We start from the raw sequence: 72,089 nt of genomic DNA, 5'->3' as shown, positions 1-72,089 counted from the left end.
CTGTCTCTCTCTGTTTGCCTATCACTCTGACTCTGTCTCTCTCTCTCTACCTGTCTATTTCTCTGCCTCTATCTACCTGTCTATCTATCTATCTATCTATCTATCTATCTATCTATCTATCTATCTATCTATCTATCTATCTATCTACCTATCTACCTATCTATCTATCTATCTATCTATCTATCTATCTATCTATCTATCTACTATCTATCTATCTATCTATCTATCTATCTATCTATCTATCTACCTCTTTGGAAATCTATCTTTCTACCAGTATTTTTTGCCTAATCTACCTGACTGTCTCTCCTTTCTATCTATCATTCTCTAACTTTGTCCATTTCTCTCAAATTCAAATTCAAAATTGCTTCATTGGCATGACTGTAAGTAAATAATACAATATTGGCAAAGCTTGGAATACATAGAATAATAATAAAAAAACATCAAAATAATAAAATATTATAACTTAACTTACATTTAAATAAACAGTGTAACAAATTAGAACATGTGTGAACATTTGATACTACAGTGTTTTAACATATTTAACCATTTCTCTCTCTCTCTCTCTCTCTCTCTCTCTCTCTCTCTCTCTCTCTGCCTATCGCTGTCTCTATCTATATGTCTCTCATTGCCTGTCTGTCTAGCTGTCTCTCTCTCTCTGTCTCTCGGGGCAGCAGTGATATATTATTAGCTCCAGCCGCTGAGACCCAATTCCCTGAGCCGTGTAAGAATTCATCCTGTCTCTCTCTCCAGCGGGAGGGCTGACTCTTACGCATTTGGAAATTTGGCCTGTAAGTACCCTTCAGCTGGGGATCAAAGCTGTACGCAGCACACACACCGCCTGAGAACGGACGTATAGGCCCCTAACGGGAGGAGTGTGTGCGTGTGAAGAGGTCAGAAAGCGGCGACTCAGTCTTAGATGCTGCACAATCTCCAGAGGCCGATCCCCACCGCACAGGATTAAACTGTGTGTGTGTGTGGATCCATGCACTGGAAAACACAGCTTGACATGCAAATTTTCCACACTGCGCTTAAGGGAATAAACTCACCCAGTGCGACTATGGGACTTGTACCGGTTCAAGTTTATTCCCCTGAACCCTTGAATATTTCCACACTGACCTGCAGTCAGGCCTTCCCACAGCCAGTTGCATCGGATCTGGAATCAGTTCATGACATCACTGTGCTGATCCAAGAGGTCAGGGATTAGCTGGTTAAAATGGTCCACTCCGATAGTATATGCCGTAACTGCGGATAGAAAACACATTTTAGCATAACAAAAATGCATTTAAAAAAATAAAGATGTTTTAACTGGTTCTTAAAAGTGTGAAATGGATCGGTTAGAAACTCAATTCAGATAAACACGTATCAATAAAATTATAGACAAAAGATAAAAGACCAATTAAAAACATAAAGTCACTTCATTTATGTGATGTTTTGAAGAAAATGAAGAATATAATATGTGACCCTGGACCACAAAACCAGTCACAAGTCGCATGGGTGTATTTGTGGCGATAGCCAACAATACATTGTATGGGTCAAAATTATCGATTTTTCTTTTATGCCAAAAATCATTAGGATATTAAGTAAAGATCATGTTCCATGAAGATATTTTGTAAATTTCCTGCCGTAAATATATAAAAAAATGGACAACTTTAAAGGCAATTTTCTCATTGTTTAGATTTGTTTGCTGCCTCAGATTCCAGATTTTCAAATAGTTGTATCTCAGCCAAATATTATACATATTATATGATGTATAAATCTCAATTTCAAAAAATTGACCCTTGTGACTGGTTTTGTGGTCCAGGGTCACATATGTAAAGCACATTGGTCAACAGCTGTTGTTTTAATAGCACTCTAATAAAGTGACATTTACATATTTCCTTAAAACAAGATAGTTTTAGGATAGGATAGAGATATTATCATTTGTTTTCATATATATTGATACATTTTGAATATAAGCTGATTTTTTAAATATCTTTTTTTAAACCTTGTTTCTACTTAAACTGTACACTTAAAAAGGGTAAGAATTGTCAAAATATACTTGTATTAAAGATAATATGAATAATTCTCCGAAATCAAGCCTTAGCATAATATGCAGTGCTGCTTTTTAAGTAAATGTATCTTGTTTCAAGAATATTTATATTTTAACTCGAAAATTAGACAAAAATACTTTTAAAAACACACTGTAAATCCCAACAAGTTAAGATAACTCAAACCATTTGAGGAAACCGATTGCCTTGAACTATTAGGTTTAAACAACTAAACCCACAAAACTCAGACATAAAAGAAATCCTTTTAAATTTCAACCTAACAGAACATTAAACCCTAACATATCACCCCTAATATTAATATTGAGCAAAAACACATAAAATAACACTTCATTTTAACATTTACGCTCCTTTAACAGTCGGAAGCAAAGCATAGGAACTAGAAATCTGCTGTAACTCATTCTGTTTGAGTTCTGCTTGATATAATCAGATGTTGAGTTCACATAACTTATTTCTATTAAGTACTATGAACTTTAAGTAATATTTGAGTAAAATAAACTTGTTTTATTCAGTAAATTTGACTTAGGTTTTACAGTGCATAATGTCACGAGGGCCCCCCTAAAAGAAGCAGGACCCCCAACTGCACTATGTACATCATTGACTGCATTTTCCATTTGAGAAAAGGCTCTTTTAGAATTATCAGTTGACAGACATTCCGGTTTAATAAACGTGCTGTCTGAGGTAACTGGCAGGTAAGACGAGCGCACTGTTTTGGGAAACAGTCACGGAACGCCTGTGAGTCACGGCGCCCTTCCGCCGGCAAGACCCATTTGATTCTCTCTCTCTCTCTCTCTCTCCGTTCTCTCGCTCGTCTCTGCCAGATCTGACGCTTCCTTTAATTCTCTCTCACGCTCGCTTGCCTCTCTCTCTTTATCAGATTCCTTCCCGCGCCCGTGTCTGCCATCGCACCTATTAAAGACGCTCTGCAAATGGAATTCCTCAATATCGCACTCGGCTCTGCTTTGATGTGAAAGAGAGAGACAGGGAGATGGGGGTGTGGGGGGGATGGGGGGAGGTGGTAGCATAAAAAAAAAGCTGCCAAATTGCGTGCTCGTTTTATCAAATGCGGGCTGATGTTTGTCACCGAACGGCTAGGACTCCACAGAGTATTTCAATTAACACGGAGAAAACGCAGCTGCGGTTTACCACGTGATTTATTCCTAATTCACCTGAAACGCTCTCATGAAATATGTTTTATGTGTTCTCCGAACTGAACCAATTTCCAACAGATAAAAAACAACGACCTGTCATAGAAGATTGCTTAAATTCACGGGTCCCAAAAACAAAACTTACGAAAATGTTACCAGTAGGCCATTACTCACAGGTCTATTCTAATTATATGCATAATAATATGCTACTAATTGCAGATACACACTGCACAATTTTACACACAGGACACAAAAAGTCCTCGGATCACTGTTCTTCTCACGTTACACCACTGTCTGGAGTACCATTTAGTTGCTGTTGTGTGCACATTACACAACGTGTCAGCGACATGGGGTCACACATTACACAACTTTTCAACAAGAAGAATCGTCGACAACTCTGTCTGATCTACAAACTGTTTCACAACCAAACATCCGCGAGAACTGATACAGGAAATAACGTAAATATGACCCAGGTAAATTCTCTCTCTGTCCAATACTAAAAAAATGTGGCATTTGCATTGGCCCGCCTTGCAGGGCACTGATGGCTGACGTGGGCACTGTTGCATTGGCAGGCTGGCACTGATAAGCTGGCATTCACTCAAGCACACTGATCTAATGCAGTGGGAAACGCTTTGATACACCACAAACTACTAACTGTCTCAGTAGTGAAGGATTCTGAGTCTAAAAGCTTTCTGTGTTTGTATGTCTCAATACTTGGGTTTCTTATCCTAAAACACTTAAGTAAAGTCATTTTCTTCTGCATGAAATCAGAGAAATGGAAACGTGAAAGTGCACCAACAAGATCTAGATTATTATTACAGGAAATGACACATTTCACAGCATTCCAGCGAGATGTGGCACTTTGTTGTCACCTTTGAATAATTTTCTGCATAGTCATTTTCACTTCCAAGGCAGCATCCATACTGAAATGGATCCTCCAGTTATTTTAGCATTTCTTTCCCCACAAATGTGGGAAATTTGTCTAAATGTATGACATTTTGAGTACATCTACACAAGACCAGGTAAGTGCTTTTACAAATTCGTTTTAGTCTATGATACGAAATATATTGTATTGTAATAAATGGGATAATTTGCCGTCATTAAACATAAAAATACCACAATGCTAGTGATCACACTAGATTACCCTGAGATGTTTAACGCTTAAATATAATTTATATCTAAATGTAAATATATTTTATATCACGCAATTCTGACTTTATTAACTCACAATTGTGAGTTTGTATCATGCAATTCTGAGTAAAAGTAAAACATTGCAATTACCTTTTTTATAACAAAAAAAAATAAAAAATAATTGGTGGTGTCATAAGATCATAAGATAATAAAAGACTAATACATTTTTTAATAAACTAAAAATATATATAATGCAAATAAATAAAATTTTAACTAAAATAAAAACAAAATAAACTAAAGAAAATTAAATTCAAGTGAAAGGACAAATAAAAAAAAAAGGAATACAACATTATATATACAATATACAGAATATATATATCCATTTTTAAAAACCTAAGTGACTAATACACGAAAATGTTGCAAGACAACAAGTAAGGTGGAATCAGGTTGATGTGGACACTTTTTCCAAGTCGTCTCAATGGCAAAAAGTGTCCTAATCCCCCTGAACTTACCCTACACATCAAGTGTGCCATTTAGGACCAGGCCAACAAGTCCCCTCTGGGCATATAAGTTCGCAGTGAATCTTTAAGCATTTAATTACAGCGAAGAAGAAGAAGGATTAACAGATAACTAGGGGGAAAACGACACAAAGGAAACGAGATTGATAGATATTGAAAGGGCGGCCCATGCAGTGGGGCATCTGCCAGCCGAGTGACCTCTGCCATTTGTAATGATCAACCGTGGAAAACACACACATGCACACAAACGAGAGGATGGACGTGGCCAAAATTAGGGCTAAAAAAGACTTGGCAGAAAGTGAAAGAGAATGTGTGTGTGTGTGTGTGCGCGCGCGCCTGGCTTGCCAAGGTTGGCAGGGTCTTTGATTCGCTCTGACAGTCTTTGATGCCCTCCCAGTGCCCGCTGCACCTCTCTACACACACGCACACTCACACACACACACACACTATGTGCCAGGATCAGACATAGCAGAACAAGGCTGACGTAACGCAGAGGAAAAGATGAGAGCGGGCCGGGAATGAGGCATGAAATGCGGGGGGGAAAAAAAGAGGAACGTTGTTGTCATCCTCCGTTAGTGGTCGTACTGAGATTTCTCCCTGGCACGCTTCCCACCGTGAGCCGCAGAACACGAGTCTGCTGAATGCGAAAACAGGAGCAGATAGTCGAGAACACCAGCAGAGACGGAGCAGTCTGTTAATGTTAGACAAGTACAGACGTGTCTTGCCTCTCGCTCATTTCATCCAGCAGAGCTAAAACGCTCATATTCTGAGTGTTAAAAGCAATCCTAATCAGAACCTTCATAGAGACTCAAACCCTAAAAATTTGATTTCTTTTAGATTCCAAACAAATTTTTTAGAGCCAAAATAGTCTTATAAATATGGTTTCCTTTTCAAGTTTTAAAAATCTCCCGAGACTACCAGGCCGCTGCGGGAAAATCTACTCGCACATACACCCGAGCGCTTAAACAAGTATGTTGAGTGCTTTAACAAACAACACATCAATGTCTCCTCTGCACATGGGAATACCAACTCGAAGAAAATAATACGCAGGACATATAACAAGGTCATCCCTGACGTCAACGCGCACCAAGACATCGAACACATCAGGACATTCGGGTATTTGGGACAATCTTGACATGTTGCGTAACTTATTTAGAGGAATTCTGTGTTGTTTAAAAATGCTGTTTTTAATCGGATCAATTATTAATAGTTAATCATATGTTCTTGAAATGTGGCCGTTGAGACAGTTGAAGGAAATTAAGGTTTTGGGGGCAGACAGCATTAATAGCGAGTAGATCCATCGAAATGGATTCTCAAAGAATCCCCTGAAAGCAGGGGCTGCATCAGAAATCACATACTTCCTTACTATTTAGTAGGCGAAAAACAGAATGTGACATAAGTAGTACGTCCAAATTCACAGAACTTAGAGTAGGCAAAAAGTACCAGGATTATTCTTAAGGAGAGACACGGCAGGCAAAAACTTTTTTTTTTTTTACTGGTCAATTTTGAGATTTTTGGATATTTGTCTTCAATAACATGTCTTCTTTCAGACTTGTGGTGAAAAAAAGTCCGAAATACACATTTAGGTCTTTATTTTACTACACTTTGTCTGTTTGCGTCTGTAGATTTATCATAAATTCAACAAATCTTGGCGTTCTTAATCAACATGCTGCTCCGCGATCGCTGTCTGCACCCTGTCATCACATGCACTGCTGGAAAGCTCTCTCTCTCCTGTACAATGCTGTCGGATCCAAATATGGTCATTTCCTTTTTATCAGCAACCAATCGTGAAAGTAAAAGGGCTGAACGCGCAATCTCATTGGCTGATGATAAATCTTTAAAGTTCCCGTTTTCGCAAAATGACTTTTCTCTCATACTCCAAGTCCGAAATCTCCACTTCAGTAGCACCTATATACACCAACCTTTCCAGTCTTTTACCTGGTTATATTATGAAGACATTTACAGAGGGATTTGTAAATATATTATTCCTAGCCTGATTTATATAACATTTTATTCCAAAGAACATGGCGAAAATCTTTTTTTTAAGGCTATTGACAGTATATTCTGATTTACAGGATAACAAAAGTAGATATCCGTAAATCCCTCTGTAATTTTTTCCCCATCTAATATGTGAACACAATGAAAAAATCATTTTTAACCTGGCTTTATCCAAAACTCAGATTTCGGGGTTTTTTTTATATATGCAAATTAGCGCATATTTAATTAGATATTGCCTAATTTGCATATTTAAACATTCAATTACAGAAAACTTGTTATACATTTTTTTCTCATCTTAATGTAGGTAATCAACTGGGAAAGTTTCATGGTGATATCTGCTAGTTAAAAATGTAACCCTATTCAGCTGTAGTGTCTCGCCTTAAGTGTGCATACGACCCACACTTTACAATCCCATGAGGCCACAGGAGAGGATTTGTGAATGGCAGGGAAGTAACAATAACAGCATGGCGAAAGTAGTATGTCCAGATTACATTCATACTACACACATTCATACTATATGAATACTTTTTTTTAGTGAAGTAATTTCTTATTTAAAATAAGTACCTACTCAAGAGAGTATGCGATTGTGGACGCAGCCATGCACTCCTAAATGAATCTGAGTGTTTGAATGAATTGGTTAAATGAATGACTGTGAATGACTTTCTGAACGAATCAGTGTTTTAAACGAATCAGTGTAGTGAATGATCAATGTCTAAGTCATAAAGACTGTCACTTAATAAGTAAATGAATGTTCTTTTAACAAATTAGTTTAGTCAATGATTCAATGACTCACCCATCAAGTAAGTCACTTGTTCATTTCCTGAGTATGTGGCTGCGTTGAGTAAGTATTTATTTTAGATAAGTAATTACTTTGCAACCACTAAAGCAGTATGTTCTTTATAGTATGAATGTGTGTAGTATGAATGTAATCCGTACGTACTACATTCGCCATGTCATCATTGTCATGTGACCTACCAGTGTCAGTTATGTCACTGCCATTCACAAATCCTCTCCCGTGGTCTCATGGGATAGTAAAGCATCTGTTGTATGTGCATTTTACAATCTTGCCGGAAGTGTAGGTCATCCGGGTACTTTTTGCCTACTCTTTTTTTTTTTTTTTGCCAACTATATAATAGGGAATTATGCAATTTCAGAAGCAGCCATCATGAACTGGTGAATCAATGATTCAATGACTCACTCACTCACTCACTCACTCACTCACTCACTCACAAAGACTCACTTTTCGTCACCTGTTAGCATAAGGATGCAACCTTCAGAAAGAGTCAGTGAATAAAACTTAGACTTACCAATTAACCAATCAGATTTGAGGACTGGAACTAATGTGAGATGCATGTTTTATCTTGACCTCTTCTAATTTTCCTTCTGTAGTGAATTATTTACTCTCATTTCTCTCTCTCTCTCTCTCTCTCTCTCTCTCTTGCACACAGTGCTTTGGGCAGTACCGAAGATGACAGAATGCTCTCGAGAATGACTCACAGATGGAGAAAGCAGAGGAAGATGAGAGCTTGGGAAGGGAAAGCCAGTGAACAGCGTGAGCAGTGCAGTGCTGGAGCATGTGAGGGCAAGAAGGACTTCAACACACACACGTTAAGAGCATACCAGCGCAGTGTGTGTGTGTTAAGAGGGTTGGGTTTCTAAATGACAGATCATTATCATGCTAATTAAAGCATTTTGTAGCTGTGACTCGTGCAGTATTTGTGTGTGTGTGTGTGTGTGTGTGTGTCTAATTAAGGCCGGTTCATCAGCGCCCAGCTCATTTACACCGTGCTAGAATGACACCCTGATTCAAACGCACGGACAGTAATGAAGCTACTAATTATTATAGCACTTTAACATATTTAGCCTCAACTGAGCCAACCCCGAACAGCTGAACCACCTCAACTGAACCACCTCAACTGAACCACATGAACCAAACAAAACTTCAACATAACCTAGCACAGCTGAGCCAACCAGACACAATCCAACACAGTCAAACCCAGCAAAGCTGAACTAAACCAACACAGCTCAATCAACACATCTGAACGACTACAAAACCTTTCATTTTGTGGATAACAGAAAATGAGTTTTGCGAACAAAACTCACCCAAATTGTCACGAAATGCATTTTGTGACATGCTGAATCATTCACAATATACTAACAATGTTTTTGAATAAGAAAATTTATAGTTTCCACATTTTGTTAAAGGCACAATATGCAAGATTTTTGGATTAAAATATCCAAACAACCACTAGAACAATGTTACATATTTTGTGTATTTGCATTATCCTAAATGTTTCCAAGAATGTTTAAATCCAGAGAAATAAGCAGTTTTAACCATGTCCGTGCGTCGCCTATCAATGACGTCATACCCGGGTTACCCTCGACTTCCGCTTTTATTTTGTAGAAACCATAGAAACACCAAAGACGCTTTAATATATTATGTGTTTTATTAGACGGGTGAGCAACTGTTTGGATACATTCATCGACAGAAAACGAATCATTGTTATACAGCTTGTCAACACAGTTAGTCTTATTGTTTAAATCTTGTTTTCTTGATTTACCCCGAGTACCATGTTTTACCATGCCTAATATCAATCTAGCTCGCAGTGTGTAACAAGTTTCTCATAGTAGCCGCATAGTAGCAAACGCACAGAGTAGCATTATAACAACTTTCAACACACTCAAATTATCTAAACTGTTACCCCACATATATGACCGGAAGAAGCAGAAGAGGTCGTCATGATAAAAGCTCCAGTGCCCTCGAACCGAAATCAAGGCGTCAAGCTACGCCTTTGTTTTGAATAAGCGACCTCTAGCGGCGAAAAATTACATAGTGTGCCTTTACATTCACACATTTAATTAAATAAAAAAATTATATAAACAATTAAGACGTTAATATTTTACATTTACATTTAGTCATTTAGCAGACGCCCTTATCCAAAGCGACTTACAAATTAGGACTAAGTTCAGCGAGTCATCATAAAGAGGCAAAAGCAACAACAACGCAGGAAGTGCTCAAAATACGAAGTTCAGGTATTATTCAGAGTAGCATAAGCCTGATAAGTGATGTTTCAAAGGGAAAGGATTTTTTTTTTTTTTTTTTTTTTTTTTTTTTCTATAAGGTTAAGTGCTCACGGAAGAGATTGGTTTTCAGCTGTTTTTTGAATGTTGTCAGGGATTCTGCATTCCGGATGAGGGTGGGGAGAGCGTTCCACCAGCATGGAACTGTAAATGAGAATGTTCTGGAAAGTGATTTTGTGGCTTTCTGTGATGGAACCACGAGACGTCGCTCGTTGACCGATCGTAGGTGTCTGGTAGGGATGTAGACTCGTAGGAGTGAGTGAAAGTAGGAGGGAGCTGAGCCTGTGATAGTTCTGTAAGTCTGTAATATAATAAATTAATATAAACATTAATATAATAAACAATTGTATATACAATATATATATATATATACATACACAAAATTTTGCACTTTCATAATTAATATAATATAAATTAATATATTAATATAAGTAATTAAGATATTAATAAAAAAAAAATATATAAATTAATATTAACATTTATACAATTAATTCTGCACTTTCTTGTTGACTAAAATGTTGTTTTTGGCACCCAAAATTAGATGGCATTTTAGTCATGCTGAATCAAGCCTGTATATATGAATGTATGAATATAAAGGAATTTACATTTGTATATTCATATAATATATCTTTATATATAAATAGATAAAAGCATATTAAGATCAGTCCCAGAACCACCTGTTCTTCTGGTGACGGGGGTAAAAACTGATCTCGGAGCAGCACCTTTACCTTGGAGGATTTATGCTTGTGACCCCCGTTGACTCAGTAATGTTTGAGACGGGACGGTCTTCGTTCAGTTCAATGAAGCACTTCCTCATGCTAATGCTAGAGGCTGGAGCGAGAGAGGTTTAATTAGCGACTTAGTATTGATCAGCGCTGAGGTTACCTTTGCTGACAGAGCACAGTTTGAGAGACTGCGTGTGTGAGCGCTTGCGTAAGCCAGTACCAAGAATGTAATTAAGAAATTCAGAAGCCACTGGGGTCCTGCTGGAAATTGTCTGTGTGTGGGTGTGTGTGTGTGTGTGTGTGCCAGAGCTTGGGACTATTGTGAAATATAGTCATAACTGGCTGAAATAAAGTTTTTATCTTAAAGCAATTATATGATATAAAGTCAGATTGTGAAATATTGCAATTATGAGAAACAAGGTCCTAATTTTGAGACAATGTTGCTAAAAAGTCATTTCGTGAAATATAGTCGCAATTACCAGAAATAATGTCGCAATTGTGAGACAGTCACAATGTGAGGTATAAAGTCTCATGATGAAATATAAAGTCACAATTATAAGAAATAAGGTCACAATCGTGAGAAAAAATTGCAACTGCAAGATATAGTCACATTGTGAAATATAGTCACAATTGCGAGAAATAATTGTAAGTTGCAAGATATAGTCATATTATGGAGGAGGAAAAATCAGTTACGAGAAACAGCCATAATTGTCGAGACAAAGTCAATTGTGAAATAAGTTGCAATTATGAGAAACACAGTTGCAATTGTGAGATATTAAAGGGGTGGTTGATTATGATTTAAATTGTTTAACTTTAGTTAGTGTGTAATGTTGCTGTTTGAGCATAAACAACATCTGCAAAGTTATGAAGCTCAAAGTTCAAAGCAAAGGGAGATATTTGCTTTTAAAGAAATCGTTTTTTAAAGACTACAACAAACAGCTGGTAGGGACTACACAACATTCCTCCAGGGTTAGTGACATCACTAACCCTAAAATTTGCATAAAACCCGCCCCCGGGAACCCGATTTATAGATTATCATGACAGAATATGCTAATCAATGACTAGAAGATAACTACACATAAGCTACATAAATTCATCAACTAACCATTCAGAAATGTTCTGTTGCATTCTACATGTTGTCACCTCTTGAGTCTCTCCATCATTGTCTGACTCCGGTTTGAACATAAACGTTGACATTTTCAGTGCATGTCAGTGTGAGGTAAAATGACACAAGCTGTTGTAGCTCCGCCCCCTGTGCTGAGAGCAGCAGCTCATTTGCATTTAAAGGGACAGACACAAAAACGGTGCGTTTTTGCTCACCCTCAAAAAGTGACAATTTTAACAAGCTATATAAAAATATCTGTGGGGTATTTGGAGCTAAAACTTCACATACACACTCTGGGGACATCAAAGACTTATTTTACATCTTGTGAAAAGGGAATTATACCACCCCTTTAAGTCACATTGAGAGATATGAAAATGAAGTCAGAATAACAAGAAACAAAATTCGCAATAGCCATTTTTTTTTACTTTGTGGCAGAAACTGGCTTCCATACACATCCTAATTTTTCTGTTTTCTGGCTAATATTTCCGTTGTCTCTGGGAGTCAACACTGTGATACATTGTGATTCAGTGTGCGTTTGTGTGATTGTTACTACTGTTGCAGTGGCCACAGCGGGACGTCTGCCACTCAGTCTGTCTGGCTCATATAATTGTTGATGTTTAATTCGGTTAAACTCAGGACAAAGAAACCGCCGATCCTTTCTGCTCTTTCGCTCTATCATTATTCTCGTCCCTTTTTTTACGTTCTTTTTGCCGTCTAATTGGTGGACGGCGGCGCGGCTTAATGGAGGCAGACTCTGCTGAAAGCTTTTCACCGCTCACCCAATTAATCTTCCTCTCTCTTTCCCTCAAACACACATTCAAAAGTTTTCTCTCTGTTCTTTGTAACACACAAAGTTAGCTTGGGTGATTTCTCACAAACCCTCTCACGATACCTGTGACGAATAGAATATTTCTGGATTGCATATCACCCCAAAGAAAAATTATACGAAAATAAATTGTATTTTTAGGAGCATTAAGATTTTTTGCCATTATTTTCATGGCATTTACAGTATGTGTTTTACGAGTTTAATTTTTTTAGTTTAGTTTATTTGGTTCGTTTTGAGGCTAATCTATAAGCTATTCATGGATTTCATCCGGTCCCTTTCCACAGGTGTATTAATCAAGCACAATGCAGTCTGCATTCATAATCTAGGTGCTTGATTTTATACACCTGTGGAAAGGGACCGGATGAAACCCATGAATTGTACTCTTAAATGCTGTAAAAAAAAAAATCCTCATTACCGTAATGCATAAATACTAATTCTCATTACCGTAATGTGAGAAAAGGTGATATATTAATTTTATCTTAATGTTTCTAAAAACAGGATTCGTTATCTTTCAACAATAACAATTTCTGATTTCTTTCTTTTAAATTTGGTGTGAGACATGAGTTGGACATGTTCTCGACAGGTTTGGTGAGCTTCAATTTCTTGGTGTTTCTATGTTGTTTTTCTTCTATGTTCACACACACACACACACACACACACACACACACACACACACACACACACACACACACACAAACACACATGCGGAATAACAGATAGCTGTGCGTTTTATAAACGGAGGCCTCCTGCAGTCTCAGCTTTGCACAGACGCTGACAAATAGATGCCTTTCTTGAAAAGCTGCACGGAAAGTGTGTGTGTGTGTTTGTGTGTGTTTGCTGCAGTGAGGTGTGGAGAGGGAGAGAGAGAGGTGCTGGAGAGCTAGAGTGGGCCGTAATGGGTGTAATTTGAGTTAGAGAGAGAGAGTGAGAAAGAGAGAGAGAGAAAATAAAGAGCGTAACGATTAGGAGAGGAAGACGGGGTTAGCACGAGAATGAGAAATAGAAAAATGGCAGAGCGCAAAAGCTTCTGAGAGCTTCAGCAAGAACGAAATGAGAGCACCATGAAGAGGGAGAGAGATAAAATGAAAATTTAAAGCTGGAGTCTTTCCATGCTATGAATAGCGAGATTTTTTTTAAACAAGTTTCCAAAACACAGAGGATCGAAACAAATATCTTGATGACATCATCCTGCACTACTCAGATTTTTGTCCAATCAAATGCTCTCTAGAATGAGAATCTCCCGCCCCCTAATAACGCGTGCAATTGACGGTTGTAGCAAATTATCATTCATGGCTTTGACATGAAGACTATACTGAAGGAACGTAGGTCAACACAGAACGTATTTAAAATTTATAGTTCAGGTGAAGGACACAACAAATGTACGTTTGGACATTATGCAGAAAGAAAAACACTTTAAATTGCATGCATAATGCATCTACTAAAAGCTAACGTTTAGGATTATACTAGCATTAGCCTCACAGCAAATAGATGTGAATGCAAACTTTCTATTCTGCTTTGGGGTGTGGTCAAGACTCACTTGTTTACTTGCTACCAAGTGTCTTAAACAAAATCAAATGTTCTTCAGCAATTTAAAGCACCAACCTCAAACTTTGTTGCATCCAGCGACTGGTTCTTGCACAGTAGAACTCATTATATCAGCCTGGGAACACGGAAAAAGGGTCATTTTTCAACTTCGGTCACCTAAAAAGAAAAAAAAACTGAATTTGTTACATGACTGTCAATTTAAAACCATCTTGGAAACTTTTTAACATGCCGTTATCATTTATATTCTCTACTTTTTAAATGCCTTCCCTTGTTGGGTAATACTGACTTTAAATCTTAAAATAAAAACTCAAAGCTCTTTGGAAAAATATATAATAATAAATAAATGATGAATACATTTTAAGTGTCAGTGAAGAGCTTGATATATGTAAATAATGAAATAAATGTTTATATTTTTTACCCAATTTTTTGTGCATCAGTTCCATTCAAGCTGTAATTAATTTATTTGCAGAATGTCAAGTTATTGAAAAAAAGTATGAATATATTATTCAACTGTGTGTATTTAGGATGTATGCAAGCTTCAGAAACTCGACAGAGTCGGCCATTTTTATTCCAAAAGCACACAAAATGTCATTTGCAACACAGAATCATTGAGATATGATGGAAATGACACTGTGGTGGCAATTTTCATGACTTTCAGGTAGAAATAAAATGACAAAATAATTCTCCTGTGATGCATGTATATTCTCTGATGAATAAATTAAACCAAACAGTGAAGTGTCCGTAGAGCCCTTGACTTGCGACTTGAGCACTTAAAAAAATGTCCACTAGATAATGCGCACATACCGAACACGTCTTTCCGCACTCATGGCCAAAGGAGTATGCTTTGAAAGGCTTGCGCACTCAACTGTGGAACGTGGAAAAAGAAGTATACCCGGGCCTTGAAGCTTCAAACATTTGGGTGCTGTGCTGGTAAAATGTCTCTAAGTTTTTTAGAACGACTCACAAGGTTTTTGGAAATTGGTGCCATTTAAACACCCTTTTTCGCTTTATATTTTCCATGTAAAGACAGACAAAGACTGCTTTTGAGGTAAAAACATGGAAGACATTCACAAGTCCAACACAACAAGGCCTCGCTTGGCGTTTCTACAAGCATATGCGCGCGTGTGTGTGTGTGATGAGGTCGCGCTTTCCAGTGTGTGGTATTAACCTGATAACGTGTCTGGTCCGTCCCCAAGGCAACGGAGGCAAACCCCCCCCCATCCGCATCCCCACGGCAACAGACGCTGCTGTCCCTTTCCATCACCGGCATGCTGACCTTTACAGTGACCTGCCCCGGGACTGCCAGAGAGAGAGAGAGAGAGAGAGAGAGAGAGAGAAACAGAGACGGAGAGAGAGAGAGAGAGAGAGAGAGAGAGACGGGCTACACACCTGCTGCCTTCAAAGCTTCAGTGATGCACGAGTGTGTGCGCTAGCTGCATTTGTGTGTACATGAAAAGAAACCCGATCGGAGATTCACATCAAACAGGACTGCCAGAGAGCTGACCAAACACACCGAGTAAATCTCCCAGACGCTTATGATTTCTCTCTTCTCTGCTGCACACTCCATTTCTCTTTGTCTGCTCGGGGTTAACGCTTTTATAGACTGTTGTGGACAGTTTGTTTGTTTTTTGTGCGTGTATGCAATAAAATATCTCCGACGGCACACCCAGTGTTAACTTAAAACTTTTGTAAAAAAGAATACGTTTCGCTATGTTTCCACTGAAAATGAGGCTGATAGGGATTAGACGTGAAGAAAAGTCGTGAGGGAGGATTTGGCGAGCAAGGCGGGAGATTCCAAGTGTAGTCCGGTGGAATAATTCATGAGATGCTGACCAGAAACCGGGTGACCAGATTGCAAGACCGCAGAATAGAAAGAAAAAGACAGAAAGCCTCAACATAGCGCTTGGTAAGACTAAAAAAGCTCTCGCTACTTAAGTTATTGTGATGTCAATGTCACATTAAAAACATTTAGCATTACAACATACAACGAGCATTACAAAAATATTTACAAGCCAGTCCGTCAAATTGACTTTTCGAACCGCCTTATGAATATCGCAAACAATAATGGCAAGATTTATCTCAAAACTGCAACATTTAATCTGATTGGCTGGCTTTACACCAGGGTTATTATCGTTAAAGCTGCAGTCCGTAACTTTTTTGTGTTAAAAATTATCCAAAATAATAATAAATTAAAAAAACATAACCAGCCAGTGTTCAAAACTATCTGCTTGCCTTAGCTCGATTCAAATCGGTTAGCTTTTAATAATGATTTTAATTCCAGTGGTACTGGTGGATTTCCGCGGGAAATTCGAGCATGTCTTTGCGTCATTACGTCACATCTGTACACATAAAGAAGGAGTCTCGGCTAGTAGGCTATATTGCTGAGGATGTTCGAGTTGTAGATTCATAGCCTTTTCTCACAGCACTTGAAATAATTAAACTTATAGCAGATCCAGAATGTTTCAAACGACAATCGCCAGTGACAACTGGAGATTCACCAGTTGTAAAACCCAAAAGACTTCGTGACTAGAGAAAAAAAGAGACTGCAACCGGCCCATGCGAAAACAAGGATAAACATCGGCAGGGCTTTTGAAAGATGGCGTGAACTCCGCGTTTTAAAGGGGTTCAAATGGGTTTTAAAGGGGTTCACTATGATTGTTATTTGTTTGTACAAAATAACTGCTCTTCTATGATTTGCACGGTTTGACATGATATGATAAGCGATCGTTACATTTAATCGGTGCGATTTACTGCAATGCTTTTTTTTTTCTTAGTTGATCAGAACAAAAGTGGATATTACTTACTTGTTCAGACGTCATTTTCCGTTGAAAATTCTAATATTGGTCATACTTCCAAAAAGTATATTCTGTGATTCTGAATGACAGTATCCACACCGGCGCGGTGATTGACAGCCACAAACTCTCCTCAAAACATTGGATTCATCCGCGCTGTTTCATGCCGATGTACAACCCACGTAAAGTTGATAATTCCGCACATAACTGCACTTGCAGATTTCGAACAGAGATGGCGACAAAGAGGAAAAGCTACGGACTGCAGCTTTAACTAAGGGTACGTTTAGATGACAACAATGTACTGAAAACAAAAAAGTTTTATCTTTGCGTTTTTGAAAGGTTTCGTCTACAGACTACAAGGTTGTCGAAACGATCCCCATACACATGGATCCGCGAAAACGACCAAAAACACTGCATTATGCTGCCAGGCCAGTAGTTGGCGCCTGCGCACATAGGCACCCTTTAACAAAGCGTTGAATTCAAACTGTAAATCTACACTTTGCTGGTGAAGCATTAATAAACTCAGTATCTGGAGTCAAAGTGGGCAGTGTGCAGTGATTTTTTTTGCATTATTATTTTATTGATTTTGTTATGTTCTTTTGTCATTTTTATTAGTTTTATATTTAGTTTTACATTATTTCCAACTGCCAAAGCAAAATGTCAAATTTTTGTTTAAGATCTTTTAAGTTCAAATTCATCTAATATTTGGATTGTATTTAATTTGCATTTTAAAAGCAAGTTTTAGTAACAATAACAATGAGCTGCAATATGGATCAGATGATATGTTGACAGCCAAAAATCTAGGTTGTTTAAACAATTAAACAGAGAATCCTGCAAACCTTTGACTGCAATAGAAATGGTACATTGCAAGGGCGTAAAGAAAAACGCTCTAGCATGCATCTTAAAATTTTGAAAATTGACCGAAAACACGCCAATGGGAATCATAGAGGGGTTCGGTTCAATCCAATCGGCCAATCCGGATTCTCTCTTGATTTCAACCTGACCCGGGTCTCAAAACGCATCTCATCCGTATGTCAGAGCTTTCTCCAGTGTCTAACTCCACTAATACGCCACTGCACAGGGAAAGAGAGCTATTATTCCTGGCTGCCTCATTTCCAAGTCCAATTTCTAAGAACGGAGCGATTGAGTGACGCAAACCGAAAAGGCCCTTCACCTCCTCTCCCTCCCTCCACCTCTTCCTCTCTGCCGCAGGAAGTCGGGTGTGTAGAGAGCATCCTGCAGTCGATAGGGGTATCGATCCCACTTGGGTTTGGTAAAGTGATAGATAAAGAAACGAGTGGAGTGACAGAGCGAGGAGAATCATTTAACCCCACGGGGGGAGCAAAGGAGGGACGGTAATGACAGCGTTTTCCGGAGGGCTTATCTTCGCAGAAAGAGAGAGTGAACGCAAACACCGTCGTGCACAGAAGAGAGGGAAGAAAAGAGATAAGGAGAGAGAGAAGGAGAGCGACGTGCCTCATTTTCTAAGAAGTGATTTGAATAATGAGGAAGTGTAATTTTCTCTCTTTCTCGTCTGTGGTCGTGGGTCTCTAATTGCTCAGGCTGAATGTAGAGCGGGCTCGTCATCTGTGATCTGGCTCTCCTGTTCTCTCATAATCGCACATGTTTTTCCCCTGTCGTGTTTCCCCCCCGCTTTTTTATGCCTTTTTCTCTTTTATGGTCTCTGTATCTTCTCTTTCCTGACATTTTCTGCCTTTTTCTGCCTCACACCTCAAATATCAAAGGCAGGTTGCCCATTTCAGACTTTCCCGTCTCTCTCTACACTCTTAGAAGAAAAGGTTCTATATAGAACCTTTTAGGGGTTCCAAACATTTTAAGGATTTGGTTTTAATTAATTCATTTTGTTTTAATTGACTTTTAATTGTAATTACATTTTATGAATTAAACAGCTTGAAATCGTACTTTATTGCTATAAAAAATAGTAATAACCCGTTACACGTGAAAGTATTATATATAATTTAAGACACTCCTCCTTATTATATAGAACCTTTTTTGGCATAAGGGGTTCTTTACAATTTTGTCAACAATCGTAGAGTTCTATTTAGAACCCAAATTAACCTTTTTATCTAAGAGTGCATGTTTCTATCTTGCTCTTTTCCTCGTTCAAACTCTGAAACGAGTCGTCAGTCAATCCAGTCTTACTTCCTGTACTAACCTACGTAGGTTTGTAACCTACGTAGGTTTGTAATAAAAGTCTATGGTCTTCATTGGCTGCCCGCGAACAATGATGCCATCTTAACTGTTCGATCAATGTGTATCAAGTGCTGAGGAAGATCCGGAGCTGAAATTCAGATATGGTAATGGCCGTTTTGTTTCTGACATTTACTGTAGGTAGAAGACCAATCACAACAGACTGGGCCATCTGACCAATCACAACAGACTGGACCATCTGACCAATCAGAGCAGAGTAGACCAATCACAACAGACTTGGCCATCTGACCCATAGACATGTATAGAAAGGCTAGATGGCTCAAGGCGGAGTCAGCTGTGTCGTCACTTGGCGGCCATCTTAGGTCAGGAGACTGCGCTGCTGCTCCCTGCTGCTGTGGACGGAAGGTGAGTGACATACGCCAACTAAAATGCTCGTAACTTGCTGAATTCTTGACGGATTTACAAACGGTTTGGTTTATTACAAACCTTATTAACGTGGCTATGATTTGTGCTGATGCCGTTTGTGGCTATAATTTTTCACAAGTATGCAGTTAAATAGCCGCATCCCTGACGTTTATGACACACCAAGCCGTTTGAAAATCGGTTGAAAATTTAGCAAAATATAGTTATTTCAGCACTACATGCACAATAGACTTTCATGTTATAACTGGACGAGCGGTCCTGTCCTAAGATGGCCGCCGTGTGACGTCGTCGGGTCCCATTGGCTCTCAGCGCCGGTAAGCTATCTAGCCTTTCTATACATGTCTATGATCTGACCAATCAGAACAGAGTAGACCAATCACAACAGACTGGGTCATCTGACCAATCAGAACAGAGTAGACCAATCACAACAGACTGAGTCATCTGACCAATCAGAACAGAGTAGACCAATCACAACAGACTTGGCCGTCTGACCAGTCAGAACAGAATAGACCAATCACAACAGACTGGGTCATCTGACCAATCAGAGCAGAGTAGACCAATCACAACAGACTGGGTCATCTGACCAATCAGAACAGAGTAGACCAATCACAACAGACTGGACCATCTGATCAATCACAACAGACTGGGCCATCTGGCCAATCAGAGCAGAGTCTGCTCTCTGAATATAGGGGTTTATTGAACAGTTTCAGACCCTGTGAGAAATTAGGTGAAGCTGCAACATATATTATGAGAAAATTAAAGTGTTTTTTGATCTTGGATACATGTAAACCTGATGTAAGAGAACTCCAAAACAAAATTAGGAGACTTTAAAATAGCAAAATGGAGAAAACAGCGACAAAACTGTTTTTAACATACCCTTTCTTGTCTATAGTAACATCTAGAAAAATATGTACTGTACATGTAAATGGACATTTCTGTAGGAGGGAAGCAAAGTCAAGGTTTGCTTCAGTTCTTCATTGAAACAATACAGGAGAAATGTGATTTCATAATGGACATATTTAACTCATTTATGTCCATGAATAAAATAAAGGATATAAACAGGTAGACAGGTAATGTTTGTATTCACCTCTGCTTTGCTGTGAATCAAAAGCCAAACCATGTTCTCAAATTACTTAATATGTGTGTGTGTGTGTGTGTGTGTGTGTGTGTGTGTGTGTGTGTGTGTGTGTGTGTGTGTGTGTGTGTGTGTGTGTGTGTGGATGTATACACCTCTTTGAATTGAGGTCTGTGTGTGTCCAGGCCGTGGAGTGCTACTCCTGGCAAATACAATAATTGTACGTTACGCCAGAGCAAAGCAATCAGACATGAATGAAGAAATTAATTGGCCGATCTCTGGAGTCTAAAATAGAGTCCCTCCCTCCCCGACACGCACACACATACACACTCTAATCAGCCGTGGCTGACAGCCCCTCCCCGTGAGCGCTAGCGGGCAGAGGATCAGAGAGGGGCATTATGGGAGATGAAAGAGGTGTGGCGGCCGCTGCAGAGGTTGCCAGGGTGTGTTACACACCATGAACTCGCTGGGCAAGAGCAGACAGAACTTCCACACACACATATGCACACATACGCGCGCACACACACACACACACACACACACACACACACACACACACATATCTTCACTCAATTTTAAAGAACCCTTTATGTAAAAAAAAATCTATATAAGAAATGTCTTAAATGACAATTTCCCCCCCCAAAAAAATTTGATAAAGTATGTTTATGAGCTGTTTAAGTAATACAATTTAATAAAAACATTTTTTTCATTAATTCAAACTAAATCTATAAAATGATCCCATGATGGAACCCCGAAAAGGTTCTATATATAAAGCGCCTGACAGAATCCTTTAAGTTTCGCTAAGTTTCTTTAAGTTTCAAGGTACAAATAAATGTACATTTACAAAAGGCGTACAACCACTAGCTTTGTTGAATATAGCTGATTATAGTACTAAATGTATAACCGAGAAACAGTAAAAATGAGTGGACTGAATAAAAACTAAAAGGATTAGTTAAAAGGTAATTTTATAAATGTACTAAAATAGTATATAAACTTAAAAATAATATGCGTCAACTTTTGTTTATCATACGTACATTTTCATACACAGGATGCACTAGCTACAAATAAACCTACAGTAACTTTGTTGAATATAGTTGATTACAGTTTATTATGCTGAAAGAAAAATATGTTAAATGTTTAAATGTAACTTCTAAATGAATAAGGGTAGGTTTACACGACAACAATGTAGTAAAAACAAAAAAAACAAATTCCTTTCACATTTTTTAAAAGTTTCACGTACAGAAGATAACGTTGTCACAACGATCCCTGTTCGCACATGAAAAAAAAAGAAAAAAAAACGGTATTATTCATGCCAGGCCAGTAGTTGGCGATGTTACTTTGTAAAGAAACACTGAATACAAACAATCAAGATGGCAAAAGCATCAAACATGTAATATGCATGAAGTCACTGTTTTCACAAATTCAGGTTTTTTTTAGTTTACACAGAGACCATAACGGTATAGTTTTCAAAAGCTTGCACTTTGAAACCTGTTTTCAAAAGTTTGCATTTTCAGGCCCCAAAAACGCTCTTGTTGAAGTAAATGAACGCCAAAAACGTTAAAAGTTAAAAAATAAATATATAATAAATATATGTGAACTTGTCTGTTTGTTGTACATAAACACTTAAAACAGAACTGCCCACATGCAATCGCTCACGTTTCTTTTCATACACCGGATGCGCTAACTAAAATTAAAATGTATTCGCAATATACTAGTTACTGTAAATTCTAAAAACCGCGTATGGATTTTTAAGTTTGTGGTACACAAACAGTTCACACAGAACCACACACAATCGCTCACATATAATTTTATACACAGGTTGCTCTAGCAACAAATAAACATACAGTAACTTTGTTGAATAAGAGTATAATTTGCCGAAAGAGTAACACAACAGTAAATGCCTAAAAATAAGTTAGATTACTAAATGTAAATTCTAAGTTGTAAAATGTAAGCGCTAGCTACATATAAACTTGGAGTAATATTACAAATTTTGTTTAATTATTATATATAATAAATGAAAAAATAAACTACGTTGAAAAAAAGGTGAAAAAAATGTAAATGTAAAAAAATCCATAAATATTTCTGAACTTTTTTGTTTTTTGTAAAAATTTTAGCAAAACTGCCACACACACAATTGCTTACATACATTTTCATCCACATGATGCACTTGGAAAAAAAACGTACAATAAAAATATACAGACCCTTTCCAAAAAATTAGAATATCATGGAAAAGTTTATTTATTTCCATAATTCCATTCAAAACGTTAAACTTCCATAGATTATATATTCAGGGCCCACAACTTAAACGATTTCAAGTATTTAGTTGTTTATTTGTACATAATTTGGGCTTCCAGCTCATAAAACCCACGAAAACAGGATTTCAAAAAATTTGACTATTACATGAAATCACACAGTAATTACACAGTAATACCAAGGTCATTGAACCAGGTTTTGGTTCTTTTGGCAGTGTGGGCAGGTGCAAATCCTGCTGGAAAATGAAGTCAGCATCTCCATAAAGCTTGTCTGCTGAAGGAAGCATGAAGTGCTCTGAAAATGTCCTGGTAGACGGCTGCGTTGAGTGGACAGCACAGTGGACCAACACCAGCCGATGACATGGCTCCACAAACCAACACAGACTGTGGAAACTTCACACTGGACTTCAAGCATCTTGGATTGTGTGCCTCTCCATTCTTCCTCCAGACTCTGGGACCTTGGTTTCCAAATGAGATGCAAAATTTGCTCTCATCAGAAAAGAGGACTTTGGTCCACTGTGCTTTATTAAATCCAGAGTCAACGCAGCCGTCTACCAGGACATTTTCAGAGCACTTCATGCTGACTTCATTTTCCAGCAGGATTTGCACCTGCCCACACTGCCAAAAGAACCAAAACCTGGTTCAATGACCATGGTATTACTGTGTAATTACTGTGTGATTTCATGTAATATTCAAATTTTTTGAAATCCTGTTTTCGTGGGTTTTATGAGCTGGAAGCCCAAATTATGTACAAATAAACAACTAAATACTTGAAATCGTTTAAGTTGTGGGCCCTGAATCTATAATCTATGGAAGTTTAACGTTTTGAATAGAATTATGGAAATAAATAAACCTTTCCATGATATTCTAATTTTTTGGAAAGGGTCTGTACATATGACTGCTAACTAGTCCATCATAGTGTTGGCATAACAGTTGTGCTGGATTAAAGTGTCAAATAAATATAAATGTTTATATAAAACGGCTTTTAGAGCAGTTACTACATGAATAAATAAATGTAAAAATCTAGCATATAAGAAACAAATATAATATACATGACACATCTGGTTTTGTTTATCATACACAAATTAACATAACAGTCACGCCCTCTCAGACAGGTAATTTCCTATATGACGGTTGAAGAGTTTAAGCCCCTGTGTGGCAGCGCCATGACTCATATTCAATTTTCCTTCTAATTGCCCCAACTACCGCCCCAACCCCCCTTCCCCTCCATCTACGCCGCATTACAGTTGGCGTAACCAGACTGTTTAATGAACGTACCTTCTCCCCTGGGGCATGAGCGCGTATGTGTGTGCGCGTGGCTCTCGCAGGCGGTATTCAGAGGTCAAGGGGTCATATAAATGGTTTGTGTTTCTTGCGACGTGGGGCTTGTCTTTGACAGGCCGCTCACTCATGCATACCAAATGCACGCACATGCTGACTGATAATCTCAACTGTGTGATGTGGAAAAGACACTTTGCGACTTTAAACGCAGATCTGAGGCCAGGTGTTCCGTGCGGCATAAACACATTTCTGATTCCGAGCTTTCATCCTAGACAGAGAGAGAGAGGGAGACAGCGGGGGGGATTCGCAGGAAGGAGGATGGACAGGAACGGCGGGGAGAAAGAGGTGGAAAACACGAGAGGAAGAGAGAACAGAATCCGCGTGTCGAAGGAGAGAAACGCCTGCGGATCGCATTGTCTGCTGCGCTGAAATTACCGGCTCTGCCTCTCTCAAAAACATCCCAGCGGGAAACCGCTCTTAGTCTGGAAGAGAGAGAGAGAGACACAGAGAAAGTACAAGAAAAAAGCCCTTCCTTTCCCCGAAAGAACGTTTTTAAAAGAGCATTTGCGTGACTTCATTAGTTTGTAGCGCAACAAGGAGGAACGTTTTGCATTTGTTTACGGGATAAACAAGAGAGAGAGACCTTTCTAAATGTTTAGCACGCACGAACACGGAATCTCAATTAGCAGGAGCGTCGCTCACGCCGAACGAGACGGCAGGCCCTCTGCACGTGCCGATTCGATCAATTAATTAGCCAGCGGTGTGTGGATACGCTGGAGGTCTTCAATCAAATGCACTCACACATGCGCGCGCAAAAAAAAAAAACGCTTGCAGGAAACCCGACGAACTGGCAATCTCTCTCTCTCTCGTTCCTGTCGTACGGCACAAGGGCCCCCTGGACGGCATATTATTCATCCGACAGACAAGTGAGAGAGAGAGAGAGAGAGAGAGAGAGAGAGAGAGAGAGAGAGAGAGAGATAGCATGCAATAAAAGCACGTCCTCACAGGCGCACGCTGACTCAGGAGCTGCATATATCAAAATAAGAGGAAAAAGTGGAATTATCCGGTGTGCTGCGGAGAACGTGAAAGGAATACAAATACCCCACGCGCGCACGCGCACGCACACACACGCTCAATCTTCGCTCTTCGCACACACTGTTTTTTCACATCCCTCTCTGTGGCGGTCTCAGCGCAGAACGGTTTCCTCTCTAGAAACAGACTGTGGGCAATTTCCTGCACTGATTAGTCAGATTACATGCATTAGACAAGTGAAGTATTTAAATCGCAATAAAATAACAGGAAAAGAGGCTTGAGACTCAGGGAGATCACCACACACTGTCTCTCGCTCGCACTCTCTGTGATGCGATACACACACACAAGCATGGTAGAAAATTAATTCAGGCACTGAAGGGAAGCGCTGTCTGTGAATACTAATGGCAGCGTGCTGAAAGACCCCAGCAGCACAGCGCTCACACACACAGAACGTGCGTCGCACTATGTGTGTGTGTGTGTGTGTGTGCGCGCGCAAGTGTTGGACAGGTGAATTGTGGGTGTCTGTGCGCATTAGACAGGTAAAGTGTGTGTGAGAGACAGGGAAGTTTGAGTATATTGGACAGGTGAATTGTGGGGTGTGTGAAAGACAGGTAAAGTGTCTATGTGCAAGATTTATGTGTCAGACAGTTTAAGTTTTTTAATGTCCATAGCAGACAGGTTGTATTGTATTAGGCTGTTTTTTTTTGTTTTTTTTTGTATGTTAGAAATGTGTGTAGCACCTCACATTACTCAAATGTGTTTAACACTCTTGAAAAAAGGTCCCAAAAGGTTTTTTTTAAAGAGCCCCTAAAGGGACATGGTGGTGGAATTTTTTTTTTAGATGGGAGGGAAAATTCAATGCTCTTGCGTTCTCAATCTCTCGCAAATGCTTTGCGTTCCCCCGAGAAACTTTGCGTTCCTCGCAAAACCTTTGCGTTCCCCCGAGAAACTTTGCGTTCGCTCAAGGGAATGCAAAGTTTCTCAGGGCAACGCAAAACATTTGCAAAAGTACGCAAAAGCATTGACAAATAATTTTTCCTCCATCTCATATTTTTTCCTTCACCATGTCCCTTTAGAGGCTCCGCAGGTTTCACACACAAATGCAATAGAATAACAATTTAAAGTTCCAAAAAGAACCTGTTCGGAGCTGGTGCTTTGGCGATGGAAAAACAAAGAACCGATTTGAAACTAGGCTCTGGCTCCGAACCAGCACCAGCTCTGCCTTGGTGGAAAAGGGGTGTCAGTGAAGAGTTCTTCAAAAGAAAAAAAAAGAAAAAATTCTTAATGTAGCCTAAAAAACATTTGAAAAATCGAAAGAACCTCTTGTGGAATGAAAAGGTTCTATGGAAGTTAAATGTACTTCATTGAGAGATCTATTAAGAATCTATGTTTAAGAGTTAAGTATAGTGCACGCATTTATACGTGCACGCGAGTGCGTAAGGTGAAATGTGTGTGTGTGTGAGTACTGTAGAAAGGTGTGCATGTGTGTGTGTCTGCATTTTGCTCTTAACTGCTCTTTAATATCCGCCGTCTCATGCTCCCTAACGAGCCTCTAACGATCCGCGCGTCATTATGGCTCCTCTCTTCCGTTCCCGTTAATGTTTACCGGCCACACACACACACACACACACACACACACACACACACACACACACACACACACACACACACACGAGAGCTGGCTCATCTGCATGCGAAAGGTCACGCGGCTGCTGCAGTAATTGGCCTCTGTCGCTCGGAGCGACGGCGACGGAACAAACGAATGTCAGATATCATGCCGCGCGCGGGAGTCGGCCATCTTACTGCTGTTTGTTTTCGCGGTTGTCGGGTCGTTAGCTGGCGTATGAGTACACACAGCACAGGACACATAGAGAGAGAGAGAGATGTGATGCAACCTGAACTTAAAATAATTCATATTTATCTTAAAAAAAAAAAACTTTTGTCATCTGCTCAGTGGTGGATTGTAATGCTTGACATTATTCCATGATAATTGCGTTGCATGCAGAGTTGTGGGCTATGTGTGAATTGCTCTTAAAAAAAAATCACATTTGAGAAATATTAAGGTAGAATTAGCCAACTCTTAGAAAAGTTTACAATGGAAACCATAGTTTAAAATAACATGCTATGTAGGCTATTAATAAGCATACTGTAAAAACACAGAGGCCTTTAGTAGGCTATCCTATAAGTGCAAATAATAGATTACACTTTAAAATGCTTTGTCATATAAAAAAAGTGCTTCAGCTGTATAATTAAAGTGTAATTAAAGTCAAAAATATTCATTTATACAACTGAATCAACCTCAGTTACACCAACATATTTTAAGGCACAGATCAGGTTAAAAAAATAGCATGTTTTAAAGTCCGGTTCACACCAAGAACGATATAGCTAATTATAAAGATGTATCGTCTACACACCAACAACAAATAATTGTTGTGAAAGTGATTCCAGTTGTGTTGTTGACTTCCATATTCTCATAAAATTAGAACAATTATTGAAACTTTAAAGTTATCATTATAGTAGTTATTGTCCTTGGTGTAAATGGGCCTTAACAATGTACCACAGCTTTAATTGTAATAACAAGAACTGTAGTAATTAGTGGAAATTACAAAAAGGGACATATCTATGAGGCTAGATTTGAGTCATACGTTTTAAATGTAACTTTTCAGGTATCAAACATCAAGGTAGCTACCTGCTTTAAGGACATAGAGGGAAAATAACATTGTCCTTGGGGCCAAATGTTGAAAAAAAAATATATATTTACCCTTTGCTGTATAAGAATTTCAGACAGGTGAGTCTAGTTGTGCTTTCAGAAATCCAATAAGCTGTATCCCCTCTGTCATTGGTCGAACAAACTGATAGCCCCGCCCCAAGCACACACCATTGGTTGAAGGTTGAGCCGATGTTGCTGGTTGGGATGCACAAATAAACAAAGCAATATTTCCATGGTGCCCCTTTTCAGGGAATCAACCTACAAATGGCAAGGAGAAAAGTATATTAATAACAAAACTACTCATTTCACCTTGAGAGTTTTTCTCCAATTTCTTTCCAGTGATCAGGATTTACGATTGAGCTGCCAGTTTTTCATTTACTCCGCTTTAAAATGTTTACGGTGTTTAATTCTGAATTGCTGTAAAACATTACACTGCAGTAATGTAATAAGTGAGTAGAAAATTACAGTCACACACTGAGGCAGTTTTTTAATTTATCCTATACTGTGTGTGTGTGTGTGTGTGTGTGTGTGTGTGTGTGTGTGTGTGTGTGTGTGTGTGTGTGTGTGTGTGTGTGTGTGTGTGTGTGTGTGTGTGTGTGTGTGTGTGTGTGTGTGTGTGTGTGTGTGTGTGTGTGTGTGTATGAACTCACAGGTGGTTCAGCGGAGCTGTACGTAACTAGCGATCTCATATCTACAGAGAGGCCACATTTCTACCAGTAAATCTTAATTATTGAGATTCGGTTACCAGGTCTTCTGGTACATTTCCATGAAGCATTACAAACTGTAAGAAAGGCCTCCAGCGAATGCAGTGGAGAATCTCGAACTCACATTATGAATATGCAGTCGCTACTCTGATTTTAAATGAAAGTTGTACAGTCATTTTGATCTAAAGGGATTTTTACCCTTTTTTTTGGAGTAGGTGTAACAAAGAATTAAATCACAACCACTAAAATATCCACAATAATTACTAAATTGAAGGTCAACAGTAATCCAAATCTTCAGATTTAGCATGTGTATGAAATAAAAAACAACAATAAAATGATTTTGGAATGCACTGCCCAACAATAATCTCTACACCAGCCCTTGAGATGACACACAAATCCAGCAAAATGAAGACCAGCCCATATCCTTCAAAATCCCTTCACATTTTCCTACTCAGACTCGAGGAATTGAGAAGATGATCCTAAGATGATTGAGATCAGGAGACATTACTCATCCTTACTCATGAACCGCATGAGTTGAAGCTTTCCGACAAACGTCACAAAGTGATGACCTCATGTAGATGGTAAAATTACGAACTTTGACAGCGTTTAATCAGCTCCAGCAAGACGCTGTCATTACCTGGGACAGTGCAGGCCGAATCCAGGCAGTAAATGACCTCTCTGAGTTCCTTGGAGGTCGACTTTTTGTCTGTTTTGTCAATAATGGACTGGATCTTGATGGTGTCAAGGGTGAGTTGATGGCAACACGTTCTCTGCCGTCCAGAAGAGAATGACATTGCCAAGACCGCCTTGTAACCGATCAGCTAAATCCTACATCACTGGATTTGACACAGACCTTCCTAGACAGGATGAAACAACATGTCATTACATTAACAATTACTCATTTAGCACACACTTTTATCCACAGTGACTTACATGTAAGCCAGTCAGTCGAATATAAACCGCACATACAAATTTCTCATTTCAACAAAAAATGTGCCACAATTCCAAGGGGAAATGTAAAAACTGAGGTAAAATCTCAAGTTTTGATGTAAAATCAGATTTTTTCCCCCCTCTTATTTCTGAAGTAGATTATCTGGTAATTTTTTCCATGGTCATTCACATTTTTATTTTATTTATGAATTTGACCTAATTTCTAAAAAAAATATAGGCCTATATATAATTTTAAAAAATGATAATAAATTTGCTGTTGGCATAAAAATGGTTGACACACACAAGTACCATCCCGCTTTACATACACTGACTAAATAAACAGTAGGGTATTAAATCGCAGTTCCAAAATGTACAGAAATTAAGTGATGTTACAGAAAAACCATGGTAAACACCAGGTAAACACACAATAATAACATAAACAGTTAATGAATCAAACGCAAACGGCTTCTGGGGCCGGTTGCACCAGCTGTGCGTAAGTTATAACTTAGCCTACGTTTTACGCACTTCTAAATATTTTTGAGTTGCACCATTAAACTAAGTTGAAGCGTAACTCTACGTATAAACTAAATATTTACGGCAGCCTCCTATCAGGAGTAACGGATGGAATAAAATATCAGACAGACTGAACTGCATCAATAAGCTCTTCTTTTACCTGACAGACTTCAATTCTTGTTTAGACATGATTATGCTGACATTTACACTCGCTAACATTTTAAGAGAGAGAACATTATGTGAAAAGATTACTTTGTTAGCGGCTATCTTTAACATGAACCCGTCTTAAACAGCGCGCCGCTGTGTCCATGTTGTGCATGTCAAATATCAGTCATAATCAATAAACGTCATTTCTTATGTTTTTTGTATCAATATTTATTTATTGATCCTTATTCATTTCATTTCAAATACAGTTTCTGAATGTTATTTACATATAAAAACACTTATGCTATTCATGATCAAGTATTGTATTTAATGGAAACTTATTTTTACCGTTACATTTACATTTTTTTTTACATTTATTCATTTAGCTGACGCTTTTATACAAAGCGACTTACAATTGCTATATATGTCAGAGGTCGCACGCCTCTGGAGCAACTAGGGGTTAAGTGTCTTGCTCAGGGACACATTGGTGTCTCACAGTGGATTCGAACCCGGGTCTCTCACACCAAAGGCATGTGTCTTATCCATTGCGCCACCACCACCCCCCCACACCCCACCCCACCCCACACCCCACCCCCCACCCCACCCCACCCCGTTAGTAACGTGAGGCAAAAGAATGAAGGATAAACTGAAATTCACAGCATTTCAACACAACATCTGCTCACGTATTTGAAGGCTGCTATTGGATCATCGAGGCTAAACGTCATATTATGCGACTACGCATTACTTTACGGAGAGCTTACGAGTTACGACCTACTAGCAACGTTCTGCCTTACGAACAAATGGTACAACGGAATAAAGTTCAGAGTTAGTTACAAACTAGCTAGTAGTTACTAAGCCTCTAGTGTGGACTTTACGTTCCAATTTAAGAAAGAACTTACGAACGGCTGGTGCAACCCTACCCTGGTGAATAGAATGAACGTAGCAAGTATACCTGCATGCAAATCCTTCCTGGCTAACACACGACACGTCGTGTACCAGTTACGTAAATAATTGGTACTTTTTGGTAATTTTATATTGACTACGACGTTGCATGCTCGTTATTTATTTTGGTCTTAATACAGTGAAATGATAGGCCTACAGCGCGCGCCCTTAACGTGACAGGGAAGTTCGTTTTTCTGAGGTGAGACTTTTTATTCCGTAGGCCTATCTAGTTACGAAAAAACGTTAGACTAATGACACATAGCCTAACAACAACGTCTCATCTGACAGGAGGAGGTACTGAATCAGGACAACACGCACTCTTGACAGAATAGTAAACGTCATTCAAAATTAGTCTCGCATTAGAGAAACATTTAGAATTACGTTTTCTGTTGTTGTTTCTTTGACTATAGACTACACACTCCGCGGCCCACCAGTTGAGAAACACTGCTCTAAACTCTGATGAAATTCTGTGGTAAACTGAGGTAAAGTCTGACATGATAGCCTACAAGCAGGAATAAAATATAAGGTAAGCCCCGAGGTAAACTCTTAAGTCTTAAGTCTGCACTAAAGTTCTGAGGTGAACTCTGGGTTAAAATCTGAAGTAAAAGTTGTGGTGAGTTAATTTCCATGGTAAAAATCAAAACAAAAACAAAAAACCTCTAAACTATGCACTAATCTGAATTGAACTCTAGGGTACATTGAAAACTTGAAAACTTTAACATCCATTATAATCTTTTTGCAAATATTTTTATGGATGTCTGTCTTTAGAAGATGGAACATGAGGAAACATTCTGCAGTCCAGGGTTTTGGAAAATACAAAATAGCTCAAAATATTTTCAGTCTATCATGGTTTTAAATTCAAAATATCCAGTAATTGGAGTCTTTTTTTTTTCTTTTTTTTTTTACAACTGCAGAGACCACTAGACTGAAATATTTTCATTATATCATAGTTTTAAATCCCAAATTTCCAGAAATCTGAGACTTTTTTTTACAACTGAAAAGACCACTAGACTTTCCAAATATAAATTACATAATACGAATTTACATGTGTCAGAGAATGCTGGAAGTACACTGATGTCATTGGGCATAGTGTGTCAAAAGAGCATAGAGGAGAAAAGAATAAGAGTGATGCTGTTTTCATATGCATCTAACCAAATTTGTGTGGGTTTTTTTCCTCTGCAACACTCTTGTATAGGCATTTGTTGACCAATGAGACTTTCAGAGAGCTTTTGGTAATCCAGTTCACTTGATTTCAAACTGGCCTGGCACTTTTCACATCCACAAAACACATCTTACACAAGAGAAACTTTGAAAAAGTGCATAAGGATGTAGTGTAACAAGCAACGATTTATAATTTTTTCCGAAGTGTTGACAACTTAGTGTTAACTAATAATTGTTGCAAACTGGTTTTACCTACAAAATATTAGTGCATTCCTGGAACTGGGCGTCGTTACACTACATCCTTATGCATCGCTTTCTGCCAGAACTTTTACGTGCTTTTCCCCAACCCCTGAAGTGACCTCAACGTCCGGGTTAGCAGTAGCATAAGCCGTCAGGCAAGTGTTATTTAAATAAACTCCTGATGTACTTACAAACTTTCCAATGCCTCGTTTTATGAGTACAGAACCTATTTGTACTACTGTAGAAGTTTGGTACCATTCTGGGCATTATTAGTGGGGTAATTTACGAGATACATCATAGGATCCATTAGCGCCTGCACTAAGCTATCCGGCTGATATCTCTAAATAAGCTCTAACTTTAATAATGTTCAACCAAGGGAAAAAAGGCTTCAGGGGGGGTGTTTGGCTCAAGGTCATGGTGCAAAGGACTCTAGGTTGATTTTACTCCGAACCATCCCTTTAAACTTTGGCTGAAGACCCAAATTTGTTTTGAAGATGAAAAATGTACCAAGCACAATATTCTCTCACCATTCCTGATTTTTTTAACATCACAGCATTCGGCTGGTCTTGCGGCTGTCACAGCACAACCAAAGCTGCGGCTCTCCGTGTGATTTCCCGTAGTATCATTTGTAAATGTTCCACGTTCATATGTATATTGCGCAAGCTTATTTTGTCCATAGATCGAAATATCTGAAAAAGCTCATAGACTTATCCGACCACAGACCCTCCCCTCGAAGAAATCAGGACAGAAGTGGTTAAAAGCGGACAAAAGAGACGGATTAAAACACCAGGTTTAAACAGAATGTGTCTCCCTCGTCTGCTTGTGATCCGATCGACCAAAACGTATCTTAATACCAGGTGTAAACAGGGCCTTTAAAATGGTAAACGACATAACTGGAGCATAATAAACAGAACGATATTGGTGTGGACCCTAATAGTTATCAGTTATCGTTATAGTTATCGTTTTTGTTGTGAGCGGTGAACGGGCCTTAAATGTTTTTCCCATTTATTTTTGCTCAAAATTCATAACAATAAGTGGAAAAATAACCTGAAATATTCTAAAAGTGAACGTCTATTTTTGTGTATTTGTGCTGTTTACACACAAGCAGCAGGCCGATGTTGCTGTGACTCGAGGGAATATGTTCCTCTCCTTCTGCAGGTGAACTGCACATAAACTCTCTCTCTCTCTCTCTCTCTCTCTCTCTCTCTTTCTCTCTCTCTCTATCTCTTCGTCTCACCATCCTTCTCCCCCTCGTGAAACCATCCCACCTGTCTTCGAGTTCGTCCGTGTCTCTTGTGTCTGTTTCTACGGTCCTTTTTTTCCTCTCCGTTGCTCTCGCCTGACAGTCTGTCTCCCTCCCTCTCTCCCCTCTTCCGCACTCTACTTCCCTCTCCGGCTTGCGGCAGTCTTTCATTCCGCTAACTGCCTCTCTCTCTCTCTCTCTCTGACTGATATGAGGCAGACAGGGTAAGTGTGACGTACATTGGCAGTGTTCGCAGGCCGCCTCACATACACACACACACACACGTTGAGCGTGACGTGCACTGGCAGAATTTGCAGCCTGCCTCACCGCTTATCAGAGCTGTCAATCACGGGCTGGTGACAGCGCCTGGCAGGCAGCGCCACGGGGAGCCCGACACGCAAATACACACACAAACGCTTGTTCCCAGCTGATCAACGCTCGCGCTTCCCCTACAGACACAGGCACACATATATACGCGCACGGCAACGTACATAAAACTCTTAGTATTTGCATAACGAGAAGCGCTTTTTAATACACACACACTGCACGCTTGTGCTGTAGGGGTAAAATCTTTGCGTGGCAGGGGGAGCTGCCACTCGACCAGTCACGGATATATGCGCCTGCCACTGCGTTATATGCGCCCGCCACTCGACCAGTCACGGATATATGCGCCGGCCACTGCGTTATACGCGCCCGCCACTCGACCAGTCACGGATATATGCGCCTGCCACTGCGTTATACGCGCCCGCCACTCGACCAGTCACGGATATATGCGCCCGCCACTCGACCAGTCACGGATATATGCGCCGGCCACTCGAACTTACACAATATGTAAGGTTTAAAAAACAAAACAAATGCAGCGCGCGTCTCGTGGCTCTATTAGCATCGCGCCGGCCACACCAGCCACACAATCTCTCACTGTTTACATCCATCAGACACTCCTTTTGATACACAAAAGCACACATACAGTGCAATACATATCTTATTGACCTATTTCTCATCTTACCTGTTTTTTTATTTGCTCTTTTTACCCGTATGGGAGCGCGCTCGTGGCTCTATAGCATCGCGCCGGCCACACCAGCCACACAATCTCTCGCTGTTTACGGCCACTACCAGCCACACGATCTCTCACTGTTTACAGCTTTCAGACACTCCTAATGATACACGAGAGCACAAAGACAGTGCAATACAGATCTTATTTACCTATTTCTCAACTAAATATTATTTTTTTATTCGCTCTTTTTACCCGTATATGGGAGTGCGCGCTCGTGGCTCTATTAGCATGATCGCGCCAGCCACTACCGGCCACTACCAGCCACACAATCTCTCACTGTTTACATCCATCAGACACTCCTTATGATACACAAAAGCACACATACAGTGCAATACATATCTTATGTACCTATTTCTCATCTTATCTTGTTTTTTTTAATTGCTCTTTTTGCCCGTATGGGAGTGCGCGCTCGTGGCTCGATAGCATCGCGCCGGCCACAACCAGCCACACAATCTCTCACTGTTTACGGCCACTACCAGCCACACAATCTCTCACTGTTTACATCCATCAGACACTCCTTATGATACACAAAAGCACACATACAGTGCAATACATATCTTATTTACCTATTTCTCACCTTATCTTGTTTTTTATTCGCTCTTTTGACCTGTGCCGCGCCAGCCACACGATCTCTGACTGTTGCAGCTGCCTGATACTCAGATAGACATTCTGAAGAATGATTTTTTGACCACTCCATTAAGTTTTGTATAAAGTCTTTTTTTAAAGTCTGATTAATTTTGTGTAATTGTATATTAATTTTAATCAATGTTTGACCAAACAATTCCCTTGATTTAATAAATAAGAAGCATAGAAGACATATATAGCTAGCCTCTGATATAGATTTTATTATAGCAATAAAATCGTGGCATGGTTTCTGTGCGATCACTTGCATTGCACGTTCCTCACATGCACAATAAATATATATAGGGTGTGATTTGCCGGGGGGATGAGTGGGATTTCCCCCTTTCTGGTCAATGTATCCCTGCCTCTGCTTACTTATCACGGATCCGTGGTTTGATTAAAGTCAATTTTATTTTAAAATGCGCTACTAGATATAGCTGCCGCAGCCTCTGCAGACTTGCTCAATGTCCCGCCCACGGCGCTATCTGATTGGTTACACCTCACGAGTAATAGCCTATCAACACTTGCGAGACGGTTGCAGGTCCTGGGTGGGCAGTGTGTCGTGTTTCGAAAGGAAGGCATCTTATTCCTCAATGGCCTAGGACCTCAATACATTGCAGATATGCTCACTGAATATAAACCCAACAGATCACTCAGATCATTAGGATCATATATCAGCTAGAAATACCAAGGGTTCACTCTAAACATGGTGAGTCTGCTTTTAGCTATTATGCCAGCCACAGCTGGAACCAGCTTCCAGAAGAGATCAGATGTGCTCCTACAGTGGTCACATTCAAATCCAGACTCAAAACACTTCTGTTTAGCTGTGCATTTACTGAATGAGCACTGTGCCACTGTTCGTCCGACTGTACTGTACTGTATTTCATTTTATTTTTCTAAACTGTTTTAATTATTCTTATTTCTTTTTATTATTTTAATTTCTTCTATGTAAAGCACTTTGAATTGCCATTGTGTATGAAATGTGCTATATAAATAAACTTGCCTTGCCTTGCCTTGCCTATTCAGCATATTACTGAAGCGGGAATAAACATCACAATCTGATTATATGTTTCTATAATGACAAGCAGATTAGTGTCCCAGTCATGAGTCACACCACTGAGAATGGCCAAAGTTACACACGGTGTTTCACTCAATTGAGGCTAAAGCAAAGGTTTTTTGATTACTCACTCACTCTTGAGCGTCTGGCGCGAGTGATTTAAATTTCAATGTAAAGACGCATTTACGCGCGCCTAGAGGTCCTGCGGCGCGAGGAGTTTAGCGCGGCGCGGGCGCGTCCAGTTCGCGCGAATGAGGCGAATTGACTAACACAGATAGTCAATGTACATTTTGGGGAATAAAGGGGTAACGTTAACAACCAGGAGAATAAAAAAAATATTTATACTTTAAGTATTATAGAACTATATAGCCCAATTTATACTTTTGCGTCGAACTGCCGCCGTAGCTGTGTGTTGCGCGCGTACCCTGACGTGCACCTCTCCAAAAATTTAACAATACAATACAATTTTATTTGTATAGCACATTTAAAAACAACTGGCGTTGACCAAAGTGCTTAACAAGGACAAAAGATATACATTACAAGCACAACAGCAACATAATACACAGGAAACAGGAAGAACACACATAGCCTATCAAGATATATTAAAAGCTAATGAAAATAAATGCGTTTTCAAAGAGGATTTAAAAAGTGACAGAGTTTGTGCAGATCTGATATGAGGCGGTCAATTCTACGCGGACGCAAGCGCTGTGATTGGTCTGCTAGAACCCCTCCCTCGGTTAACAACAAATGTTGAATTAGTTTGCATACCTTCCATGGCGTCAACGATCAACACTTCAGTCATTAAAACCTTTTAAAAAAAAAAAACTTTGTATTTAGTAGCGACTAACTAAAGCAACTAACGATAATCAGTGGCAAGTTTAAATATATGGCGTCTATAAAATGTGTAAATAACGAATTTGCATGCAAAACATCTAGCTGTATCAAAAACAGGTGTACTTACGGCAAAACTGGTGGATGGAAAATCACCGTGAGCCTTGAAATGCATCGTCATTGTTTGTTGCTGTCAACCAGTTAGATTGTTGGATGTAATGCCAATCCAATTAAACCAATAAAAAACTCAGATGTAGCATCTGAAGGTGGGGGTCGTCGATGCTACCTGTGTTGACTAGGTGGGGGTGGCTGTTTTAAAAGTAACGGGCCGGGTGGCTGATTTCAAAGTAACGGGGTGGCACAACCCCCACCCCCACCCATTCCCAAAATGATTTCTGTGTCAGTGGACAAGTTGAGGACGCCATCTTTGTAGTGAACGCGCGGAGAGAAATGCTCGTTGAATATGGATTCCATAATTTGAGAATAGCCTTATTTCTTTTCGTTTTGAATTGTTTCAAGAGTAGGCTAGACATTTCTAGCTTATATACCAGGGTAGGATTTGTGATTTTTTTTATTATAATTTTTTTATATTAATAAAACATTTTTATTAATATTCATTTTATTGTTCTATCGCACTGACGGTTCACATTACAGTGCATAGTTTAATAGGCTAGGCTACTTCTACATCAGCCTCTGCTGAACCACGGATTGATTGCAAAGTTAAACCATCACGGTAGAAACAGTTTTACTGCTGTTAAAAGTAATAACGTTAACTTTACATCGCGATGCTGAGCTACAGTGAAATGATAGAAAAGACAGATGCATTATCTGTGTTAGTCAATTCGCCTCATTCGCGCGAACTGGACGCGCCCGCGCCGCGCTAAACTCCTCGCGCCGCAGGACCTCTAGGCGCGCGTAAATGCGTCTTTACATTGAAATTTAAATCACTCGCGCCAGACGCTCAAGAGTGAGTGAGTAATCAAAAAACCTTTGCTTTAGCCTCAATTGAGTGAAACACCGTGTGTAACTTTGGCCATTCTCAGTGGTGTGACTCATGACTGGGACACTAATCTGCTTGTCATTATAGAAACATATAATCAGATTGTGATGTTTATTCCCGCTTCAGTAATATGCTGAATAGGCAAGGCAAGGCAAGGCAAGTTTATTTATATAGCACATTTCATACACAATGGCAATTCAAAGTGCTTTACATAGAAGAAATTAAAATAATAAAAAGAAATAAGAATAATTAAAACAGTTTAGAAAAATAAAATGAAATACAGTACAGTACAGTCGGACGAACAGTGGCACAGTGCTCATTCAGTAAATGCACAGCTAAACAGAAGTGTTTTGAGTCTGGATTTGAATGTGACCACTGTAGGAGCACATCTGATCTCTTCTGGAAGCTGGTTCCAGCTGTGGCTGGCATAATAGCTAAAAGCAGACTCACCATGTTTAGAGTGAACCCTTGGTATTTCTAGCTGATATATGATCCTAATGATCTGAGTGATCTGTTGGGTTTATATTCAGTGAGCATATCTGCAATGTATTGAGGTCCTAGGCCATTGAGGAATAAGATGCCTTCCTTTCGAAACACGACACACTGCCCACCCAGGACCTGCAACCGTCTCGCAAGTGTTGATAGGCTATTACTCGTGAGGTGTAACCAATCAGATAGCGCCGTGGGCGGGACATTGAGCAAGTCTGCAGAGGCTGCGGCAGCTATATCTAAGTAGCGCATTTTAAAATAAAATTGACTTTAATCAAACCACGGATCCGTGATAAGTAAGCAGAGGCAGGGATACATTGACCAGAAAGGGGGAAATCCCACTCATCCCCCCGGCAAATCACACCCTATATATATTTATTGTGCATGTGAGGAACGTGCAATGCAAGTGATCGCACAGAAACCATGCCACGATTTTATTGCTATAATAAAATCTATATCAGAGGCTAGCTATATATGTCTTCTATGCTTCTTATTTATTAAATCAAGGGAATTGTTTGGTCAAACATTGATTAAAATTAATATACAATTACACAAAATTAATCAGACTTTAAAAAAAGACTTTATACAAAACTTAATGGAGTGGTCAAAAAATCATTCTTCAGAATGTCTATCTGAGTATCAGGCAGCTGCAACAGTCAGAGATCGTGTGGCTGGCGCGGCACAGGTCAAAAGAGCGAATAAAAAACAAGATAAGGTGAGAAATAGGCAAATAAGATCTGTATTGCACTGTCTATGTGCTCTCGTGTATGATTAGGAGTGTCTGATAGATGTAAACAGTGAGAGATTGTGTGGCTGGTATGGCCGGCGCGATGCTATAGAGCCACGAGCGCGCACTCCCATATACGGGTAAAAAGAGCAAATAAAAAAAACAAGATAAGATGAGAAATAGGTAAATAAGATATGTATTGCACTGTATGTGTGCTTTTGTGTATCATAAGGAGTGTCTGATGGATGTAAACAGTGAGAGATTGTGTGGCTGGTAGTGGCCGTAAACAGTGAGAGATTGTGTGGCTGGTTGTGGCCGGCGCGATGCTATCGAGCCACGAGCGCGCACTCCCATACGGGCAAAAAGAGCAATTAAAAAAAACAAGATAAGATGAGAAATAGGTACATAAGATATGTATTGCACTGTATGTGTGCTTTTGTGTATCATAAGGAGTGTCTGATGGATGTAAACAGTGAGAGATTGTGTGGCTGGTAGTGGCCGGTAGTGGCTGGCGCGATCATGCTAATAGAGCCACGAGCGCGCACTCCCATATACGGGTAAAAAGAGCGAATAAAAAAATAATATTTAGTTGAGAAATAGGTAAATAAGATCTGTATTGCACTGTCTTTGTGCTCTCGTGTATCATTAGGAGTGTCTGAAAGCTGTAAACAGTGAGAGATCGTGTGGCTGGTAGTGGCCGTAAACAGCGAGAGATTGTGTGGCTGGTATGGCCGGCGCGATGCTATAGAGCACGAGCGCGCTCCCATACGGGTAAAAAGAGCAAATAAAAAAACAGGTAAGATGAGAAATAGGTCAATAAGATATGTATTGCACTGTATGTGTGCTTTTGTGTATCATAAGGAGTGTCTGATGGATGTAAACAGTGAGAGATTGTGTGGCTGGTGTGGCCGGCGCGATGCTAATAGAGCCACGAGACGCGCGCTGCATTTGTTTTGTTTTTTAAACCTTACATATTGTGTAAGTTCGAGTGGCCGGCGCATATATCCGTGACTGGTCGAGTGGCCGGCGCATATATCCGTGACTGGTCGAGTGGCCGGTGCATATATCCGTGACTGGTCGAGTGGCGGGCGCATATACGTGACTGGTCGAGTGGCGGGCGCGTATAACGCAGTGGCAGGCGCATATATCCGTGACTGGTCGAGTGGCGGGCGCATATAACGCAGTGGCAGGCGCATATATCCGTGACTGGTCGGGTGGCAGCTCCCCCTGCCACGCAAAGATTTTACCCCCTCTCCGCTTGTGTATAACATTTGTCTTGGGCAAAAAAAAAAAAAGAATGAAGAAATATATATGCTGTAAATAATATATTATAATTGTACATTTAAATTACATTTTTTTTATATATAAATTAATTTATAATAATGAATAATAATAATTCATTTAATTTATAACATAAATAATATATAATTAAATGTTTAATAATTATATTAAATATAATTTAATGTATTACAGACATTTATAATGTATTAATTATATTATATTAAATTATGTAAAATAATTATATATTAACATAATGTCTTAATACATTATAATAATAATCTGATATAATATATCTAATAAATAATTCAGATAAATTAAAATCCTTTCTCATTGTAAACCTGTTTGGTAATAATCATTATTTTATCTATTCCATTTAGCAACTCTTCATCTTGAAAGTTATCTATTGGGTTAGAACAAGGACCCTTATCTCGGTGGTAATCAGCAGCATGGCATAAATGTGGTCCATAGAAAATAACTCAGAATATCATTTCGGAAGTTTGATGAATGTGTGGTTTTGTGAGGTAGTTTTGGTCTGGCTGGTAAACACGAGTAGGAAAACACACAGACATAAACATATTTTTGTGCCGCTGCGTGCATGTTCTGCCAGAGAAACCCTGGAGTAAACAAAGGTACTTGGGCAAACAAATTCCAAAATCTCGCCCGCTCCGTTTAAATTGGAACACACATTTATTTGAAAAGGTCTCGGGCGAGTCTTTCTGCTATGCTTTAGCTTAATGGGTTTCAACGGACAACATACTTTGTGTTGACAGTTCCTTTGTCAAACTTTGGAATCGTTTGGGAAAACTGAGTGAAAGCCGAGACCTGCCGTACCCTGAAAGAAATCCCTGTGTGTATGTGGATGTCTTAAGAGTCGAAACCATGTGCTTGATTCAACGACAACAATCAAAAAGTTTCCTTTTGTGTATAAAGTATTTTTTTTTCTATTAAATAACCCACTAGAGTGATTTTACCAGTGTTTAAAGGGATTGTTCACCCAAAAATGCAAATTCTGTCATTAATACTCTCTAATTAACCTCATGTTGTTCCAAACCCGTAGGCCTTCTTCATCTTCGGAAAACAAATGAAAACATTTTTTATGAAATCTGAGAGATGTCTGTCCCTCCATTGACAGCTACTCAACTACCTTTTTGACGCTTCAAAATGTCCATAAAGAGATTGTAAAACTAATCCATATGAATTGAGTGGTTTAGTCCAAATTTTCTGAAGAGATTCAATCGCTTTTTTTGCGAAACACAAGAATGAACCTCATTGGTTCTTGCTGAAGCTCAAACGTGCTGCAAAACACAAGAATTAACCTCACTGGTTCTTGCTGAAGCTCAAATGTACTGCAAAACACAAGAATGAACCACATTGGTTCTTGCTGAAGCTCAAACGTGCTGAAAAACACAAGAATGACCCACATTGATTCTTGCTGAAGCTCAAACGTGCTACAAAACACAAGAATGAACCTCATTGGTTCTTGCTGAAGCTCAAACGTGCTGCAAAACACAAGAATGAACCACATTGGTTCTTGCTGAAGCTCAAACGTGCTGTGAAACACAAGAATGAACCACATTGGTTCTTGCTGAAGCTCAAACGTGCTGCAAAACACAAGAATGAACCTCATTGGTTCTTGCTGAAGCTCAAACGTGCTGTGAAACACAAGAATTAACCTCACTGGTTCTTGCTGAACCTCAAACGTGCTGCAAAACACAAGAATGAACCACATTGGTTCTTGCTGAAGCTCAAACGTGCTGCAAAACACAAGAATTAACCTCACTGGTTCTTGCTGAACCTCAAACGTGCTGCAAAACACAAGAATTAACCTCACTGGTTCTTGCTGAAGCTCAAACGTGCTGTGAAACACAAGAATTAACCTCACTGGTTCTTGCTGAAGCTCAAACGTGCTGCAAAACACAAGAATGAACCACATTGGTTCTTGCTGAAGCTCAAACGTGCTGCAAAACACAAGAATGAACCACATTGGTTCTTGCTGAAGCTCGAACGTGCTGTGAAACACAAGAATTAACCTCACTGGTTCTTGCTGAAGCTCAAACGTGCTGCAAAACACAAGAATTAACCTCATTGGTTCTTGCTGAAGCTCAAACGTACTGCAAAACACAAGAATGAACCTCATTGGTTCTTGCTGAAGCTCAAACGTGCTGCAAAACACAAGAATGAACCACATTGGTTCTTGCTGAAGCTCAAACGTGCTGCAAAACACAAGAATGAACCACATTGGTTCTTGCTGAAGCTCAAACGTGCTGCAAAACACAAGAATGAACCTCACTGGTTCTTGCTGAAGCTCAAACGTGCTGTGAAACACAAGAATTAACCTCACTGGTTCTTGCTGAAGCTCAAACGTGCTGCAAAACACAAGAATTAACCTCACTGGTTCTTGCTGAAGCTCAAACGTGCTGCAAAACACAAGAATGAACCTCACTGGTTCTTGCTGAACCCCAAACGTACTGCAAAACACAAGAATTAACCTCACTGGTTCTTGCTGAACCCCAAACGTACTGCAAAACACAAGAATTAACCTCACTGGTTCTTGCTGAAGCTCAAACGTACTGCAAAACCCAAGAATTAACCTCACTGGTTCTTGCTGAACCCCAAACGTACTGCAAAACACAAGAATTAACCTCACTGGTTCTTGCTGAACCCCAAACGTACTGCAAAACACAAGAATTAACCTCACTGGTTCTTGCTGAAGCTCAAACGTACTGCAAAACACAAGAATTAACCTCACTGGTTCTTGCTGAACCTCAAACGTGCTGCAAAACACAAGAATTAACCTCACTGGTTCTTGCTGAAGCTCAAACGTGCTGCAAAACACAAGAATGAACCTCACTGGTTCTTGCTGAAGCTCAAACGTGCTGCAAAACACAAGAATTAACCTCACTGGTTCTTGCTGAAGCTCAAACGTGCTGCAAAACACAAGAATTAACCTCACTGGTTCTTGCTGAAGCTCAAACGTGCTGCAAAACACAAGAATTAACCTCACTGGTTCTTGCTGAAGCTCAAACGTGCTGCAAAACACAAGAATTAACCTCACTGGTTCTTGCTGAAGCTCAAACGTGCTGCAAAACACAAGAATTAACCTCACTGGTTCTTGCTGAAGCTCAAACGTGCTGCAAAACACAAGAATGAACCTCACTGGTTCTTGCTGAAGCTCAAACGTGCTGCAAAACACAAGAATTAACCTCACTGGTTCTTGCTGAAGCTCAAACGTGCTGCAAAACACAAGAATTAACCTCACTGGTTCTTGCTGAAGCTCAAACGTGCTGCAAAACACAAGAATGAACCACATTGGTTCTTGCTGAAGCTCAAACGTGCTGCAAAACACAAGAATGAACCACATTGGTTCTTGCTGAAGCTCAAACGTGCTGCAAAACACAAGAATTAACCTCACTGGTTCTTGCTGAAGCTCAAACCTGCTGCAAAACACAAGAACCTCACTGGTTCTTGCTGAAGCTCAAACGTACTGCAAAACACAAGAATGAACCTCACTGGTTCTTGCTGAAGCTCAAACGTGCTGCAAAACACAAGAATGAACCTCATTGGTTCTTGCTGAAGCTCAAACGTGCTGCAAAACACAAGAATGAACCTCATTGGTTCTTGCTGAAGCTCAAACGTGCTGTGAAACACAAGAATTAACCTCATTGGTTCTTGTACGTCAAGCGACCACAACTGATATCTGAGTAGATGAATGTTTAAACGTGAACAAAAGCCTAAATTCAGCATACTAAGCGATCGAGTCTCTTCAGAAAATTTAGACTAAACCTCTCAATTCAAATAAAAGCGTCAAAGTGTTAGTTGTCAATGGACGGACAGAAATCTCTCAGATCTTCATTTGTGTTTGGAACAACATGAGGGTGAGGAATTAATGACAGAATTTTCATTTTTGGGTTAACTATCCCTTTAAGGTTACTACAAAATCACACTCACAGCTTTTAGTGTCTTAATATTTTATAAATAATAGCAATACCAATTATTATTAATTATTATTATTATTATTTAATTTTGTAATGATTATATATAATAAAAATAAGCAAAACTTTTATTAATATTAATGAACGATTTTGCTGTTAATATAGATTTTAAAGGATGTGCAGTCAAGGTTGTATAATACTTTTAATATGCCTGATCCAAGCAAATTTTAGAACCATAACTATCTGTAGTATATATATACAGACTCTCTTCAAGTTTGATCTCAGCAGGACGGATCTTTAAGACCTGACCAAACACTCCTTGAAGTCTGGTTGTATTAATCGATTGTCTAAAATGTCAATGTCTGCCGGCCAAAGATGACTCAAGCGGTTACATCTCATCTTTGATTTCTCTCACTGCAGTGTAAAATTGGATAGTAAGCATTTGTCTTTTGATACAGAATGAACTAATATGTGCCGCCTGCTTTCAGGTGGATTCTGGGAAAATAGACAACGGAAAGGAGCTTTTTTCGTCTCTGTGTTAAAAGAGGGGACCAGCAGGGAGATATCAAGAAAAAGCAACATTTGAAAGAAGATTGCAGTCAGTTACGTCACTGTTCAACTTTGAAATGTAGTCCGTTTCTGAGAGAGGTTCACCAGATCTGATCAGAACCGAGGACCGGCTCCATTGTTCAGTATCTGTGACCTTGAAAGAGACAAAAGTCAAGGTCAAAACTTCCACTTTGTGTTTCTCAACTCCACTAATAAGTGTAATACATGTAATCGGTCTTTACTCACACCACATGACACTAAGACACATGTTTAGCTTAAATATTCCTGAATTCCCACTGAAAGCATGTGGAAAATTCATCTGGAAAAGTCACACTTTTCACACTTTTTTGAATCTTTTTCCCCCTGCAGTCTGACCCTGTTTGCTATTGCGCTGTCATTTTTTCATTCCTCTCACCTACTATCGTCTTTCGGACCTCATCAATCCTTCCTTTCCTTTCTCTCCGCTGGAAGTCTCCGCTAGTGAAACACACGGATTCCATGAACAGCTTGATGAACAGCCTCAAAGGTTTTTTTCCCCCAGCCGACGCTAGTGTTTCCCAGCCTTTTCAGGAAACACACACGCACACACACACACACATAGTGGCGTTTCCTCTCCCCAGCCCACAGTCGCCTACGCTCTGCCAGCAGACCTGCCGTGACCATGATGTCATTATTTCCCCCATAGCGCGGCCGTATGCTTGCGAGTGTGTGGCTGTTTATCGGAAAATTCCTGTCTGGGGGCTTTCTCAGAACGTCTGAGTTTACCACGGTCTCGATGCTTGTGCATGTGTGTGTGATCGCCTTAAAAAAGTCTGGTTTTCTTACAAATAGCATTTTTTTCGTACATTTTTGAGGCAGAGAGTTTCACGAATAAATGGATTTTTGATTTTACTCTTAATTTTAGCCCAATTTCCATCGTGTGACCACACTGCCGTATTGAAGTTTTCCATGCTCTAAACGTGAACATGTTTTTTGGTTTTAAAAAAACAGCATTTAAATAGCCAAATATAGTTATTTTGGATCAAAAAGCTAGGGAATAAACATAATTTTGTTTGGAAAAACTCATATTTGCATTAAAAATTACACAATCACTGTATATTTCCCTGAAAAGAACAGAGTAAGGCATTCCTGTAGCTCAAACATTTGAGCATAGCGCTAGCAATGCTAAGGTCATGGGTTCGATTCCCAAAGAATTGACCAAATGTAAATGTGTACCTTGAATGCAATGTAAGTCGCTTTGCATAAAAGCGTCTGTCAAATGCATAAAGAAGCACTCGTGAATCAGGCTGTTTCTGTAAATTTTGCTTACATTCTTTAGGCAAACAAGAATTTTTACGAATAAAAGCTGTTGTTTATCCTCTTCGCAAATCAAAATAAACTACATTAAATGTAGAAGGCCTAACTTTTCACAAGAACAAAAACTTGAGTTTTGGCCAAAGTTTGGATTATTCTTCTTCATGTTTAAGCTTTAACATTTAACATATGTTTTTGTGTTTATAAGATACAAAATCTGAGTGTTTCTTATTCTGTACTTCATAAGAAAACTGATTTTTATATATTTTTAAGGCAAACTTTAAGGCAAAATTTATATATTTTTTGCACATCAATATAAACTACATTTGCACAAGAAAGAACTTTGTGGATTTTGGATTATTACTCCCAAGTGTTTGTGTTTATGTAATTTGGATAAAAAATTGGGAGTGTTTCTTCGTAAAGACACTTTTTGAGGCTAACACGAGATTTTCACAAATGAATAGCAGTTGTTTATCCACTTCGCAAATTAAAACAAACTCTGTTTGCACAAGGTCAAAAATGTTTGACCGCTCAGGCGTCGGTTGAAATCAAAGACATTAAGGTTTTAGTGAGAGTTCGGATTGTTATTCTCCATGTTGGTATCTCAGCCAGTATTTGCTGCCTCGCTGTACTGCTGTATTCGTGTCGTGCCGCGGTTGTTGAGGGCGTTCCAAGCTGCTCTGCCGTCTGTGTGTGTGTGTGTGTGTGTGTGTGTGTGTGTGTGTGTGTGTGTGTGTGTGTGTGTGTGTGTGTGTGTGTGTGTGTGTGTGTGTGTGTGTGTGCGTTTGTGTGTGCTGTCAGCTGGTGAGTAATAGCAGTCTCGGGTCTCTAAATCTCGACGGACCGCTGCACTGTGGAACGGCGTAGCAGGCGGCCACCAGGGACGGGGTCTGTACACACGCGCACACACACTGAATATTAATGCGTGTGTGTGTGTGTGTGCTCTGGAGAGTGTCAGCCCCCCCGTGGATTTGACTGGCAGGCAGGAGTGTTGCGAGCGTTTAGCCCCGCTGGATCCGTGCGTGTTGGCCGGTGACTATGAGGACAGGGTCAATTAGAGGGTCAACGCGTCCCAAAGGGCAGCCACGCCCACACGTGCACACACACACACACACACGCTCCCTGACACATTTACACACTTCTTCCATCCTCTCGAGAGGGAAAATTGATAAAATGGTACACCCTCTACCTACCTCTCCCTCTCTTTCAATCTCTTTCTATTCTTCCACGTCTGTGTGACTCGTGTGCAGATTTATAATGAATAATGCATTTTCTAATCAGCACTGGAAGGCTGCGTGTGTGTGTGTGTGTGTGTGTGTGTGTGAACTCATATAAAAAGACGTATCGTGCCTCTCAAGCAGAGCAGAGACTTGCGGGATGGTTAGCGAATTGCTTTAGGATGCAGGTTTTAGTTTGGGCATCAAGTGTCAATCCAAATCACTGAAATTATAATCACTGAGTCCTTAAAACACTGAAATTTATTAAAGGTGCAGTGTGTGATGTTAAAATGGAAATGGAATGGTGGGGTGTGTGGTTGTGTTTTTGGGAGGAAAAGGTTGGAAGATGTTATGCTTTCCGTGACTTAGCATTCCTAATCTCCGCTTCACGCTCAGTGAAAAATGTTGTTATATCCAGTTTTTTTTTGCTAGTTAGTGATTTATGGTTGATGGGCAGAGATTGCTTTCCCTATTCTCTCATCCGTCTCCCTACCTCTCTCCGTCTCTCGAACTGCCCGGAGCGGAAGAAAAGCACGCAATTGAAATTTATTGCCTACATTTTGCCTCCTGCCCCGCTTTGTCTTATCCTCGGATTCAATTCATTGTTCTCGCTAAACAGGGGGCTCTTTCCCCAAAGACTCACTCACACTCAACAGATCGTGGGGTTTTGATTTTGGCCACTTGTTTGTGCACGCGGCAAACACACACACACACCCATCCCCTAAGCTCCTCCATCTCCCAGGCCGTTCAAACACACCCCGTGACAGCTGTTGGCTCCATTGTTTCCATATGTGCCGTGTTGAGGTGAACGCTTACAGGCTTACAGCTTTTTACCGCCACATGCGAACGACAGACACAACATAGAGAACCCGCAATATAGATGTGATAGAGAACAGGAATGCATATATGACACAGAACTGAAACACGGACACAACAGACAACTAAAAAAAAACAGTAGAAAAACGAAATGGACACAGAAAGCAACTGGAATACAGATAGGACACAGAACTAAAACACACACACAAGAGACAAACAGAACATATGACAGAACTGAAGCACGGACAAGACAGAAAACTACTATATGACAGAACTGAAGCACAGACACATCAAAAAACTAGAATACAGGCACGACAGACAGAACTAGAATACAGACATGACCGAAAAATGAAAATGACATGACAAAAAAAAAAGTTAAATACAGACATGACAAAACTTACAGTACAGCAGAGAAATACAGGCACATCACAGAAAACTAGGGGAAAAAACTACAATACAGACTTTATTTTGATAGTCAACTTTAGACAATCTACTAAGTAACTTTGCAACTACATGTAAGCTAACTATCATTAGAGAATTAGTACTGTAGACTCTTAGTAGACTGTTAGGGTTAGTAGAATAAGATGACATTTAGGGTACGTTTACACAACAACGATATGCTTAAAACGGAGAAGCTTTTCCTTTGAGTTTTCCACGTACAGACGACACCATTGTCAAAACGATCCCCATTCTTACGGATACGCGAAAACGACTAAAAACACTATAGACTGAACACGTAATAAGCATGTGCATGACGTCATCATATTCAGAGATTCGCGTTTTTGTTGTTTATACGGAGACCGTTTTCAAAAACTTGCACTTTGAAACCCGTTTTCAAAACTTTGCGTTTTCAGGCACCCAAAACGCTGTTGTCGTGTAAACGAATGGCCAAAACGCATAAAAAGGTTTTACGCTTTTGGTTGAAAACAGTGTCGTGTAAACAGCCCCTCAGTTGCAAATTTACTTATAGTCAGTAGACTGTCTGTTTGGGACCATCCAAAAAAGTGATAGCAGAAGAAAACAGTCTACTAATGGCTCGTTTCCACCGAGCATACCAATACAGTACAGTGCGATTCGGGACCGTAAACCCTGATCCGGCTTATGTTTCCACCACCAACACTATACTTGATAGGCGTGGTGTATGTCAGAAAGTAGCGATCGACGACACTTGATGGTCGTGGTGTATGCTGGAAAGTAGCAATCGACCACACTTGATAGGCGTGGTGTATGTCGGAATGTAGCGATCGACGACACTTGATAGGCGTGGTGTATGTCGGAAAGTAGCGATCGACGTAACTTGATAGGCGTGGTGAATGCTGGAAAGTAGCAATCGACCACACTTGATAGGCGTGGTGTATGTCGGAATGTAGCGATCGACGACACTTGATAGGCGTGGTGTATGTCGGAAAGTAGCGATCGACGTAACTTGATAGGCGTGGTGAATGCTGGAAAGTAGCGATCGACGTAACTTGATAGGCGTGGTGTATGTCGGAAAGTAGCGATCGACGTAACTTGATAGGCGTGGTGTATGTCGGAATGTAGCGATCGACGACACTTGATAGGCGTGGTGTATGTCGGAAAGTAGCGATCGACGTAACTTGATAGGCGTGGTGAATGCTGGAAAGTAGCGATCGACGTAACTTGATAGGCGTGGTGTATGTCGGAAAGTAGCGATCGACGTAACTTGATAGGCGTGGTGTATGTTGGAAAGTAGCGATCGACGTAACTTGATAGGCGTGGTGTATGTCGGAAAGTAGCGATCGACGTAACTTGATAGGCGTGGTGAATGCTGGAAAGTAGCAATCGAGGTCATTCTCGCAAGAAGAAAGCGACATAGTAAACAACAACAATACCCAGGATATTCACATCCTGGGTCGCCCATGGTACCTCTGCGTGCCTACATTGTGTTGCAACGGTATTGTGTTTCAACTGTATATTAAAAAATGGCGCCATGTTGTCATTCCCCTTGTAGAATGCGCAAGTGACGATTCTCTGTCAACCAATCAATGTTCTGCAGTAAGTCTAGCTCCACCCTTTAGGTACCAGACTGCTGGGTACCCCAACGGAAGGGTCCCAAAAAAGGGGTACGGTACGTTTTGGTATTTTGGTACCATTCACAACTTCTGACAATCTAAACGGAAATAATTGCGTAGCATACTGTACTGTACCGTAACGCTCGGTGGAAACGAGCCATAATACTCTAGTGTCTAGTAGTTGACATGCAGTGACAAATAGTTATAGTAGATGGTAAGTGAACCATCGGAATAAAGTGTTACCCAGACAGAACTGAAACAGACACGACAGAGAGAACTACAGACACACACACACACACACACACACACAGAGAGAGAGAATAAAGACACGATATAGAAACAGACACAACATGGAACTGAAACGCAGATGTGAAATAATTAGAATAGCTAGACACAACAGGCATAACTAAAAACAGACACAATAAAAAAAAAACTATAAATACAGACGACAGACAGAACTAAAACAGACAAGACAAAAAATAGAATAGACTACATACACGACAGAGAAACAGACACAAAACAAAGATTAGAAATACAGACATGAATCATAAAAAAAATATAGAATACAGACAGAACTGAAACACACACAACAACAACAACAACAACAACAAACTAAAATACAGACACATAAACAGTTATGTTTTAAAATAGGCCTACGGCTTATTCTTTATATGTTGCACAGAGAACTAGCACAGAGAAACGGGCAGCACAGGTGAGCTTCGCAAACCTAAACAATGCAGAGATACTGCCATTACAGAAAAAAAAAGTCAGAAGAAGAGGGGGAAAGTTAAGCACAGAGAAAAAACGCCTCAGCGCAACCGCGCCGAATCTCTGTGCAGCGCAGTCTCGCGCGCGGCATCAAAGATCCAGATAAGAAGCCAGCGGGAACGCTGTGCTAAAACAGCCCTTCTTAATCTCCCACCAGGCTGGTTCCCTCCTCCCCTCTCTTTCCCTCCTCCACGGCTTCCCTCCTGCGCTCGCTCGCTCGCTCCATCTCTCCGCACAAAGCTTGTCACTCCTCTGTTCTCCTACTGCGCAGACACACGCCCGTTCTCTCTCTCCCGCCTCCCGCTTTCCGACGCACACACGCGCTCTCTTATCTCCGCTCGCTCGCTGATGAAATCGCTCCCCCCGCACCTCCCCCTTCGGAGTTTTTCCCTCGCCTTTCTTGAGATCCAGTCATCCGCTTAATGAGGCTAATTCATTACTTTGAAACACAATCATTTATCAGAAATGTATTACAGGGACGTCAGGGGTTCAAAATGAGAAATCCTCGGCTCCGTCTCTCACCGTCATAATCCAATAGGCCCATGTTGGGTGCGTGCGTGTGAACGTGCACTTATGTGTTTTACGAGAGCGCGCCGTACACTCTTGACCCATTCAGACCCCTTCTGTTGGGTTGCACCTCAGATTTTAACGTCCCCTCTCCCGGGTGCACACTTTCTCCCCTGTGCAGAATAAATTTTCCCTTCCTCTCGCCGCTGGAAACCGGAGGCAGAGTTAATGCTGCTCGGCTCTCAGGAAGTGCGCGCACACACACACACACACACATATACACACACACACACACACACGTCTTGCTGCGCTTAGAAAAGCGCGAGGTTTTGAAAAATGAGAGAGGACTCGAAGCGATAGTGATTATTCATTAGGCAAAGTAGACGACAAACATCACGTTCGCACACACATTATTAGAGCGAAATCTGTCTGTTCGCTTTCTATGTGTGTGCGTGAGTGTGTTTTCACTCTCACTCACGTTTTCTCGGTCTTGCTCATTGTCAGCTCTTAATCTCGATATGAGTCAATCCGACCCTCTATGTATGCGCACATGTATAGGGGAAAACCCTGTTGTAAAAGGCTTGTGGTCTAAAAGCTAACCGTTACACACTTCATTTTCATACAGCCTACGGCTCGTTTAACCTCAGAGAAACTCCACATCAGCAGCAGCGGTAAACAGTGTTTATGAATCTTAAAGTTAATGCATAACATTATTGAAACTAAATAACAGCAACTTTGCAATTTATTTTACACGTTGTCTCAGTCTACTTCTCCAAGGCTCTTTCTCCTCTTGCTGAAAGCAAGCCTGGGCTGGTAGTGGTAAAACACAGGGAGTGAAATCTATGGTTTTATGTGATTAATTCATCCTAGTGATCTCACCTAAGATACAAGCACAGTTTAGCAACCAAGATGTTTGATTAGGCTGCAGATATAAAGATGTTTTGAGATCATGGGCCAAACATCAAAATCACTAATTTTATCCAACTTTTTCCTCATTGATGCTAGTAATTAGTTAATTTTTATATACTAATTTTATATACATTACAGAAGTAAAATAGTTTGCCAAAGCCACGTTTGGACTTTAATAATTAATCCAGGAGAATTTTAACGCAAAGATTTGATTAAAACGATAAACCGAAACAATGAAAATAAATATGAAAATTGATATGGCTAGGCTCCGCCCCCATGCTTGCCTAGTTAAATATACAACTCGCCGGATTCGGTAGCGATCAAAAAATTATAGGCCTACGTATCCACAGAGGATTTTTCGTGTGTGCATATTTTAACTTGTTCTCAAAAATCAATGTTAATTCATTTTTATGTTGACCAAATGAAATCTGCGTACATTTGATCATATTGCGACCTGCTACGGTTAGCCTTCGCTTGTGTGTGTGTGTGTGTGTGTGTGTGTGTGTGTGTGTGTGTGTGTGTGTGTGTGTTTTTGTGTGTGCGCTTGTGGTCCGGTTGCTCGGGTGATGGTTCTCTTTTCATCAGGGCTGGATTGAGAGATTAATAATGGATGTATAATGGATCTATAAATAGACGCAGGGCTTCAGTCCCTCAGACCAAACAGAAGACAGCGCAGGGTGACACACACACACACACACACACACACACACACACACACACACACACACACACACACAGCTCTGCCATTCACCTCGTCCTGGCCCTGACTCTGTGTACACAGCCAATCTATTCATCTCTCTCCCTCCGCCGGCATTAATAAATGATCCTAGCTTCACACACACACACACACACACACACACACACACACACACACAGGCTTTAAATATTCATTGGTCGGGCGGCGCTGTTGGTCTTGGGCAGCTCTGGGCGGCAGTAAACGCAGACTCAGACTCTCACTGGCACATTAGTCATGCAAAAAGCTGTCACAGACGCACACACACAGTCTCTGCTAAATACTGCAGAGGTGTCTACTCGCCCGTCGCTTCATCCACACCCGACGGCTGCTGTCTCTCCAACACTTCTGCCTGTTTCCCGCTCTTTCTCCTTACTGTCTTTCCCCTGTATCATCTCTTTTTCATTTCTGTCACATCTTTCTCCCTTCTCTCTCATTGCCGTCGCTTTTCTGTCTTTCACATTGCTGCCTTTCTCGATTCTGTCTCATCTTTTTCCTTTCGTTTCATCTCTTTCTCGGTAGTCTCACATCTCTCTCTCATCATTACCTCATATCTTTCTCATCTTTGCCTTAACTCTCTGTTTCATGACTTTCTCCCTCTCTGTATCATCCATTTCTCATCTCCTTCTGTCACATCTTTATCATCTATGTTTCTTCCCCATCTATCTCTTTTCTGTCTCACCAACTCTTTCTCTTCTTCCTCCCCAGTCGAAACTCTCTAATTTGCTTAACTGTCGCTTTTTCATATAATTCTTACCTTTGTCTTCCGTCTCATCTGTATTGTCTCCTTCTCCCGCTTGTCTTGACAAGATGTGACCATCTTAATTAAAATAATTACGCCGTCACGCAAAAGTATCTATCGCACAGTTAAAGTCTCAATCAAAAGAAGTGTCAAATCAATAAAATCAATATACATATCAAAATCATAAACTAACAAACAGGACAGAAAGAAAAAGACAGCCAGGCAGATGCAAAAAAAAGTCAAAGAACTGTATAGGTCTGCATACAGAGGGAGATGCTGTAAAGGGTTAACCAAGAGAGTGAGAGTGCTCAAAGCTCACAATGGACTAAATGTGTGTGTGTGTGTGTGTGTGTGTGTGTGTGTGTGTGTGTGTGTGTGTGTGTGTGTGTGTGTGTGTGTGTGTGTGTGTGTGTGTGTGTTCCAGGAAACAGGATGTCCTTTTGTGTGACTGCTGTTAAAGTGATGTTAAAGAAACTCGACGACGGCACAGGCCGCTGTCTTTATAATGCAGCGCCATCGCGTAGGTGCCACTGCCTAGACATCGCAATCTCACAGAGGCTCGGAATCGTTTGCTATCTGAAAGAGTAAGAGGACGCAAGAGAAAAAACACGAGAGAGACGCAGACATGGCGCTGCTGCCGGAGAATAATTTATGCGCGACTCCGATCACACGCAGATGTTTAGAGAGAGAGAGAGAGAGAGAGAGAGAGAGACAGACTGCGCTGTTGGGAAAATCTGCAGTGATCAGAGGAAGTCAGCCTAGAATAAAATTCCTGGTGCATGTGTTTGCGTGCATGTGCGCTCTCGCAGCAACCACGACCCTGCCCTGACCTCTACTTCTTGCATCAAAGAGGATTATGGGACAGCTAACAGTCTGCCAAGAGTCCGACTGAAAGTCCATGCTGGAAAAGAAATAGAAAAGTTGGAAGAAAACAGACTGACTTGAAGACGTGCATGAACAAAATGCATATTATCAGTCAAATTCTTCCAAACGGCATCGGATATTGTCTGCAAGAGAAGAGAATTTGAAACACTTGTGAAAACTTTTGCAAAGAAATTAAAAATTGTGATTATTATTGAATTTATTTATTCTCTAATTTTTCATGTGTTCAAAGGATGATGTTCCATGTCCATAAACCATAAATGACAGTCAGACATCTGCATCGTGGCTGACCCCTCTGTAAACACTCCAGAAGAAATGTGAGGCTCTTAAAAGCATCTTATGTCACGGAATTATGAAATATTAATTATATAGGAATGAACTAACCCCGCACAAATTGTTAAAACTGTGGTAAATTACAGGGTGGAGTAGAGAGTCAGCCATGATGTGACAACACTATAGGAGCACTTTCGTATAATCAATGAAGCTGACTATACTGCAAGAAACCAACACTATCTCACGACTAATTCATACATATTTTACAAGGTGGCTAATTGGTATGAATTTGTACGATTTGTCTAAACCCCAGTGATGGGTAGGTTTAGGGGCGGGGTCAGGGGTAGGTCATTGTTACGAATTCATACTAATTGGGCAACTTGTAAAATATGTTCGATTTAGCAAAAAACGTACGAATTCGTACAAATGAACCAACTCTTAAAATTCGTACGAATTGCTGTGAGATCGGGTTGAAGAAACCTAAATTGCAAGTGAGTAATGCGACAAAACTAATATTAATAAATGTAACTGCCTTTCGACACTGCAAGCAAGCAAACGTAGCTGACAAAACTAGAACGTTTCTGTTATAATCAGCGAATCTGTCTACATGGTATGATTGCGAAGTGCTGCAACAAAGCTGTCTACACTGCAAGAGTGCAATGCGACAATACTAAAATTCTTGCATTATAATCAACAAAGCTGTGTACACTGCTATTGAGGGGCAAAACAAATCTAGAATACTTGCTAAATCAATGTAACCTACATTGCAAGTGAGAAATGCAACAAAATGAATGTTCATAAATGTTACCGTCTTTAGACACTGCAAGCGAAGCGAGGAAACAAAATTAGAAAGTTTCTGTTATAATCAGCTAATCGTGAGGGAAGTGCCAACAAATTGGCCTACACGGCAAGCATGCAATGCAACAAAACTAGAACTCTCGCATTACAATCAAAACAAAACAAAAATGTGTACACTGCAAGTGAGTGACGCAACAAATACAGAATAATTGCTTCATAATGACATTGCAAGAAATGCGAACTAATATTAATAAATGTAGCTGACTTTTGACACTGCAAGCAAGTTAAGCAGGGTGACTGTTTCCATTATAATCAATGATGTTGTCTTCATTGCAATCAATGCAACAAAACTAGAATGCTAGAGAGTGAACTGACCTGACAAAACTACAATGGCTGTTAAATTAAACAAAGCTGTCTACACTGCAAGAATGCCATGTAACAAACTAAGATGCTTCCATTATATCAACCAAGCCATCTACATAGCAAATGCGTGTTGCAACAAAACTAGAACGTTACCATTGTAGACATCATCATCAAAGCTATCTACACTTAAAACAAGTGCAATGACGCAACAAAACTCATGATAATCAGTGCAGCTGTCTACACGGCAAATGTGCAATGCAAAAAAATAACTAGAGCATTTTATAGTCAACAAAACTGCAAGCGAGCAATGCGACAACTAACACTCCAGTAGCCGCGTTTCTATTACCCTTCAAATTGTGCAAATTGAAATTGAAAATATGCCCAATGGAAACAAGTCAATTTCGCAAAAACTCCCATTTATCGCAAATACGTTTTTACGCTTGCATGAGGTGGTTTTTCAGTCAATTCGAAAAAGGAATATTTTGCAAAACTGCAATGGAAACTGGAAAATGGAATTTTTTTCACATTTACAGTGTACAACTACAATGTACAACCGGTGTACATAAAAGTCGATTTTTCTTTAAAGAGGGCGCGGTATGTTTGGACAGAAGACAAGACAGTTCTTCATTAAACTCATAAAAGACAAAAGTATCATGGGAATACTGTATTCTAAACAAAATGCCACAATTATCAAGACCTTAAAGGACAAGTTCGGTATTTTACACTTAAAGCCCTGTTTTCAGATCGTTTCTGATGAAATACAATGGTTAAGATTGAAATTTGGACAAATGCTGCTGGCCCGAGAATTTTCGGTTTCTGTGGTCCTTTAAAGCAGATAGGAGGGAAAAACACCCAGAAACACCTCATACGTGGCCACTCCAGATAACAAGCTTGAATAACAAGCCTATGTCTCCTTCGATGAAAAATAATGGCTAGTGCAGTGGCTGCGATATACGTAAACCTACCAACATCCGTTGCCATGATATTTGGAATGACTTATCGCATCAGTCGCATAACATCAGTTAATGGAAACGCCGTCATTTCGCAGTAATTTTTTTATCGATATTAAGAAAATACCGCACAATTTTTGCGCAAATCTGTCATCTGAAACGCAGCTAGTGATAATCAACAAAGATGTCTACACTGCAAGCGAGCAAAGCAGCATAACCGGAAGATTGTTAAAATCAATTAAATGATCTGCAAATGCACAAAAAATTGAATGCTCACGTTATAGTGGACAAAACAAAATCACGTTCAGTGATAGACACCTTCAGTGTTTCATAATGGGAGTGTTCTAGTTTAGTCACGTCGTGTACGTGCAGTGTAGACGTTTTAGGAGTTTTAGCCAGAGCTGAGATCTGTTGTGTGCATGTGTGTGTGTGTGTGTGTGTGTGTGTGTGTAGCTCGGTGGAGTGCGAAGATAAGCAGCAGCGTAGAGCGCCTCAGAGCCTTGGGAAATGTGTGTGCGTGTGTGTGTCTCAAAAGGATTAGCAGGGCTGGGGGCCGGCGCAGGGAGGGGGAACAAAACGCCTCGAGGACTGAAGGGCCCACATGAGACAGTGACACACTCACGCAGAGCAGCGGAGCCTCGCTGGCTGAGTGGAGCGCTGTGTCCTGCATGCTTTTTCTCTGTTCTGTTCATCACTCGTCTCTCTCTCTCTCTCTATCTCGGTTTTCACAACTCACTGCCTCTGTGAAAAATCAGTCACTCTGCTGAGGAGTATTTGCCATGTGTGTGCGTTTTTAGGTTTAACATTAAGGTAGGTAGTTTAACGGAAGTGTTAGCGACCAACTAGCTACAAAATACACTAAAAAACGCTGGGTTTCTTTCAACCCGTGTTTGGGTCAAATGTGGACAAACTTAACCGTTGGGTTTAAAAATGTAATTAAAAATTGTAAACCAAAGGTTGGGTTTGTGCATAGATAGATAGATAGATAGATAGATATAATTTCAGTTAAAAAAACGGCAGCTGTGGTTGCCAGAATTTTTGGTAAAAAAAATACGGTAGCAACATTTGAGGTTTTAAAGACTTAAATTTACAGTAAAATACCGTATTTCATTATCTGATACATGTTAATTTACTGACCTATTGAAGTACTACTATCTGTTTTGTACTATTGTAATACACTGACAACCATCAATCACAGTGGTGATGAGAGTCACATGATGAATCAAAGCTCATCACAATCAGCTTTTCCACAAGCTGAGGAAGTTAATACTAATATATATAAACTGCGCAGTGTCATTCACACAAACACTAAACAATGCCATGGTAACACACATGAAAGTTTTAAAAATGCAATAAACATTAAATGTAACATAAACCCTAATGCACATAACTGATTAGAAAAAACTAATTTAACAAAAATACATCAAATGTGAAGTGTCATGCAGGGAATTGTGGGAATGTGAATTTACGGGGGGTTTTTTCTTTCTTTTTTTTCCGGAAATTTACGGAATTTACAATGACTTGTTCTTTTTCACTTCCAAAAATGGTATTTTACTGTAGAATTACATTAAATGTATGGTAAGATCTATCACAGTTATTCACCATATATAGTACGGAAACTTTCTGTTAACCAATTTACAGTCTTTTTCCGTTAAAATCACATTACTTTTTTTACTATAGATAGATAGATAGATAGATAGATATAGTTTGTCATTATACAACAAGTTACACCGTAAATCTATACACAAACACATACACACGCAACCGTTACACACCTGTCTGGTCTAGTTAGCCAACAAAAGAATAAATACAGCTGTAGCTTACAGTATAAACTGTGTGAGAGAGAAATTCTCTCACGCTGAATGGATGCGGTCTTTAGGGAGTGAGAAATCGTGGGTGAGAGAAACGAGACGCAGATTAGAACCGGATAGAGAGGGAGAAGCGGAGAGATCAAATGTGGGAGGAGGGTGGAACGCTACTTAGGGAAACGCCAGAAACACACACACACACACTCAAATCCCAGTGTGTTTCCGAATGTTGTGTCAGTCAAAGCCAAGGAGCTCAACAGGGGGTCCGTGATTGGAGCCCCTGGCATTTACTACAGAAGAGTGAAAGCGAGAGAGAAAGAGATTTGGCTTTTCAGTAGATTGTTGTGATCAAGACCAGAGGACATACTATTCCTCATGGAGGGATAGTTACAGCCATCAGGGAAAAGGACGCATGCATATGTATGCGTTTGGTATAAACTGACAGGGCTACATTGCCTATTATCTCCAGTAGGAGGTTTATTATATCCCATCTATGCTGCAAGCAAGTGGCGGGATGCGCTAAAACTCATACCAGTTATTATCGACAACAGTCTATACTGCAAGCATGCAAATGTACACACACTTGTAACAGTTGCATGCTTGCAGTAGACTGAATCGTTGATTATGTTTTAGTTATGGTGTTATGCAAAGTTGAATGCTAGTACCATAGACCACCTTTCTCACAAGCTTGCATTTTTTTACACGAAGTTGCATGCTTGTAGTATAGACAGTTTTATAGAATATAATAGTAGCATTTTAGTTCTGTCAGGTCGTACATTTCTTGCTTGTGCATTATAATATTTGAGCCATCTATACTGCAAGCATGTAAATTGTATTGTATTGCGACATGTCTGCCATGTAGGAGTGTTTAATTTCAGTAACGTTGTACGCAGTCAAGTGTTTGCCGTTTAGACAGCATCCTTGATTTTAACTGGACCATTTAGTTGTCTAGTCATACAATAGTGCATGCAAACAACAGCATTTTTTGTTGCATTGTGAAAATTGCAAAGTCACAACCTTGCAGCGTTGTTGCTTTCATGCATCAACTGGAACATTTTCTTTTTAGTGCTGCGTGCAAAGTCACAGGCTTGCAGTCTACAAGTTAGGCGAAATTCACCCTGACAGCGATATTGCAAAGACCTATTTTCAATGAATTTTGAGTTGAAATACACAACTATTATACGCATATATATGCAACAAATTTGAGTTTGACTTTATGCAAATGAGCAGCAACATGATCCAGCAACTACCAATGTGAGAGAAGACAGTACCCAGCAAACATTCGTCCGACAGCTACGTCGTGTCCCTTGCCAAAAATAGTCGCGGTAGGATGGCCTAAATCGGTAAATATATGTAACACAGGACAGAAACCGTCAAAGACGTCCGTTCAACTTTCATTTTGGAACTATTTTTCAACCACGAAGGAACGTGTCGGAGGGACGTCTCTTTAATGGTCATTAAACGTCCAAATGTTTGCTGGGTATTGTCTGTTACTCTAGTTGAGTAAGATCACCTAACAACCAACAAGACAGCGATTTGGTGACCTCCAGGGATTTAATTGCTGTCAGTGTGTGAACACACTTTAACTAGAGCCTTTTGTTTGTCGCATCGCTTGCTTGCCATGTAGGACACGTTGTGAGAGTGCAAGCAAAAATTGTACCCAGCTGTGGCGCTGCTGTTGTTGGTGGGGTGGCGTCGACTTGTCGACACTATAGCACATTTAAAAAAAAGCAACGCTCAGCTATCAATCCCGGCACGCAGACCCTTGAATACCAGAGCGGCAGTGGGGAATATCAGAACCACCGCCAACTCTCCAGAGGAATGTCTTTGAGAGAGCGAGCGAGAATCGCTCCTTCTATCTATCTTTATCAGTCTCGATCTCTCTGCAGCTGCTCTGAGACAGGGGCCCTCTAACTCATGAAGTCCCTGTCAGTCATCTCTCCCTGTCTCGCATTTTTTCCAACAGAGGTCTGTCTTTAGCAGGTGGTAGTTTGCGAGCCAGCGGGTGGCTCTCCCCCCCCCCGGTTGGCGGCAAAGGTCAGAGAAAGGTGACAAAGACGAATGGAGGAGAGTGAACGTGTGCATGCGAGAGAGATCAAATGGCAATGCGTGCGTGCAAGTGTGTGGAACTTAACGGTGAACATAAAGGATGAAATGTGACATCTAAAAGCACAAGGGTGCAGTGGCATATCACTGTAAATAAAATATTGTGGTTCCGATAACATAATATTTTGAGTTTCTGTTGATTAGAGTCTCTTCCATTGTATTAAGTACATTTTTTAATTTACATTTACATTTAGTCATTTAGCAGACGCCTTTATCCAAAGCGACTTACAAATTAGGACAAAATTCAGCGAGTCATCATAAAGAGGCAAAAACAACAACAACGCAAGAAGTGCTCAAAATACAGTAGGAATTTTTTTTTCTTTTTTTTTTTTTCTTTTTCTACAAGGTTAAGTGCTCACGGAAGAGATTGGTTTTCAGCTGTCTTTTGAATGTTGTCAGGGATTCTGCATTCCGGATGAGGGTGGGGAGAGCGTTCCACCAGCATGGAACTGTGAATGAGAATGTTCTGGAAAGTGATTTTGTGGCTTTCTGTGATGGAACCACGAGACGTCGCTCGTTGACCGATCGTAGGTGTCTGGTAGGGATGTAGACTCGTAGGAGTGAGTGAAAGTAGGAGGGAGCTGAGCCTGTGATAGTTCTGTAAGCAAGCGTCAGTGCCTTGAACTTGATGCGAGCAGCGAGAGGTAGCCAGTGCAGAGAGATGAACAGAGGAGTGACGTGGGCCCTCTTGGGCTCGTTGAAGACAAGACGAGCTGCAGCATTCTGGATCATCTGTAGGGGTTTGGTTGCACATTTCAATGAACTCAAACAGATTACTTACTTTTTTAAGTTAAACCAACTATATATTTTTTACAATGTAGGTTTGATTTGAACATTGTTGTATATGCACATATGATTCACCTGTGACTCCAATTACTTAAAAAGTGGAACGCAATATGCGTTGCTGCTTGAATGTAAAAAATTATTGTTAGTTTAACTTAAAGTAAGTTGTGAATTAATGAATTCAATGAATTATTCGTTGAACAGACTAATTTAAACATACAGATTAATTCAGGAACAAAACAAGAGACATTATAAGCGAGTCTTTGAATTATTCACTCAAATGTTTTGTTCAAAAACACTTTCATTACTATCTTTATGAGTTGAATCATTTGCTCAAACGATTTCCTAAAAAAACCCCGAAAGAAATGATTCAGCAGCACCACAATTGCTTTGCTTGGAAATATTTTTTAGCAAAATCACTGGCAATATTAGTGTAAACTGCCTAGTATGGTCTGTTTTCACTTTCAGGTCAAAGGTCATAATGGAACAACAGTTTGATAACAGAAATCTTGCTGAGCAAGTTTAAATTAGTAAACTGTTGATATATTTGTAGCGTCTGGTTTAAATGATGCAGACACTCTATCGCTATATTGGGTACTGAGGCTTGTTATCCACCAAAGCAACAAGCTTGCATAGAGTATGTGACCTTAACCTCTTGACCCCGAGCAAGGCCAACATCCCGCTAAAACACACGGCACTGCTGAAACTTGGTGAGCGCTAAACTACCGCTCTATCTTTCCGCATCTCTCTCTTTCTCTCCCGTGGGTTCATTCATTTTTCATTAGCTGCGCTAACGCAGGCAAAACACTGTCTGTCTCTGGCTGCTCTGACACACACACACACACACTTTCCCCTCCCTCTCAATCTCACTTGCTTGCTTTGTCTCTCTAGCTTGCTTCCTTGCAATCTGTAGCAAGCACGCACACACATACACACACACGCACTCAGACACGCTCCCTTTCCCTCTCTCGCAATCTCAGCCTCACACACGTCTCCCCGGCGCTCGTTTTCTCTTCCTCCCTCCTGCTCGCAATCTTTTTCACACACACACACACACACACACACACACACACACACACACACACACACACACACTCCCTCCCTTTCCGCGCTCGTTGACACTCGGCTCTCTCTCCAATGCCATGCCGAGGGGAAACGCTTTCTTCTCCTCTAATTGAAGCTGTTCCGTTGCCATGACGCCGCCCAGAGAGAGAGACACGCGGAGGACTGCTGATTGTTCAGCGGCAGGGCTGTTTTTCTCTTGCACACACACATAAGCACGCGGGCGCGGGGATGTTTTTTTCCGCGCTATGATTGCGAGTGTGTGTGTACATGTCGGGGGAAAGAGCCGTGGTGTTAAAATATTACCCCTGGTCATCACAGGCTTTAATGCCACAGGAAAAAAACGGCACTGCCTGGTTACCCATGTGACGTGATCAGGCTGCATGATTTTCTAGAGGCTTGACATCCAGAACAGGCCGCTGAAACTCGATTTTTCTGCCTTTCTTTCATTAATATGTCAAGTTCTAGATTTTCTGCTTTTAAACAAACTGAGTTCTTGGTTTATGTATTTTCTTAAATTATGGATCCTTCATCCGTTCTGGTTCAACCCATCTCAAATTCGAACTTTCTTGCCTTTCTGCAGCAATGCAGTTCAAGTTCTAGATTTTTTAGCCTTTGTATATCAACACATTTGTTGAAGGCCAAAAGATCCAGCGTGGGAAATATCAACTTCTGACAGATTTTTATGCTCTCTTTCATCAACATATCTCAGGTTTTAGACCTTTCTCCTCATTATTTAGCTTTGCTCCATCACATCTCAAGTTCAAAAATTTTCTGATCTTAAAAAAAAAAAACTTTCTTTAGTCCTGGATCATTAGGCCTTTCTGCTTCAGTAAATCTCAAATAAAAGATTATTTATGCCTCTTGCATCAGCATATAAGTTAACTGGAACTCACTGTGAGTTGAAGAGGAAAGATCTAGATCTTTCTTCTTCACAGATTGAGTTCTAGTTCTTGGCTTTTGTAAAGTACTTGATCCTTCATCTTTCTTATTCAATTAAAGGGATACTTCAGGATTTAGCATTAAGCTTTGTATTAGTAGAAAACCTGTAGTATTTTCGAATTACCGTGCTTTCAACCCTCATATCCCCATGAGACAAGAGATTTATGTATTTTTTGTCTGGAAAAAATCCTCTGATGAAGCAAAAATCGTCATTTTGCGTCATCAGAGGATTTTCTGGCCAGAGGCTAAAGACTACAGCCAGTAGGAGGGGCTGTACCGCATGTTTTCAGGCCGCCCATAGGAGGTTGGATCTCACTCACAGAATGTACACACAGTGTCAGCTTTGGAAGCTAAGCTAGCAGGCTTTTGTTCTGTGAAGAAAGCTGAGTAGTAGGAGAAAGCTGAGTAGTAGGGGTTACCATCCTCTTTTTCCCGGACTTGTCCGGCGGGCGAGATCGTTCAAAATGTCCGGGATTCGGCTTTTGGTTTCTGCAGTCGCCATTCATTGTTTACATGCACACCTATTGTTTCAATCTAACTGAATTCATTCCGATTGGTGAATCTGAATGTAGTGTTTACATGAACGCTAAACAAGTGATCGGTTGATGTGCGTTTTACCATTGCTAAGAAAATTCCCGCTCCTCCGTGAGAGATACAAGACCGGTGCGTCTCAGTACTCACGCCACCGGCCTCTCGCCGTTCTCCCGCGGCCGTCAGCTTCGTCCTGCTCGCCACAGTAAACATGATGAATGGCGACTATAGAACGCAAAAGCCGAATCCCGGACATTTTGGGCGATCTCGAAATCCCTGGCAAACTCATCACGGAGTCTCAAATAGTAGCCAAGCCTTGTTTTCAACTGCGCTCTCTTACCGGTAGGCATGGCTTGGGAGTGGCCTCCTAGGGCAGCGAAGCAAGTGCATTCTGGGAGTTGTTGTCTTTCATCCACATAAGCCAAAAATGAATTTTCTGGCTTTTCTCAGTCTAGAAAGCTCCAAATTCAAAAATGTCTTCACATTTCTTCTACATAAATGACCTATTTTAAATCACATTCATATTTCCAGAGGTGAAGTATCCCTTTAATCAAAAAATCTTTTTGTGGCACTTAAATACATATCGCATTCTAGTTTTCTCCAATTTTCTATCTCAACTCCTCTGCAAGAACATTTCATCTTCTTGGCCTTTTCTGCCATTCTGAATCCATACATCTTAAGGTCCAGATTTTTCAGCCTTTCTGTTTCAATGTATATTATGCTCTTCTGGATAAATACATTTCATGTTCAATCTAGACCTTTCTGAATTAACCCTCCTAAAGCTGAGCACTAGATTAGCAGAAAAAACTTATCGTCAGTGTTTCTGTCAGGACCACTACTGTCAAATACGATTGACAATTAGCATACAGTTTGGATTGGCGGTATAGTTCTGTTCTGGGCGAGAACTCCCTGCGCATCCATGCAGCCTAGCATGGATAAGAGCAGGGAGATCAGCAATAACCCCCCTTAGGGTAAACAGAACAGATCCAACATGAATGTTTGCAAATATATTTAATTCAAGATTTTAAAGTACAACATAATTCGAGAATTTATTCTGATTCAAGGGGAATCAGAATGCCGAATCCTGACTGACGAGAGGAGGAGCTGGGGATGGAGGAGGGTAATAGCTCCTGAGAAATGCGATAGCTTCTTATAATACTGAAGGAGCTTATAAATGTATACGGTGATAGGCGTCAAATTCCTATAGGTGGATGTGGATCAGCTGAGAGTCAGCTGATGCGAGCTTGACTAACGTGACCTGCCAGAACTAACGCTACGCTTGATTTGTGCTTGGGTAGTCTGCATTTGTTTGGAAATGAATCTCTGTTTGCATTTAAACATAATTATTACCCCATATATCCCTTGCCTTGCAAACACCTGACATGGAGCACTGTTGCACAAACCAAAAAAACTACCAGTTTATTCAACATCATTGCAGCTTTCCCTTGACCCGTCTATCTGTCTGCCTTCTGTCTTGTTGTCTTGCTGCCGAGCGCTCGACTGCATTTCTAATCTGATCTGTTTGGCAGCGGCGGAGGGTTTGGCTTTCACTCTGCTAACTCTTGAGGTCGAGTTCGGCCTCACAGCACACACACACGGCAGCCTGTTTGTAATGAATGCTGCTCGCCGAGCGTAAATTTGTCTCTCCCTGCCTGGCGATCATTCTTTATTCCTGCCGTCTCAAGAGGGAGGCTGTAATCAGGGCCGCGTGTGTTTAAAAGCGGTGCAAGAAAAAAAAGATATTCCTGATTTCAAATGCAGTTTGAGTGGGCATACGGGTGCAAAATGCTCCACCATCATCTGCTCTCTCTCTTTCTCTCTCATGCACGCAGATATACAAGCATGCAGGCGAGAACCAGAGGAAGCGCTATTGATCTGTTGTTTTCCACGAGTCATAGGGTTTTGTGATTGGGCCATTTAGTGGTTGAGCAGCCGCCAGTGTGTCTGACCAGACACTCATGGAGAAACATCACCTCCCCTCCAACGTGACGGACTCCTGTGCATCTACGCCGCTCGTCTGCTTAATGGAGGAGATCAGACTCGGGTCATCATTTGGATGTGCTCGCTCGACTTCGACGCAAAGCTGCCGGACCTGCCCAGGGTGAAATGAATTCGAAAATGACTGTTATTTTGGAAATTACACATCACACACGCTCTGAGGTTAAAGGTGAAGTGCATAATTTCTGCACCAGTAGAAGCACCACAAATTGCAAAAAAAAAATTTCAGTCAACTGTTTTCCCAAACACTTCAACCATCCCATCCCAGTCTGTCATTATTCAGAATATCATTGGTGGTCCCACCCACAATTGACCTAACAGTCAGCCCCTCGACCGCAGATGAGCCAATGGCAGTTGAGTATCAGTTGCACGGGACCGGAACTCGGACATCTTTAGGTTTCAGCGCCATAAAAAAACATTGGAAGATCTGAAGCGCTCATCGGTTTGATGGTGTTTATGCTACAAAATTACTACTTGTAACACTGATTCCAGGTATCCTGAGAGGATGGGCATGGGTATTCATGTTCACCAGCACGTTTCAAAAGTGTGATAAGATTTGCACGAACAGACCAATTATCAATATGACTGCCGGTTTATTTATAATATCAATGATGTGGGCGCAGTAACCTGGTTCCCTAAGGATTTAACCCCAGTCCAAATAAAGATGAAAACGTTCATTTTCTGGTTGTCATACTCTCATTAAGTTACAATTAAAGTTAGTGAGCCCATGCTAAAGTACAAACCTGAATAGCTAACGGTTCTCACGTCATGAGAACTGGTTAAATGTAAATTAATTAAATTTTACACTGCTGTACATGAACAGTGTTGATCCTGGATGTTGTCATCTGCGATCGTGACGACCGTAACGTGAGGCTTGCATTGTGATCTGTAAACCCTCGCTTCCAAATTAATCTTGTTACCCACGATATTTATTTTAAAATCTTTTATATATCCCGCCATAGCATATTTAAGTCCCTCTTGAATGCTCCTCGACGAGAGGTGGTCCTTCCAAAACATTGTGGGACAAGGTTTTCACATTGACAGCTGTCATTGTAAGACAGCTAGCAACTCCGTTTGTTTGTCCATCCGAGTTAGGGGGCGGGGCTTACGGATAGGTAAATTACGCACATTGCCTTTAAAAGTTTAATTCAAACTCAAAATCTTGGTTGGCACGTTCTTATAGCTCAAACGGTAGAGAATGGTGCTAACAACACCAAGGTCAGGGGTTTGATTCCCAGGGAAAATGGGAAATGATCAAATGCATACCTTGAATGCAACGTTAGTTGCTCTGGATAATGTGTAAATGTAAAGCCCAAGTGCGCTAAATCCAGTGAGTTTTGGCTAATTTGGTTCACAGGTCTGGTCCATGATGGGTTAGAGTCCCATTTCTGCTTGTCCTCTCCAGTAGTTTTCTGTCAATAACGTGTTCATAGCCATTGTGCCTTGGTGCTCATTTAAGTTTGGTCTGCAATGAACATGGGCTCGCTCATTTTCTCCTGTAGTTTCTTGTCATTCTCCGATGTTTCTGACAAATGATCTGGAAAAACACATTACAATACGCATTGCAAAAAAATGCTGCGTATTGGTATTCCCACTTATACAGTATATGCAGAAACTTTACCAGAAGCTTTGAGGTGCGGCCTCCGATCTCATCCTCCTTTTCCCTCCACATTAGTTTCCAGTCATTCTCCAATCTTTCTGTCTAAGAACACCACAGCATAGTGTGACGTAGTCTAGATATTTCACAACTGGCATCTTTACCAGTCGCAACAAGATATAGACTCTAGAAAAACAGCAAAAACGATTTGACCATTATAGAGAAAACAAAACAAAAGTAGAGAGGATGTGGAGGAAATCTAGAAAACGAAGTCAGGCATGAGAGAGGACGTAATGAGATGTGTGGAGGAGGGAGAGGGGAAAGCAGCTCGCTCCGCTGTCCTTGTCAGGACCCGACGGGTTCTCTCAGCGGAGTCGAGGCCAAGAGCATGTCAGGGCAGCGCTGTAAGGGTCTTTTAAATGCCGCTGCCTGTGCCGAGAGAGAAAAGCGAGATACAGAAAGAGAGAAAGACTTGGTGGTAAGGCAAGTCGAGTGCTTCAAGAAAGAGACAACCACAGAGAAAAAAGAGAAATAGAAAGAGAGAATGTTTGTTTGTCGTCTCATTGTAAGGTGTTCCTTTCGGTTTGTGAGACTGTGTTAAAAAACCAGAGCAGGTCTCCGTCTGAGACGTGTGTGTGCGTGTGTGTGTCCTGAACCATGGCAGCCTCTGGCTGTCGTCCGATCTTTTCGATCTCTTTTAGACCAAAGGCTGACTCACCACAGCCTCTCGCTCTTGTTTTTCTTTCTCTCACTCTTGACTCATACTTGTGTCCCTCTTACCCAGTTAACGTTTGAACTTCTGTGCATCAGATGTTGCCGTCCCCCATGTGAACGTTAACACTAAACGCTACTCAGAAGAATAGTTTTGTTACTGCAGATATGACTTTCATCATTCATTTCTTTGATGTTCTCAGTTACTTTTCGTTTTGCATCAAAGAATCAACTTTGTCTCAGTTTTCGAAATTCCTCAGACGTAAATTAGACAATTGTTAAAATAAAGTAATAATATATAATGCTATAAAATTAAATGGACAGCATAGATCAAAACATTTTGTCTTGGGAGAATTTAATGTTTAAAGTTTGAGTTTAGTTATCTGAGCACAGTTTGAGACATTATCTCATGAAACTCTAGAAGAAATACATTGTGAGATTAACTGGAGATTCTCAGGAGAAAAATTATGACAGTCTCCATCTGATCTCCATTGGTGAAACAGCTGAGATATTAAAGGGATTGCATTTGCTATTTTCTTTCCTATGGGAAACATTGTCTTTGTGGGGTTGCGTCTCAAGTAGGGAACAGAAATTCACGCCAGGGTTTCCCTTGTGGGAAAATCATGTGTGTGTGTTTTGGGTTTATTTTACAGATTGCTGGAGACGGGATGTTTGTGCAAGCAACCAGAGTTGTTTAGACATTCATTCTCCTTCGGGAAGTCTAATTTCTTGCGTTCTCTAATCATACTTAGTGTCTGGGCGGACAGGAGGAAGTGATGGAGGGAAAGAAACGAAGGGTCAAAGGAAACTTTCTTTTTTTTTATCGCATGTTTTCATTGCACACTCTTAGATAAGCCATGTTTATTCGCCTATGTTTGAACACAGAGATGCTGAAATGCATCCTTTGAGTGTTACTGGATTAACTACAGTTAACTATCTATTGCAGCTAAATTCTTTTTTTCAGAAGTTACGACAGTAGGGTATTATACCCTTCCCTATGTAGGGTATATATCTAATTGAAACGGCTTCTTGAACAAGAAAACATGTAGACTTGATTTTGTTCATTGGGAATTGATTGAATGATTGGATCGTTGAGGTTTGCTATTGGTCGATCTCATGTGAGTGACAAGTTGTCCCTCCCTCACACCAGTAAATATGTCATCAGAGAAGAGACGTTGCTGCAACAGGGAGGCAAAGTTATTTTGATTAAAGATTAAAGGGCACATACATTTAAAAAAAAATTATGTGCACGGAAAAATGATAAAAAAATTGTTCATTTTGATTTCATGGTGACTTTGAAAACTACTGCTGCGGAGCGCGTCTCCTCGACGGGATGGCATGCCAGAAACACACGCACACATTTTACACACATCATCTCCTTCTCTCGCTCTCTCCAGCACGAACACACCCAAACGCCCACATGCTCGCTGCATGTTGCTGCAGTCTGCGGGATTAACTCTTTAAACGCCGAAAGCTGTGCTGCAAAACAACACGTGGTCGCAGTTTTAGACCGATATGGAGAGATGCCTCTGGGGCCTTAAATCAAATGAGACACGGCGAGAGTAGTTTCGCGAGCTGTATTCGGCATTAAACTGTTCCAGCCCTGAAGTCTGGCACACGGAGTGCAGCGCTGGGATAAAGACCTGGTAGCCAGACATGCTGTCTCTCTCTCTCTCTCTCTCTCTCTCTCTCTCTTTCTCTCTCTCCGCTGCAGTTTGAGGCCAAGCGTGCAGTGTCAACACACAAGAGGTGTGTGGGCTGCTCACCGCAGACGCACAAAACAAACACAACCAGGAAAACTGCCGTTCAAGAACAAACAAATCGACTGACGTGTGACGCTCTTGGTCGGAAGGAGAAAACGTGATTTTTAGACACGGGTAAAGAAACAGGTGACATCACAGACTGACATGACAGATGTGAAAATACATACACTTCCGTTCAAAAGATTTTTTTCTAAATAAATTAATACTTTTTTATCCAGGCCTTAAACTGATACAAAATATTTCTATTTCAAATAAATACTTGTCTTTTGAACCTTCTATTCATCGAAGAATCCTGGAGAAATTATTATTATTATTAAAGGGATAATTCACCCCAAAATGAACATTTTGTCGTCAGTCCCTTATATCATGTCGTTCCAAACCTACCAGACCTTCATTCATCTTCGGAACACAAATTAAGATATTTTTGATGAAATCTGAGAGCTTTCTGACCCCACACAGGCAGTGACGCCATTGCAACTTTCAAGGCCCAGAAAGGTAGTAAAGACATCGTTAAAATAGTCAATGTTACTACAGTGGTTCAACCTTTCAAGAATACTTTTTGTGCGCAAAAAACAAGAATTTCAACCACTGGAGTGACATTGACTGTTTTAATGATGTCTTTACTACCTTTCTGGGCCTTGAAAGCTGCAATGACGTTGCTGCCTATGGCTGGTTCAGAAACCTCTCAGATTTAATAAAAAATATCTTAACTTGTGCTCTGAAGATGTACTAAAGTCTTACTGGTTTGGAAAGACATGAGCGTGAGTAATTAATGACAGAAATTTCATTTTTTGGTGAACTATCCCTTGAAGTAACAATGCTGAAAATTCAGCTTTAACACCACAGTAAATAAATGGATAAATAATTATTTATTTACATTGATAATTAAACTTAATTGTATACTTACTATAATTGCAACTGGATAAAGTGTGCCTTTTAGCGAGTTTTGTTAATAAAAAAAAATATAAGAACGTATAATCATCTTAATTTCCAAACAAAAGGTGGAGTGTTTGCACAGGAAAAAAACACAAACATGCAAAAGCAACAAAGAAAAAATCTCACTTGAAATTTAGGTGCAAAGCCAAATTAAAATTTGGTTGGTTTAATTGGTGTTAAAGTGCTTTCTGAACCTGAGTGTGCACCAGTGAACTGCTCACGGGTAGTTGTTTCGAACGCAAGGTGATTGGAGGTGAGGATGATTAATTAGTATCTTTCCACAGTCTTTGT

At 40.3% G+C, this 72,089-nt stretch overlaps 3 long non-coding RNA genes across 6 annotated transcripts in view; 1 reads left to right on the top strand and 2 right to left on the bottom strand.

Moving 5' to 3' along the window:
- Positions 1-8,544, top strand: part of LOC309475767 — a 29,692-nt gene extending 21,148 nt beyond the window's left edge. For all 3 annotated transcript variants that reach the window (XR_014197838.1, XR_014197839.1, XR_014197840.1), the window contains one exon: positions 8,289-8,544. This is a non-coding gene — a long non-coding RNA (uncharacterized lncRNA). The remainder of the gene's footprint in view (positions 1-8,288) is intronic.
- Positions 8,545-14,095: 5,551 nt separating this feature from the next.
- LOC309475769 lies at positions 14,096-54,580 on the bottom strand. 2 transcript variants are annotated; one of them, XR_014197841.1, is made up of 4 exons: positions 54,311-54,580; positions 29,201-29,420; positions 27,911-28,117; positions 14,096-14,278 (listed from the first exon to the last, which is right to left on the bottom strand). It is a non-coding gene; the product is annotated as an uncharacterized lncRNA (long non-coding RNA). The 2 variants fall into 2 exon arrangements; XR_014197842.1 differs by lacking the exon at positions 54,311-54,580 and adding an exon at positions 45,693-45,882.
- Positions 54,581-65,623: 11,043 nt separating this feature from the next.
- LOC309474856 lies at positions 65,624-69,072 on the bottom strand. The gene is made up of 3 exons (XR_014197446.1): positions 68,413-69,072; positions 68,058-68,328; positions 65,624-66,885 (listed from the first exon to the last, which is right to left on the bottom strand). It is a non-coding gene; the product is annotated as an uncharacterized lncRNA (long non-coding RNA).
- Between the last annotated feature and the right edge of the window lie 3,017 nt (positions 69,073-72,089).

Source organism: Leuciscus leuciscus (genome assembly GCF_965113295.1).
Source record: "Leuciscus leuciscus genome assembly, chromosome: 15".
Classification (NCBI taxonomy): Eukaryota; Metazoa; Chordata; class Actinopteri; order Cypriniformes; family Leuciscidae; genus Leuciscus; species Leuciscus leuciscus.
This window is presented reverse-complemented; position numbering and strand designations above follow the sequence as displayed.